Raw genomic sequence first — 69,357 nt, forward strand, 5'->3', positions numbered from 1 at the left:
TGAAGTTTTGTGCATGTGCGTAAACATCCTTTGATTCTAATTGAAGATCGTACTCATGAACAACCATCTTTTGCTATAAGCAAGATGAATATTTAACTGTAACCCGTCATGAAAAATAAGAATAAATTAAACCTAAAAAGTGAGGATTTGTCCTGACAGTGCAGAGGCCTGCAGTCAAAATGTCCAGGTTAAAGACTTCATGTGAATATTAAAGTGTTTTCCATGTTGAAACAAATGAGGTTTTTGGAGATCAACTGTATTACAATTCCAGATCCTTAGATGGACATTGCGCTGATCCCTGTGCTTTACCTGCTGCTGAATGAACTAAATAAATAATACCTTCATGGACAAGTCAAAGTTTCTGGTAGCAGATTCTTCCCGACTCCCTCCATAGCTCCTGCTCTCTGTCTTTGGAGCTTCAAACAGAGCCGGGGACCCCCTACCAGGTCGACCCCCACGCCGACCCCCCACGCTCTGAGACTGACCCGCTCCGAGGTGTGAACTTCTGTCCCCCAGCTGATGGAGCCTCCTGATCATTTTTATAGTCCCCATCCCTCGCTGTTTATGACTCTGCAGTTTGATTATAGCGAAGTGGGCTTGGAGCTGCAAGAGCCCCGGAGAGGCACACACGCATTATCAAACACACACACACACACACACACACACACACATCAAAGGAGCTATGAGAGGAATGTGGACATTTGTTGTTTGTTTTATCACCCAGTACCAGTACTTATCTGCTTAATCATAAAGGATTGGCCTGAGAACGAGGCTGCGGCGGCCAAACAAACAATCACCGACACTGTAATCCTTACTGGAGGGATGAGCTGCAGGTTTGTTTGGGTTATTGCAGGATCATAGGAGTTTATTTAAAGGTGCAGAAGAGTTTAATATTACAACAGCTTCTTTTATTATAAAAGTACAGCAAGCCAGTCCACTATCTATGCCCATTAACATGACAGTTTAAGCAATATACTGTGTCTTTTTTAGTTATTCTAAAAGAGGTGAAAAATAAGAAGTGACAAGAATTCTATAGCAAGACATTTTTAATACTTAATTCTATAATCGTAATCATAATGATTGATTTTATCATTTAGAAAGCAGTGTGCTTTAGGTTTGATCAACACTCCAAAACTTGCAGATTTAATAAGTCATGTATAAAGGCAATAAATCAGAGATGTTTTCTCTTTTAGTAAAGACAGATAATTTCTTTTACTGTCTTTTTTTTGTCACTCTGAAACGTTTTTGCACTTTCCATGAACCATGGTTAAAAAAGGAGTCCATAAAGCTGTTCATACTCAGAATATCATTAATGCAAAATCTATTGGTTCATATTTTAGATTTTTCTTTCATGTCCAGTGTGCTTTCCTCTTCAGGTACACAGAAACTCACTTCAGCACATAAACTGTATAAATGTTTTGGTTTTGGTCCTCTACACTTCCAAGAATAGTAGGTCAGGGAAGCAGAATCCTAACCCAGTTACATATTACTCACTCTTACAGTCAAGAGGACGTTATGTCAAAGAGATATGCAATTTAGTCTCTTACAAGACTTTGAATCTATAAGAGAGATACAAAAAGGAAACATGTATACAGCAGAAGTAAGTATACCTTGATCCTGATGTACTGTACCACTGATCAGGGGGAAATGCTCTGAATGAGCTTTTACACCTTTTTATCACCATGATGAAGCTCAAATGTAAATTCTCTTTGCATGCCCGCAGCCTTCTAATCATCTTTTTTCCTTTAATCATTTTTGTGTATACATCTGGTAGGAGTGGGACCAAATAGCAATAAGGCAATTTATTGTTATTTTGACTTATTTTCAATTGTCTAAGCATGGTGCCAAACACCGATATTTTAAATGAAAAACAAAATAAGGGGCCTTAAACAGATTTCCCTTTGACCTACTGCCTCACCACTTGAAGGTAAATGAATGAAGGTAACATGAACAGAAGTTACTTTCATTGACCAAAGAAGATGAAGACATGTGAACAAGAAGAGGAAGAGGAAGACAGCAGGATAAAGAAGAAGAAGAAGAGGAAGACAGCAGGATAAAGAAGAAGAAGAGGAAGACAGCAGGATAAAGAAGAAGAAGAAGAAGAAGAAGAAGAAGAAGAGGAAGACAGCAGGATAAAGAAGAAGAAGAAGAAGAAGAGGAAGACAGCAGGATAAAGAAAAAGAAGAAGAAGAAGAAGAAGAGGAAGACAGCAGGATAAAGAAGAAGAAGAGGAAGACAGCAGGACAATGTGGAACAGAAGAAAAAAGAAGTTAGGAGATGAAGTGATAACAGGTGAAACTGAGACAGAATTGCAGTGAATGAATACATTAATCATGCACTTTACCTTTAAAGCAGCATTTATTATTCTTCAATTAATCAAATATTGTGATGCATATGATTGTTTTGATGTATATCCATTATCTCAGAATCGCTGTATCATGATACAATCGTTATTGTGGGCTACAAATGACTTTTACATTTTATAAATAAATCCTAATAAATAATGAATGGCTTCATAAATTGGGCCTGAGTGTTTCTAGTAACACTATTTGGTGTTAATCACTATAGGGAGTTTTGCTTTGCCTCTTTGTATTTATTAGATAATTAGCACACAAAAACACATACTGGCATATTTTTTTCCTTTGTTTCAACATTTGTCACATAAACCTTAACTCTAACTCTGTTCAGCTAGTATTACATATCATTTTTTTTTTTTACCCCACAAAAGCTGATGCACCCTACTCGACTCCTGTGGCAGCAAACTGACTGAGCTGTACTTACAGTGTGTGAGATACCAACACTTAAATTAAGTCACAGCATTGCAGCCCCCCCCCCCCCCCCCCCCCCCCCTTCTTTTCTCTGCGGCCTAAGTGAGTCAATCAGACTCTCTTGCCCTTCGTTTCCCCTGTGTGGGAGGCCGGTGTGCAGGCCTGAGTTGCTGGGAAAGTCCCATGATTTATGGCCCTTTGCAGGCCTGACTGCCTCTCACCTCGCTGATGATAGAGCCAGAGGTAACGAGGACTGGTTGCTCCAATCCACTCTTCTATTTGGTAAATCCAATTGTAATCATTTGAGGATTTAAAGGCCCATCACAGCAGCTACAATTGGAAAGCACTTCAATGTGTAATTGGGTATTTTTTTTTTTTTTACAGGTTGGGTGATGATGACATGGATTAGATGTTAATGATTTAGCACTCCAAAGACAGGAGGTCGTATTTTATCTTCAGTTTCACGCTGTAGACTTTCATTTCCTTATTCATTACTTTGTTCTGTTAGATGTATGCTTCATAGAGCCTTGTAAAAGTGTTGGGTGTTAATAAATATAAGTAGTGCTGACTGAAAAAGAGTAGGTGTCCTTTTTTAAGACTGACCGAGGAAATAAGTTGCGGCTTAATATTTACCTTGTGACTCTTTGCCCCGGTCTCCTACGCTGCTGTATCAACACTATTCACATTTAGTGTACAGCATAAAACACAGAAAACACAATAATTCAACGGCCATACTTTACATACAGCTTTATCAAGTCCATTTTGAAGCTTTCTACACTTGTTTCCATCTGAGGATCAAGCGGCTCTGATATATTAAAATCAGCCGACCTTACACACATAGGGAGACACACACAAACACACTCGCCACTGAAGGCAGGGGCAGTAACTCAAGGCCAAAGGAGGAGGTTTATTTTTATCACGGGCAAAGGCGCCAAATCATGTTGGTATGAAGGGGGCTATATAAATGCAAATTGTATTGGAGAGCTATTAGTCGTGGAAAAGGTTTGTATGTAAATGCCCTATAGGACCACAGCGGAGCACTCGGCCAGTTCAGATTAGTGGAGTTTGTGGCGAATGTGCAGCAAAAGACAAAATAGAAAAATAGACGGAAAATGCAATTGCCTCGTGGTAAATCATGGTGAACAAGGTGAGTAGAGGAGTAATTGAATGGCCAAGGTGTTTCTGTACCGTTTATTGTGTTGCAAGAGAGATGTAGTTAGGTCTGTTCCCTGTGTGCTTGTGCAGATGTTCACATTTTCTGGTCTTTTTTTTTTTGTCCGTGCTACAGTTTTGTGTTGAGGTACAAAATGTGGAGGCAGCACTGAAGCCGTTTGTGATTGTTTCTTTAGCCTTCATGTATCTGCAAAAATAGACTTTGTGCTTGGCAATAAATCATGGTATATTTATTTAAGACTGATCAAATCAAATATGGCACAAGATGCCACATCACTTAGAGAAACTTACAGAGTTAGTTAAAAGCATGAGGCTTTAGTAGACAACATTAGCGCGAGGTCGCCCTCTAGCTTTAAGTAGAGTGAATCACAGGTATTCAAACCACACTGTTTATCTCATGACTTCATCTCACACAGAAAAAACATTTTCATTCAGACAGTAAGCACCTACAATCCCTTATTATAAAAAAATTACAAAAAAAAGTTAGTGTGTGCAGGACCTGCTTAAAGAATAACACTGTCTGATATATACAGTATTTACATTTCAAGACAAGGACCAACAGCAATAAAAAGTTGATGTTTGGAATAGCTGCATTTGCAGACACTATAAAAATGTTTCATACTGCCTTCTGAAGAAAATGTACATTTTTCAGTTTTTTTTATAAAAATAACATAATAATCACACCTTTCCATCACCGTCCTGTGACTTTGAAGTTCAAATTTAAAGTGCATTGCAATTCTTCAAGGTTATTTCACCTTCCAGGGTTATTTTTTCCGGAAAGATATATTTCTGCAGACCCAGGTCATGCCATCCTAGAAAGAAGCGGAAAATGAAGTTGTGTTGTAAAAATTTGTTATTTTAAAATAAACGTTTACACGATATTCTTCATGACATCATCATATGCCAGCCAACTGATGAGCAGAAAAAGAAGGCAGCTACATCATCACTAGCATACACTCAGTGTCACTAGCCCTTGATTAAAACATGTCGATGACATACTGCTTGCCTGACGGTAGCAATAATGTTGTTATCAAAGCTGGCTAAACCATTTGCGTAATGAAGACAAATGAAGCAAAGCCTATTTGGTCTTTCAAAGGATGATAACATGCTTAACTTCACACTCTTAATCTGGTTAACCTTAGAACTAGTTTGAGCTGCAGGGAGAGCAATCATTAGGATATAATTATGTAGCTTTGATAAACACCAGGAGCAAGCTTTATTTGAAGAATTAACTGCATGAGTGCTGAATACCAACTCAGGAAATATTTTCAGGGGAGTAGTCGGTAAGTTGTTTTTTTTATGTGGCAAGTTTCTTCTGAAATAATTTACGTATATAAACTCAGCATTGTCTGGTGCTTCTAAAATTAATTGACCTCCATGAGATAAATAGATGTGTGCACTGAGTCTATCCAATATTAAAGGTGCTTTTTTTTATTGTTAAAAAACAAAAGGTGAAGAAAAACGGAGCCGCTCTGTAGTTGACCATGTCCTATTTTACCATTTTACCTGCACTCCCTCAGCTGTGATTGCTGAGCACGCCTGGACCTGCCACATGCGATCCCGGATCGTGTGCAGATTGAGACTCTCAGCCAGCTCAGACGCTGAGGTGGCTGTCATCAGGTCCTGCTTGTTAGCAAAGATTAACAGTGGCACACCAGCGAGCGTTTCCTCCTCCAGCAGCTCAGACAGCTCCTGGTGGAACAGGGCCACGACGGCAGTCAGCAACACATGACATCATCAAAAATTGGGTACAGTTACACATTCATACCCTGTAATAGAATCATCTGTAACCATCCACGATCACCTCAGAGTCACACTTTAAAAAGTCTATCCTGTTATTTTAATAATTTAAAACTTAAACAGCATCTCACCATACTTGATTCTTCAAACCTTTTCTTGTCTGAGCTGTCAATCACGTAGATCTAGAAATAGCAACATCAAAGATATTAAAAAAGCAGTTAATACAATTCTTAATAGAGCAATATCACATGAGAGGGGGTCTCTTTAAATGAGTACATAAAATATATAAACTGTGTTCATCTGGCCTCATCCCTATGACACAACCACAGCCGTGCTGCTGTTCACTACAACGGCAAAACCTTTGTGTACCTTCGAGTGTTATTGCTTTTACACAACATTTCTACAACAGCAGTTATTAGTAAACAGTGAAGTGAAGTTCAGTACAACAGCACACCCTTGAGTGTAATATTGATTTTATATAACTTGTTGCAGAACAAGAAAGCAGTGAAGATAATCAACGTCATGATTTGTGTTGTGTTATGTCTTTACATAATCTCTAGTAGTAGCAAAAATAAGTAGTCCCAGTGATGTTGTATTCTATATCAGCAGTCATGTGTTCTTGGTTAAGCTGTTAAAATACTGTATCAAGAGGACAACTATCTGTAAGTACATAAAGGAGAACCTACCAGCACGTCTGTGTTCTCAAAGTAATTCCTCCAGTAGGGGCGGATCTTGCGCTGACCTCCAATGTCCCAAACATTTAACTTGAAGCCAGACGACTGAACGGTCTTTATATTGAAGCCCTACAGAAAGACAACACAGATACTTCATCTAATCTTTATTTACTACTTGCAGAGGGCAAATCAATACACGAATTGGAAAACTGTATGTCTTGAAGTTGACGGAATGTGATAAAAAATGTAACACGATGAAAACATTATAGATTAGCTTCCTTGTGCATATATGTACTTGTGTGGGGGTGATGTGGCTAATATCTTCTGCTGCCAGCTGTTTCAGCATAGTAGTCTTGCCAGCATTGTCCAAGCCCAGCAGCAGTAAGCGCACTTCCTGTTCTGGAGACTGCTTCATCCTTCGAAGAATGGACAACAGGCCCTGCAGGTGGATCAGAGAGTGTATTAGAGCTTAAACCGGACAGGCTGTTTCTTACTGAATTGTTACAAAATCAACACCTTATAGGTTAAAGTAATGCTTTGGTCATCAGAGTTCAGTTTGGTGTCCGGGTTTGGCAGAGGATCAGGACAAGAGCTTGTACAGGATGTTTTAACACTAACCTCACAGCAAGTTATCTAGAACATGAGGATTTAGCTGTTAGCGGCTTGCAGTGACCTACTCATGTTAGCGTGCCAAAGGCTCAGATTGCCATGTGCACAGTCAGTGGCTTGGGTCCAGAAAGTGGTAAGGACGGAAGGCTTTGGATCAAGATATTCATGCTGCAGTGTGTGCAATGCGCTCTGTGGCAGCAGCATGTAACATGTGTCAAATATAGAAACAACACAATAACATATAATATTTCAGGGCATATCTGTGTAAATCTAGCAGACATAAAAGTGGCTGTTTTTTTTGCCATTTTCCTTGACGTTTCTACTGTTAAATTTGTAGTTTTGTTCAACACATCTCACATGCCTTCCTTTATTTATCTTCTCCCTTTTCCCTGAGCTAAAAAGGACCACTCAAATGAAGGGAATAATCCCAAATATGTTGATGAAAGTTGATCTAAATTAAACAAGCCTACTGCAAATTACCAAACATAGATTTTATCATAAAGAACTGCAGAAATATTATAGATTATTTTAGTGACAGCCCATATTATCACTTTTAATACTGGCAAGTGTCTTAAACATACTGTATATCCTACATAACATACAAGTATTTCATTAACTATGCGCCACATCAATTTATAGTAACTTCTGTAGCATTTGCGGGCTGCAGCCGGAGTTTTAGTAGGTTTATACAAAATTCGTAATATCCAAAACCTGTGACTAAATACAAAAACATGAATTATATATTCTAATTAAAAAAGTGAATGGAAAGAATCGTGAAAACTTACCATGTTTGCCTCAGGTGTTGTGGTGTTTTGCCTCTGCTTACACTGAGTGGATTAAAATCTTTATAACGATTCTGCTTGAGGGAGGGAGTGGGGAGGGGAGGGGGGAGAACTACTGTCAGGTTCCGTTGTCGTGGAAACCGTGACGTCGTCAACGTAAACAACGTAACTGCTGAGCGTCTGTGCTCAGAGGGCAGAAAAAAATAAAAAAATGAAACGATAAAGATCCCCCAAAAAAACATTTTTAGAACGTCCCTATGATTGAAGGGGTGACATATTTTTTCATGGTTTAAAAATAATTAAATGCTGGAATTTTTTTTTTATTAAATGTTCACTTTTTTTGTAGCACTCTCATCGAAGACCATGCTAGACAGGTGCCAGGTTATAACTACTTTACGATTATAACTTGGGGACAGTATGTAAAGAAAATTCCCCCAAAAGGTTGCCAGTTTGGGGCAATATCCTACGTCCCTCAATTCAATAATCAGGTTTTTTTTTAGAGAGCTTTCAGAACCGAAGGTAACATTTCAGTCAGTAATGACATCTTGCGGGAAAAGTGTGACATAACTAACTATAATCATAACACCTGCATTCTCGCCAATGTAACAGACAAAGGAGGGCCACTCGACAAGCCCCTCTGGGTTTATTTGGCTCCTCCAGCACATTTCTTTCAAAAAGTATAGTTTGTTAATTAACTAATCTAAACTAGTTTCTACACTCATGCACTTTAACTTATGTCAATACTGTCCATTTACAACTCTGTTTTTGCACATTTACATTGAATCTTTCATATATAATTTACAACCATTTACGACTGTATCATATAACATTACTGTATTGTCCTTTTCATCCTACTACAATTTAAAAAAATGTCCTCTTATGTATTTATTTTAATATCTTGTTGCTTTTATGTGTCGTATTTTATTTTTATACGTATTTTTTAATTCTTATTGGTGTGCATTAGTCTCTCAATGATAGTCTCTCAATGATTTTATAAACTACTTTTTGTCAATAACTTTTCAGCACTCTTGTTAAGCACTTTGAACTGCAATTTAATTTGTCTGAAATGTGCTATATAAATAAAAGTTTGATTGATTGATTGATTGATTGATTGATTGATTGATTGATTGATTGATTGATTGATTGACTCTGTTTTTGCACATTTACATTTAATCTTTCATATTTAACTTACAACCATTTATGACTCTGTTCTTGCACATTTACATTTAATCTTCCATATTTAATCTTCCTATTTAAGACTAGTAATGCTTAGTTAAATCCTGGTTGTATATATTCACATTCTTAGTTCTGATATTTTTTTGGTACTTATTTACTTTGTATTTAATATTATATTATGTTTAGATTTGCTAACATTGTGGGTTTTTTTTACTCATATTGTGTGTTTGGATAACCTGCTGCTGTAACGCCACAATTTCCCAGTTTGGGATCAATAAAGTAATTCTATTTTATTCTAATCATTATGTAATGTCTGTTTTTCCATTGATCTAATATGTTTATGTTTTTTTTTTTGTGCAATAAATAAAAAAAAAGAAAAAAAAAAGAACAATAAATAAGAAAGAAGTGGCAGAAGAACACAGAACCTTACAAACTCCAGCATGAAGTCATGTTTTCACAAACGCATACACAGCACCCCCTGGAGTTCTGCAGCTGACTCCGTTTCATATTACTTACGCTGTTTCTGAGTCAAGGAAAAACAAAAACATGTCCGTGTACGACAGGCTGAACTACTAACTACCAATTGCAACCTGAAGCCACCTCAACTAGCTGTCGATTTGACCGACTGCTATATGATTCCCGTCGCGTCAACGGCCGACGACCCAGAAAGATGCCGCAGAAAGCACTGGGATCCATTGTAGGACTTCTTTGTACAGGGGCATGTCTGGTGCAGGTAAGCCGCCGCTACGGCTCGCGGGGTCGGCCGTCGCTTCAAGGATAGACCGCGGCTCCGTCGTCCGTTGCTAGGCCTTTGCCGATCCTTTTTGTCTCCTCCACAAAGGAAACCGGGCTTCTTCTTTACTGTTTACCGTGAATGACGTCAGTTAGTCAAAGTTTACACGTACACATCGACAGCTTCGTTGCTTGCAAAGAGAAAAGCTACACGGCTTTGAATTATAACCTCAATGTAAGAGTTTGAATCGAGGGTATCAAGATTAACGTTAGCCATTGTTGCTAACTGGTACCCGGCAAATTGACGTGTTTATTGATAGGACTTGAAGCTAGCATGCTAACTAGCCTGATAAGGATGTCACTCCCAGTTTGCTTTCATTATTGAAACGCTAATTTTTTAAACTTTCCTCTTGGTCAGTTGAAAAAAAAAAAACATGCATGTTATTGAAACAGTTTTGCATTTTATTTATATAACTGAACTTATGTACTGTGACATAACTTGGCTTCTTAATATTAACACCTTTTTTTTTTCTTGTGTTATTACAGATTGCTGCAAAAAACCCGACTTAATTTAAAATTGTGTGTGAAATACTTTTTCTTTAAATCTGATGTATCCTCAGTATGACACTGAATAATACGCTTAAATCTAAAAAAATTTTGCTCTACAAAATAGTTTAGGCCTTTACAGGAAATGAGACCATAAAACTAAAACAAAACAGAAAGTGTCACTGAGTTGTCAAATGAAAAAGACTAAACAGTTCCTAGAAATAGTTCAGTCTACAAAAACCTTTAACATGTGGGATTGAGTGTTGACTTGGGCATTCACTTTGTGTACCTCTTGTGTGTATTTAAGGGGAAGGAGTTCTGTTTTGGGGTAAACAATGAGCAGTACCGCTGTGAGATGGGCTACTGCTGTGGAGAGAGAGAGTGCTGCACCTACTACTATGAGCTCTGGTGTAAGTTCCAGTTGTGATTTTTTATATCTCATATCTTTCTTTATCCATCAAGTTTAATTATATACTTGCTGTTCTATCATTCATTTCCCACTCAAGGCCCTATTTTGAGGATACAACTCGTTATGTGGATAAAGTTACGTTGATTTGTAGATTATCTCCTAGTTTATTCAAATTGTTTAGCAATTGTGTGTTTAGTCTCACCTTTATTCAAGTACACAGCTTTTGGAAACTGCTTAAGTTGGCAGTTAAAGATGGATATATAATTATATTTTGAGCCCAAAAAACCATGAGCTTATCATCTGGCTATTTTTAAGTCAGAGAAAACCTTGCTCAGTTTCATCAGTTGCTTGTTGATGTTTTTGTATTTATTGAGCTTGGATGTCGTCTGCAGGGTTCTGGTTGGTATGGACTCTGATCATCATGCTTAGCTGCTGCTGTGCTTACCGACACCGGAGAGTAAAGATGCGTCTTCAGCAGGAGCAGCGTCAACGGGAGATTAGCCTCATGGCCTATCAGGGAGCCTCCAGCTCCTTCATTTCTCCTCCACCACTCAATTTAAGTAAGTCATTTTTGTTTTTGCTATGTCGACACATTTAACACTATTTTTGTCTTTGAGACTGACGGTCTTTATTAATTAAAAAGATCTTACAATTCCATATTTTTCGGCAATTTGCAATATTAAGTGTAGCCCATAAATTTCTTAAAACCTTTGCCAGTTGTTTCGCGCCCATTATATCAGATTAGACGGGCAAGCTCAGATTGATATATCTGCCTTTGGTTATCAGCGATTTGAATACTGATTAGAAGGTGTTCAAGAAACCTTAGTATTAAACACATAAAAGGCCAGAAAACTTTGCTGAATCAACTTTCTCCAGCACCACCATATAAAGACATAAAGCCAATTTAGCGTGTTTCTCATCCGTGTCCACTTAAATTTATCGGTACTCACGGATCCATCATTTTCATTTTCCAGTTTATTAATTTCAGAGTATCCACTTTTTCAAAAAGAGCATCCAAAGTTAATATTACAAAATCTGAACTTAAACACGAGCGAGAAAACATTTGGCCTGAACCCTCCACCACGGACAAAGACATTCTCTTTTTTTTCACACCACCTGACGCATCGCGCCCGCATTAATTACTTAACTCCAGCCATAATAAAAAATACCTGCCAAAGACAATGTCCACATAAATCTTTTATTCAACATAAATAGCAATATACATTTTTCCATTTCAAATCAAAAACTTAAATACTTATTTCAAATGATATATACTATATGCTTTATTATCACCAATTGAAATCAGAATTCTCAAACTAAATTAAACATCATTAAAATAGCCTCTACTGTCCCCATGGACGGTACAGTTTCATGTACCGTTTTTGAGATTTGGTTTCTGCTGGATGATTTAGTACAGAGATTATTCTCTATCCCAGATTCTTTTATACAACTTCACTCCTCAGCAGCTCAGACAGAACGAGGCGGGTCATTCTGCAGGTTTCATTTTGTCTTTAAGGTCCTTGAAGCAGCGGCTCTCCCCTCTTCCTGTATGAAACATTCACATTTTCCTGAGGGTCAGAAACAAAGTGCTGATCCTTATCTTGATCTTGTCATGCTCAGCAGCATATCGCCTTTGTGTGTTTTGGTCTCATGGTCTGATGATGCCAGAAGGACAGCAGAAATGTGACCTTGATGACTTTGGTCCTCAGGACCTTAGCTGAAACTTGATATTGTGTTCACTAATATCACAGGAGTGGGACAAAGGGCACACTTGTCAAGAGTCTTCAGCTCACATTGAACATGCTCCACTTAATGTCAAAACACAACTCTTCACTGTGTGTGTACACAGACCGTAGTTACATGTTTTCATTTTGAACACATCTTCTCAACCTGCCTGTATTAAACCAGGGCTGTTTATTTTCTAGAATCAGGGGGAACAGTCTGCTGGGATTAGAATTAGATGAGATTAGATTGCACATAGTTAGCAAGCTAATTTATTGTGATATATATCTAACATTATATATATATATTTTTAAGAATACACCGCCTTATTCATAAAATATAATGGAAACATTTTTAAAAAAATGTATCCAAACAAATCAGTGGGATCTGCATATGTATTTATCACAGTCCCTGTATCATCAACATTACAGCTTCTACTATTTTTTGTTGAGTCTGAGCAAAGGAATTCACATTTTCCAAATATCAATGAATATCTGCTGACTTTCAGGGTTCTGGAACGACTGCAAGCTTCCTGACTATGAAGAGGTGGTGGGTCACCCGCCGACACCGCCTCCTCCCTACTCTGAAAACCCTCCTGAGACTGTTCCAGCAATCCCTGCTCAAGTGAGCCAGCCCAACACTTCAACCGATCCACCACCATCGCAGGTTGAAGAAGTTCCACAGGTGGAAGGTCAGGCCTCAGGTTCCTCATCAGGCCAGGGAGCAGCGTCAGTGCCGATCCAAACACAGCATCTGGCCAAGGAGAATGTTGAAGTTCCACTGATGGCTGCGGGTGATGAGGAGGAAGACGAGGAGCTTGTCACTCGGCGGCGCCATGTGACCGGTGACTCAGGGATCGAGGTGTGCGTTTGCCAACTGGACGTTGACGAGGGCTCAGGGCTTGAAGAGGAATGCGATGAGATGAACCGGATGTGCAAGGTCAGCGGTCGAGACTGCTGTTCCGGGCAGCAGCAGCCAGCCTTCAGACAGAAGGAGCACACCTCAGAGCTGCCCAGCCAGACCGCCAGCACCAGCACTGGGGACCACATGGTGTGATCCACAGCTCAACTAACCAGCTAACCAGCCTGGCTTTCTGCCTCACACAGGGAGATCATCATCATCACCACAGGGACTGTCTATGTCTTAATTATTTGAAATTACACATAGGCATGACGTTATGATGATGATGATAACTAATCCTTAATGGCGCCTGATAGGGAAAAATGAATAACACATTGTGTGGACAATTTTTTTTCTTTGCTTTCCTTTGCAGGGAAACCAGCAAACACATGTCGATGCTCCATTTTGTTTCGTCTTTTTTTAAAGTGAGCAAAAGGAAGTCATAAGAAGGCAGCAATTGATTGTGAATGAAATAAGAAATGACTGTTTCCCTTTGCTCCTACACACTCGAGCACTGCCTTCATGTTTCTGTTTATGTCTCACCGCTCACCCTGGTCAGAACATTTCCCGCCATCCAGCTGTCTGACATTATACTGCCACTGGGATGGTCAGCCAAGAGCATGCCAGACTGTCAGTGGACCCCCCCCCCCCGTCTCCCACGAGGAGCAGAGGACTTAAAAGCAAACTTCTTAAAAACTTAATGATGTTACTAGATGAATCGGTGCGAGCACACACATTTTGTTTTCCCCAAAGCTTGTGTGCCTGAGAGTCTGTAAGTGTGTGCTGTTAAATCTAGGGCACAGCTGCACAGTGATGTCAGCTGTGAGGTCATGGCAACCAGTGTCTGCCGTCCTCTGGTGTGAAGAGTGTGAGGCTCTTTGCATCTAGAGTGGTGGGGGGGGGGTTATGCAACCGCAAATAGCAGAGAAGAGAGACAGGAAGGAGTTAGTTATTTTGTCTGTGGGTTTTAAATGTCATACAACCCTTTTTGATTTTCACACAGTGATGTCGGCCACCCAATGGTCCACGATTAACCTGGTCGAAGTAATGGTTGACCAGCTTCTAATAATGTATTCATGGTGTGCACATGATCTCCCCTGTTCCGTTTCTGACTGCATTTAGTTCATTATAATAGCCAAGAGGGCTATGCCACCACTATTTCTAATCCAAAAATGTCCCTGTGGTGGATCTGCTAGAATGTTTTATTTACTGTGTTATATCAGAGTGGGCATTGGCAGCGTTTAGCCCGTTCTACACATTAATAGTTAAGATTTTCATATACAAAAAAAAAAAAAATCATATCCAGCTATGCTTCAGTTTCATTCTACAGGTGTCACTATAAATCGCAACAAAGCTCCTGACGGGGGCTGCTTGAGTGTGTATGTGCTAGTGAATGGATGTTAAAGTGCAGTAGGTAAGGGTTGAGTATTGTGCGTGTGTGTATTTTTATAGTGCTGTTGTATCTGGTTGAAATACTTGCACAGCAATGAGGTGGATAAGAAGCACTGTTTTTTTTTGGTTTTTTTTGCATGAGGCATGGATTTCTGTGATTATATTTGAGTTCATTGGCATTTTCTAGCTACTTTTTACTCACTTTGTCATAATGATATTGGGCTACATTGGTTACACATCAAGTTGTTACAACTGTGTAAGCCATGCTGTCTTCTAATGTAGCACAGGTTGCTAGTTAGCTTGGGCTGTCCTGGCTCTCTGCGGACCCTGTAGCTCTTGGCAGCCTAAGGGATTTGCGGTGGTATTTTCCATTGGCAACAGAGCGCGGGTGCATTAGCAAGTTGAGGTGGATGCAGGCTGTGCTCTGCAGTCTCGTCGCTGTTTGCACAGCTGCAGAATCTATTGTGAATAACCGCATGCTTCTTTGCATGTCGCTTGTCCTATATACTGTACAGTATGTATTCAAAGCATTGAAGCAGACTAACTGGTTTTTGTCAGACAGGAAATTAAGTGCAGAACAAATTTGCCTTTTTTTTGCAAGATGGAACAAGACTCAGAAGAAACTGACACATCAGTAAAAGGGTTTTATTTTTGAAAAAATGTTCAACATCTTAGAGATCTGCTCTGATATGGTGTGTTTAAAAAGGATACAGTGTTAAGAGCCAGGTCAGTCATTCTGGTTCACACATACTCTGAAAGTTCTGCTCTTGATAACGTCACTTATTTCTCAGCACTGTCAGGACTCTCACAGGGAAATTCTTGGCCTCTAAACAAGACATGGCACTGGTATGTGCATTTCATTTTTCCTCCAACTGAGAGCTCTGTGCTCGCTGTGGAAATGTTTCTGCGATCCACTGTTGGAGCAGAACTACATACTGTTTGTGCTAGAGTATAGGGAAACAACACAAGAGAGTCAGTGCACCTGAAACGTCAAATTGGAGTGAAAAAAAAAATCCAAACCGCTGCCTGAGGCTTAAAATGAGAGACAGTTTAGTTTCATTTTTGTTGCATCGGCCTTATCAAACATGCTAAATGAAAGGTGTGCAACCTTGTGTTGTGCTGCTGAGCAGGTCCTTTAATATGATGCTGAACTAACATGACTGACTTTTCCAGAGGAGCTGTTGCACTGTGAGCATGACTGCACAGCATTAGCAGAAGTCATTTAAAAGACATTGTTTGACCAGCACACCTCAAGCTGCCTTGCTGCATCTCTAAAGAGAAAATGTCTTGATTATGAAGCGGCACAGTGAAATCAATGAGGAAAGATTTGTGCTACTGCCTTATTAGAGTAGGTGTAGTTAAAGTGGATTTGTTCTTTTGTTTTCTTGCAAACACGATCGCTTCAGAGCAGAGGAGTGCTCTGTATCACTGCTAGTTGTCATCGGAGCGGTTTTTTTTCCTTTCACTTATCGAGATGAGGATGTGGTTTAAAACCCTGTAACATCCTCAAAATGTAAACTGTCACGTTCTCTAGTGTTTTACATGCATAGGTTTTGTATCTGGTTGCGTTGAGTTTAAAAAATACTGTGTATAGTTAGCTGTGGCAATGATGGATTGTCAAGACCAGAGTTTGGGCTCGTTCTGTTTTGGTTTCAAGGATCTGGTCACAAATAGTTTGTGATGTGAACTGACTTGAAAGCATGATTAAGATTCATTTTGATTTCTCCTATTTTTTTTTTTTTTTTTTTTTTTTTAAATCTCCCAACAAGAGATTACTTCATAACCTATTTGTTATGATGATGTTATGATGCTTAATTGTATACATATGTAGACAAAATAATCGGGGAGGGGGGGCTGCGTAGGAAATGAGGCAGGAATGTGGATTCTTTTGTGCATGAGTGAACTGGAGGTCCATAGTTTTCCCATTGCCAAACAACGACTATGCCTCGCTAGTTTTCAAGTTTACTAAGATTAAGGGCTATATCCGTCATCTGTTGCGGACAAACATCCATCCATCCGTTGTGTTGAGTGATTCGTCTGCTCTGTGCTGTTTGTTTGAAGCCACAGTTGCCGAGATCCACTATCTGAACATGCTCCGTGTTCGGAGTTGGATGTCCTTTTTAATTTTGTAGTGGAGCTCATATTAAAAAAAAAAAAAGAAAAAATAGCTGATTGTATATGACCATGTATGTTTGTGTTATAGGCTTTAACTTTGCCTTTTCTTTTTTTCTTTTTTTGTCAACCTTAATGGAGGTGCGTGATGCAACCCCCCCACCCTGCCCAATGAAAGCTCCTTTCTCATGTAACCAGCTACATTTGTTTGTTGTGATGGGACTTTTTTTTTTTTTTTCTTTTTTTAGCCTTTCTGGTTCTTTGTGAACTGTGACTCCATGCTAAAAGAAACTGTAGCTAACGCTGTCTTCTGTTTGCATTTTCTCTGTCTTTGGACCTTTGTAAACAGGAACCCCAATGCAGAAGCGTCGATATAATAATCAACCAAAGTCGCTGTCATTTCCATGCTGCGTGTGTTTTTTGTTGTCATGCCCACGATCTGTTTGGTTTCCCACTCTCAGGGGGTTATTTTTAACAAGCAGTGCTAGAGTTTAAAATTAACACACATTCAGTCTCATAAAGCCAAAGCAGTCGTCTCGTTTCATAACACCCCCCCCCAACCCCTCCCTCCCATTGTTGTCTGATGTTATTTCTGCATCACACACCTCTGTTCTGTACTTTCTCAACAAGGCTATGCAAAAAAAACATAAACCTACTGTTATATGCTGCGACCCCTTTTCTCACCTTCTCTGTCAGTTGTCCGTGGACACCAGTACAAGCAATATAACTCTGAGTATGTGTGGCACTGACTGTAATCTGCTCTTTGGTCTGTGTTCATGTATTTGTTGAAGAAAATGTTGAAAAAATACTTGTAATGCTATAAAAATGATGTGGTGTGTGTGTATGCTCTAGTGTCAGCTGAGGGGCTTGATATAAAAAGCAATTGTAGTTTATATATATATCTATATATATTCCCTCATTTTGTGCTTTTCCTGCCTGCCTCCTAAACCACTTACACTTTGTACTCAGACTTCTGGGTAGACCACGTTATTAAGTTGTGTCAGCAGAAAGGAGAGACTTACAAATGATGTTTTTGTTGGATTTTTTTTTTGTCTTGCTACTTTTCCATCCCTCATTTTTGTTGCACTAATTCAATGTTTGGGTATTCTCTGTTTAAGCAACAGCTTTGTTTTTTTTTTCATCGTAATGAATTTTCACTGACTGAATATTTAACTGTTGCCTTTTAATCCTCAGTTGTAACAACATCAATTTCAAAACTTTTGTATACTAAACATATGAAGGACCTCAACATGGAACACAGTCAGAAACAAAAACACAGAAGGGTGATGCAGGAACGTTTTGATGGCCCCTCAACACTGAATTAGAAAAGAGAAACAATATTCCCATGATCACTGTGATGCTTTCTTTCACACAAATTCTAAAATGTACTTTCACCGTCACCACCGCTGATAAAAACCAAACACCCGAACACATTGAGGTGCTACATTTGATTAAAGTGGATTTTTTTTTTTTGCCAAAATCCTAGTTTGAGAAGGAAGCAAGAACCTTCAAACAGACCAGACTCTTCTTGCATTTGTTTTCCTACTAACTTTAAAAAAGCCAAACTGAGTTAAGAGAAAAAAGAGACAAAAAAATGAAAGCACTGAATGATGGTTAAAAAAAAAAAAAACGCTCTTGTTTTAGTAAGGAGTCTGCGGTGTTCTTGTTGGGTCATCATTTGTATTTTATTTTTTTAATAAAACAATCATTGGCACTCGAGGCTTTTTGTTCATTTTTTAACCTCAAGTCTGTTTCTTTTCATCCATTTCACCTCAGGTTGCTTTTCCAAGTGTTGTTGTGAGATTTGTAAAGCCTGGGAACAATGCTTCTGAGTACTTAAGTAGAAATATACAACAGCTAGAGGCATTACATGACCGTTTATATACAGTACAACTGCACTGGGACTTAACTATATTAAACCACCGAGCTGCAAGTGCGTTAAATACTATTAATTAACGTCACAGCAAAAACTCTGTCGGGATGATAAAATCACTAAAGTATTTTTCTTTCAGAATAAAAGGAAACCCATAGATGAGTGCACATAACATAAAGTAGCTGGTCTGCGGTAACATACAGACAGGTATCAAGTGTGCAGGAAAAAGAGGAAATCGGGAGTTAGAGCGAGGAATGACATGAACCTGGGCCGCCCGCTTGTAGGACTGTGGCCTGGGGATTGACCTAACCGCTAGGTCATCAGTGCCCGAGTGTTTCTTTACAATAGTCGAGGTCCAATCCTGCCGGGGGACTAGTTCTGATAATGGAGTAAATAAACGTGTTATATTTCACTGTTTCCTAAAAAGTAATTCCACTTTGAGAACTACGTATAGTGTAAAAGTCACATCACATCCGAGGTTGTTCTGTTGTACTGTAACATCAACTGAGGGCTGTTTACTCCCTCCTATGTAATAATGCTTATATTAATGTTTAACACTGAGATGGCAAACAGGGCTCCACTCAGTAGGATCATCGTATTGCTGTTGGAGAGGCGATTTACATCCAGACATCAAAATAACCCAAATTGAAAGCTGAAAAGTTTTGATCATAACGTTCCTATAGTACACTGCAGCTGATACTTAAACTTTCTATCTTTGTCCCTAATAAAGAGTAGGATTTAACTTTCCAAATGTCAAATTATTACTAAATGGTGTGTATATGTAGATTAAAACAGCCAAAAAGGAGCACACTCAAACAGTTACAAAACGTCAGGTGCACGTCAGCAAAAAAGACTACACAGAAAACTGAAAAGTCAGCACACTAGATGTCCTTTAAAGTATATCGTCAGGGTAGATCAACAACAGATGCGTTTCGGTTCAAAGCCTTCATCTGCTCGTATATGTAGCTTACCATTACTCACAAGCAGAGATCATACACACTGAGTGTAGGTCTGGTTTTGCTTTTAATGACACGTTAAATAAGTTCTGGACAAAGTAACAGGAACAAAAAATGGTGGGGCACACATTGGAGGCAGACCGTTTTCTTACAAATCAAACAGAAAGAAACACAGAAGAATGTGGATAAGGTAGGATGGTTGTCAAAGTGGCTGTAAGAAATGAGTAAGTCCAAACACAAGATAAAACATATCTGATGCTTTCATGAGGCTTGGAACCTTTTCCTGAACATACATACATTACACACATTTAGTCAACACCTCAAATCAAACAGAGCATCCTGAGGCCAAACCTGTTTGTATGTTTGTTCAGCTCAGTGCAAAAACATGTACTCAATCAACACAAAAGAACAACACAAACAAAAAGGCCATTTATAGGATTCAATGTGCAAAAAAAAGAAGTGTCAATAAAAGAGTTCAGGGGAATAGTTACATTACTGAGTAGTCATTAAAACTCTCATGAATCATTCTCAGCCCTCTCTTCAGTGCAAACTAGATATTTAAATGCATCTTTATTTCAAATATATTACGAATAATTTGCTTTAACTGTCAAAAAATCCTTTCTTAAATACGTACATAAACTCTGAAAAAGGGAAATATGAATCAAAACATGTTGTCAGATTGTTGGAATCAAATATTCTCCCTGAAACACAAAACCTTTGCGACATGCACCAATGACACGGTTTCACAAAGGCCTTGTGTAGACGTCTTTAATTCTTCACACACCTCATTAACTATCATGCATACTTCACCTACAGGATGAGAATATAATCATCGATGCTCTATATAAAGTTCATTCACAAAACTTAAAGGATTGATTACCGAGCACTGAATTGTTTTTTTGTTCTTTTAAAGATGAGATTAAGCTTCAGTTCACAAGAAGCTACAAAGTAAGATCACAATCGTTTTTTAAAAGTAGATCATTGTTTTGGTTGGCTCTTCAAGTCATACTGCATGTAAACCACATGTAGGAACACAATAGATTATTTCATATAACTTAATTTCTAAAAACATCATCCAGCTGAAAAATCTCAGAGAAGGTCATTTCCAGCACACAGTCACAGAAAATAAAGTCTTGTGACGTAACTGCATGTTCGCTGTGAAACATGATCAGAGGTGGAGCTGGTAAGGCGGAGTTGGTGAGCGTCAGGCAGTGGTTGAGGAGCAGAATAAAGTCCTACTACTGCTTCATGACTACCGGTGGGGAAATTGGAAGATGGCTTCTGTTGTAGCGGGTGCTACATCGACTCCATCTGCAGTGGGATAAAACGACCCACTGCTCTATGGTCCTCCAGTTACGTTTGAATGTTGTCTCAAAGACCGCCCTCTTATATTATCACCATCACGTCTTTTTCAGTAGAAGCGCTTGCGCCGGCTCTCTTGCCAGTGGCTGTAGACCACCAGGCCGATGACGATGAGGAAGATACAACCCAGAATGGAGAAGAGCACGGTGAAGAAAATAGCCACTGCGCTCATCCCTTCTTCCGTCTGACCCACTGACGGAGAAAGAGAGATGCACAGAGGATTAGACAATAAGACACTCATGTAATTTCACAATAACGTGTGTGTTTTTTTGCTTCTTACCTCGGAGTAGTTCAAAGTTGTCGACACTCGGTATGGTTATCTCCTCCTCTTGCTCCTCCTCTTCCTGTTTACTCCTCAACACAGTCAGCTGGTAGAGTTTCAGGGAAATGATATCATGGTTGTCTATAAATCAAGAATCAGACAATGTGGTTGGTATTGAGAAGAAAAAAAAAAACATCAGTTAAAAGTGATCATAAATAATAAAACAAAGAACTGCAAAGGCTTTTAGCTAATTATAAAGAAGAAATGATATTATTCCAAATAATGTTATAAACCGTTGTGTTTAGTGGCATCTAGTTGTGAGGAAGCGGATTGCAATCAACTGAAAATGACCTCCCTTACTCCCATTCCAATCATAGAGGAGTAACTATGATGAATGCTAAAGCAGTGTTGAAACAAGGAGGCGGCCTAGGCTGTGGAAGAAGACCTCTCTGGATATAAAAGGTTTTATTCTAAAGTAACCAAAACACAACTATTCTTATTTCCAGGTTATTATACGCTATTGTCTATTTTACCATACATACAAGAATCAAATTTAGTGTTTCCCACTGAGGTAGTATACCTGTGGCGGTGGCGACAGCGGGGACGGGGTATTTTGAAAATGTGTTATTCAACAAAACATTACCCTATTTATTATAGGTTTGGTTAAATTGAGTTAATTGTGCTTTAATCTTTTATGTATTTTAGTTTTTGTTCACAGTGGACTTTGATTAATTCTCATACACGCACAGGTTTAGGCTTTAGTTATCATCACTTTACATACATTATCTTTGCAGTTTGTCGTGTAATGGCAGAAGTCGTTCTCAGCCGTCAGTCTGTTCAGAGACAATCAGACACGAGTGGCAGCACTGTAACAAACACTGCTTTGAGAAAAATACTTTTCAGTGATTCGTCCCTTGAAGTTCAAACATCGTTTCTGCTTGAATATTTTGGTTAGTTTGGATGTTAGCCCTTCTAGTTAAGAGTACCCTTACGGCCCCGTGATTCAACCCAACAATGACCCAACTTAAGTCACAAACTAACTAGTTTTAACACAAGGTTTAGAGTGGACTTTGCACCCAAACTTCAGACAGAACTTATACATAGCTGTGTCAACAGGCCACTGGAATAGGGAGAGGTTGTGAGCAGGATGGGAGCAGCCACAGAAAGACATCATAGCAGGCATACGTTTTGTGTCCAATTACATGAAGATGTGTCAAGTTTACAGTGGAAAAAATGACATCTAAAGCAGTTTACCTGAGAGGTCTCCAGTGACGGCTGTCGCTCCAAAATAATAGCCCTTGGGGAGTCGCACCCCGGGGATGTCCAGGCAGTCCCTCCACTCATGTTGCCCGTCAATGTCGATCATCACCTGAAGCACAGAGGCAGGCACGGAGCAACAGTGACTTTTAGGAAGGTCACATCATGTAAAAACTTTGGTACCGGTTTGCTTCTCAGAAGCATGTTTACTGAGTTATACAGAGTCATCAAAAAGTTGAAAAATATAACACATGGATTGACGTATAAACAGCTGTTTTAAGAGCCTGGAATATGGGGATGTCATTTATAAATATATATATGCTGATGCCCAGAATTTTTATGTAACTCAATGCTGCATTTTATACAGTAGTGTTTTTTCCCTGAGTGATAAATGAAATAACATTTGTAATTTATCTAAGCTCCTCTTAAAACACAAGTGTTCACCGTGTACCAATGCCTGCACTATAGACTTCAAAGGTTTCTCTATTTTGTTCTATCAATGTCTGCACTAGGTACACAACTCTCAAAAGCAGCCTGCAGGCTCCGCCAACTTGACAAAAAAATGGTTGAATAAATATTAATGCGAGTCAAACACAGTCTAACTCGTGTGTGTACAAAAAATCTAAAAGTGTAAGCAATCTCTAACACAGAAGACAGGGTTCAAAGTGTGCGTCTCTCACCGTAAGTCTGCGGCGGATGTATCTGATGAAGAGGAAGGTGTCATGTTTGAGGTTGCGCACCATGCCGTTACAGCCGCCAAGCTCTGTGGGCCGACCGTCCCTCTCATGGTCGTAGCTGATGGTGCCATTGCCGACCATGGCCAGAACGAAGGGGAAGATCCTCTTGTGGGACAAGAGAAAACAGTGTGTAGTTTTGATTTAAATAAGGCCCTCATCATGCACTCTCACAGCACTCGGAGTTGGTGGTATGTCAAAAAAAGAGGGGAAAGCATTTAAACAAAACCCAGAGGAAAGGAGGGGAAAATACAAACAAAAATAAGAAACTCAAACAAACTAAGGCAATGTTACAGAAAATGAGTTTCTCTGACAAACATAAAGTGAAGCAGATCTTAACAGTATTAACAGTATTAACAACAATACAAACACAAAGGAAATCACCCTCCCTCTGAAGGAGTCAGCACATCAATACTACAGTAGTCATTTGCCAGACGTCAACATATCGCTTTACAGCTCACACATTGCAGCCAAACCTTTCCAGAGTCAACATGTCATGTTAGCCACAAAGTTATCTTCTTAACAATCTAACGTGGCTCCTTTTCACAATGTCCATGAATGTTTGTCCTTAGGATGTCAAAACACACACAACTGCACTGTAGACAAGAGATTTAAGTGAAACGATAATTACACTGTTTTATCATTTTCTTTACACAATATAATAATACTTGAATGGGTAGAAAACTCTTTACGAGATTAAGATGAGGGACTGACATGAGGCTACAGGAGAAGCCCTACATTAAACAAAAACATTGGATTATACTGAGACCCTTTGCAGTATGGTCATGTAAGCTTTCTCTCAGAACGCTGCATAAAGAAAATATACTATTATGGAAAACTTTTGTTTGGCCTGACATTTGTCTTCAAATTCATATTAAGTTGAAGACGTTTATATAAACGCACTTAGTACTTCCTACCATTACACTTTAGTTTATATCCATTTAAGAGTTTATGTTGATCTGATTAAGACCACGCAGCATCCATGCAGGGACAGATTAAACAAACATGTTGTATTATTTAGAAGTGTAAGTTTACAGACAGAGGGAAATGCTCAGGGATCAGTGGAGGCTGTATAGTGGGATAAGATGAAGGCTTGGGGTCAAATATTCAAAGAGCTGTTTGTTTACCTGTGTGCGAGGAGTATATCTTTTCTTCTGCGCCTTTCTCCAGATGGTTGCACAAAAGAACACAAAGACAGCCTTTAGCGTCACTCTCACTAAACTCCACTTAAAAATAAATGTGGGATCTGAACAGAGCTAATTGAGCATACCTCCAACTGTTTCTCCTCATTGGGATATGTGTCCACAAACACACCCAAGCCAGTGAAGTTGTCCATATGACCAAATACAGGACCTGTAAAAAAAATATGAAACCACAGTGAAACATACAAAAACTAGTTTCTCGTGTGATAAGAAAGTTTGACGTAATAACAGCATGTACCTTTCTGCATGCGTTCCTTAGTGTACCAAATGGCCAACCCATCACCATTCAGGTTCTTCTTTCCTTGCCCGTGAATCTTAAAGTGCACTTGCATCTCCCAGTCATTCAGATGGCAGGGCTGGAAACACAAACCAGTAAGAATAATGCCAAATAAATAGCTAGGGTCGACTGTAATACCTTGACAATAAAGGTGTAAGGTGGACAAATAAGAACATTTTAGATTTTAAAATCCTACTGAAAGTTTAAGGACCTTCCCAGTCAGAGTTAAATCGATGTTTCTTTTGCTTTCATTTTTTCTGCAGCGATATCAACCATTGTTTAGTTTATGGAAAGACATTACAGTGATGACTTGTTTATGTAAGCAGATGTTGGATTTTTAAATTTGTACAGCTAGATCAGGGGTGGGCAACTGGCGGCCCGGGGGCCACATGCGGCCCCCATCAACCCCCAATGTGGCCCTCAGGTCAATTTTTACATATCAGTTAATTGGAAACATGAAAAAATCTGCCATGAAATCATGAAAACCAGAAGTATGTCCATAATAATATTTGATCACTTGTATATGTTGAGTTAAATTTGAGACATAATCGACTGTAATCGTTTTTGTATTCTACAATTTGGCCCCTCTGGCAGTGAGAATGAAATGAATGTGGCCCCTCGCTGTGACCATCCCTGAGCTAGATACTCACAATACGGCTCCACACCGCCCCCTGCCTGCTCTGCTTGTCAGGTGTGAGGCGCACCTGGTCGGTGGTTACCATGGCATCCCCCATCAGCTCCCAGTGGGAGGAGCCCAAGGATCCCACACCTGAGTACACAAAAATCATTATAAAGAGAAGAGCTGACACAGCACAAAGGAGCTCATTGAAACTGAAGACAAAACGTGTCTGATTTTTAACAAAAACTATTTTTTTTAAACAAACAGAAATAGAAAACGAGCTCAGGTAAAGGTATAAGGTGGTATATTATGTAGGTTATATTTACAATATGGCTTATTACATATTAATATATTAACAGACTTTGTGTGAAGCCTTTAAATGAGACGTAGAAAGACACATTTTTACTTTGTTTTAAGAAAGGGGCTTGAGTGTCGATGTAATTTGATGGTTGAAGAATTATTCTAGAAACATCTGTCGCCCCTGTGAAGGTGTGTAACGGTGAAGTGCAGCGTTACCTTGGTAAGGCTTGGATAGGGAATACTCGCGCTTCAAAAACTCTTCCATTTCATGGTCTTCGTCGGCGGAACACCGACTTGCGATAAAAATAAGAACAGTGAAAGTCCAGTGTAAATTAAAAGGCATTTTTTTCCGTCTGAATGGTGTTTTGGTCTCCCTGAAATGACAGTTCCTGCCGACGGCAGCCATCGCAGGACAAAACTCATCCCACTAAATTGTCTGCCTTCTTCCCATTGGTTCGCTGTGTTGCATGGCTCGTCACTATTTGTCCGTGTGGTTGTCAATCAGAATACCCCCTTTTTATTGGATGTCGGGTTTTTCTGAATATTTATTTATTTATTTATTTAAACTGGAAGACTATATTAGTTAGCTTCACATCGACTCATTGAATATCGTATTCCCCATAATCAAATTTAACAAACTGGCCTTATTTATGGGTACACATTTTCACTAGTTTATTGATTAGTTATAGCTGTCACCCCTAATTTAGATTTTAAACTGGATATTCGTTCCTTGTGTACAATAATGCATCAATATATGAACAAAATAATAAACTGCATGGTGATACACAGTATTGTACAATAAATATTAACATAAATTAAAAGTAAAACCTAAAATTACAAAAAATAAATGAGAGGTAACTGATTGAAATAGGCCTACTGCAATCATAAACATAAAAAATAAAACAATTTAAAGACCTACTTACATGTCTTACTTCATGATTTAAAAAGAGACTGTGGAAAAAAGAAAGAAAAGAAATGGGAAAAAGAGTTTTTAATTATTTTTTGAAATTTGGACAAATCTGATGAAAAACTAGGCAATCAGAAAGCAGTTACAGACATGAGAACAACATTTTATTCCTCATGTTATTTGAGCAAATCATTCTAATCCAAGATTTAAATTATATGTTTACGAATGGCATTTACAAATAAATGTCTTAAAAATGAGATTGGTATCAAGGATACTGCACTTCGTTGGTTTCACACTGACCTTTTAGAATGAGCCTTTGCGGTCACCATAAATAATCTCTCCTCCTCTTCTTTACCTATGATGCACTGCAAGGTTTAGGGTCCATTTTAACTATCTATTAACATGCACAGAGTGGCCTTGATGCCTTATCTGCCAACACGAAGCCCACTGCAAGAAATGAAGTAGTAATAAGATAAGATAAGATAATCCTTTATTTATCCCACAACGGGGAAATTTACAGTGTTACAGCAGCAAAGAGCAAATATTGCAAACAAAAAGTGAACACAGTACAATTTAAATATAAAAAGAAAAATTAAGAATGTACAAAAAAATAGATACTTAAAAAATAGATTTAAAAAATTAAAAAATAGATCAGCTATTTGACAAAAGTGTAGTCTGTAATATTCAGTGTAACACAGACATGCACACAGTTTACATAAAGTGTAACATGTTATTGCACAACGTGGTTTGATAAACATAATATAACATTAATATAACATTATTATTGCACAAAGTCAGAGTGAATTGTCCGGTTTTGTGTGTGTGTGTGTGTGTGTGTGTGTGTGTGTGTGTGTGTGTTGTGTGATCTACTGGGAGCAGGCTTGGTTAAACAGTCTGACTGCAGCAGGAAGGAAGGACCTGCGGTATCTCTCCTTCTGACACCGCGGGTGTAATATCTGTCTCCTTACATTTAAAACACACTTAAATAAAGTTGTGCTATCATAACTATCATTATTTCTAATAGACTTTCATTTATACGCTCCTACACGTCTTCTACTTTTGTGAGTGAGTTAGTGAAAAGTTAAGCAGAATGTACAAAGTCGTTGTTTATTTATTTTACAGCCACTAAAATAGATGTTACTTCTTCATATCTTTGTTCTCCTATTGATGGGTGAAATGTTATGTAAAATAAATGTAAATTCAGATATTGCTGACCCCAGTATTCTGATCTCTGCAGTCGTAGCTGTCTATCACTGATGTGGACGTCAGGTGGCGGTAGTGAGCGGTACCACTGGTTGATGACGCGCCCAGTTTAAAGTAAACGAAGAAGAAGTGTCTCAGGGTGATAGTCAACATGGCGTTCAGTTTTGGCGGCGCTGCGAGCAACCCAGCGGCAGGTAAGTGCTGTGAAATATCATTTTTGGGTATTTTAATGACGTGAGAAAGTATTAATATTATCATAAGATAGAAAGGGTCAACTTGCAGCTTCTGTTTATAAGCTCATCATGTCGGTGGACTCGTCTACATCCGACTGACGGTACATGTGTGCTAACTGGTGAAATGCTTTTTCTATTTCTGAAGCATATAGTTATCTATGTCGATATGTTATCCCTGTATCAATACATAAATAAGCTTAAATTAAAAGGGCCCAAGTGTTAGCTAACGTCCATTGCTTCAATTTACTCTAGCTGTAAAGTTACTGTCAGTACACCCAACACTCATAGCACTCTGTATGTTCTTGTGAAGACACATCCGGGGTCTTCTCCCTCGTCACCTGAAGTAACCACAGCTGCTCGGCTGTCTTACTGCCAGGCTATGATTGCAGGTTATTATCATTTTGGGGGGGCAGGGGTGGGCAACTGGCGGCCCGGGGGCCACATGCGGCCCCCCCATCAACCCTCAACGTGGCCCTCAGGTCAATTTTTTACACATCAATTAATTGGAAAACATATGTCAACAAACAGAAATATGTCCATGATAATATTTGATCACTGGTATATGTTGAGTTCAATTTGAGACGACTTTAATCGTTTTTTTGTATCCTACAATTTGGGCCCCCAGGCAGTGAGAATTAAACGAATGTGGCCCTCGCTGTGACCAAATTTGCCCATCCCTGATTTTTGGGGGGGATGCTTCAGTGTATACACATTGTTTACCCCGTTTGGGAATGTCTCATCCACCTGCACGGGGAATCTTAAGGACAGCGCAGGTTGTCCTTGGCAACCGGGTTAATCAATCAGGGTTGCCAGGGTTCCAGATTATTACATTTTGTTACGACTGAAGTAAAAAATCGAACGACACTGATGCCTGCTTTGATACCGTGGCAATGAAAATGCAAGCCCTAGGCATCGATCGTAGGTTGATTTCTTTAAATTTAACAAAAAGTTATCTCATAAGACTTTCTGAATACTGTAGATCTACTGTATTTGTTATTTCTACAATTCTACAATTCACTTAGCAGACGCTTTTATCCAGAGCGACGTACATCAGAGAGTAAGTACAACACAAGCAAGGATCTAGAAAAAAGGGAACAATGTCAGTAAGAGCAAACGATCAGCTTTGAGTCTGATTGGACACACAGGTGCTGACAGGAAGTGACCAGAGGCAAAGCACAACATTGACGGCAGTTCTCGAGAGCTCTTTTATCAGCATAGAAACCATCTTATAAGTCATCGTTTATCAAACAAAAACAATCGTGACAACCATCATCATCAATAATATGGAGACCATCATCATTAAGTTAGTAGGTATTCATGAAAGAGCTGGGTCTTTATTTAATTAATAACATCTGGAAATGTCTCCTAAACAGGGGATGAGACAGTTAAAGTGGGCCTAACCTTCCGATGTCACATGTCTGTTTCCCCATGATTCTTCCTTGGGTTATTGTTTGGTGAAATCTATAAAAAGGAATACTTTCTATATTTGATTAAATAAATGTTTTGGTTGATTTAATCTAGGTATCCTGGTTGTTGTGTCCTAATTTAATTCTGTAGCAGTTTAACTAACTGCGTATATTATTTCTACCTTTTTCTTCAAAGCTCTCACAGCCCCTGGTTTTGGGGTAACCACCACTACTGCGGCTGCACCGGCCACAGGATTTAGTTTTGGCTCCACCAACTCTGGTAAGATACACTTGATGGACAAAGCATGTAGATTTCTTATCACTTTTTTAGTCCACTTATGAGACTGTTTTTACATTTAATGAGGCCATGAACTGTATATAAGAAGTAGATGCTGCCTCTTGGTGATAAAGAACAGCTTTTGTAGTAGTAATCTCTTTTCACATTATCTGAATACAGCTTTTGTAAGCAAGGGACAATATATTCGGGGTCAGAAGCCTTCTCGTTTCCTACCCCTGTGTCCACTACTTGTATACAGTCTATTGGCCATACAAAGCCTGACCTTTTACCATTTAACTCCTTCATGTCATTCTCTCTTTCTTGCTGCCTGCTTCTGCTGGCTGCAGGATTTGGGGGGCTGGGAGCTGGAAACATCACGGCTGGTGGGTTTAGTTTTGGGGGGTTTGGTTTAAATGCCAACCCAGCAGCAGTCAGCTTTAATGTGGGATGCTTTGGTACAGCAACCACTTCTGGCACTGTTTTCAATTTTGGTAATAGCCTGGCTAGCACAGGTAGAGGACCTTTGTGATTAATTAAATAGTACAGTCTGTGTCTGTAAACACTCATTTACATCCATTTTCACATCTGTATGGTGCACTTCTTTTTCATCTCAAAATGTTTGTCTCACTTCACGTGACGCATTGTTTTTTTTTCCATTTGCATGAAGAGACGAACTTTTGCATCATGCACTGACATCATTTGACTCGTGTAAAAGCCCGGTACTTTTCTAATTTTTAAAACATTGCGGGATGGAAAGAAAATTCTGGTTTGCCTTTTATTAAATGTTAAAAGCAAAATCATAATTTTGTAAAGTTTCCTATTACCTGTCAAATAGTCAGCAATTTCATCTTCTTTTTCATTCTCATCTTTTTGTGTCGCCTACTTTTCTCATTTTTCATCATCTGCGTTGTTTCTCAGGTGCGTTTGGTGGCTTTGGGACGACAGCAACAACTGCCAACGCTACTGGGTCGACCTTTAGCTTTGCAGCTCCTTCCAGTACGACAGGTCTGCTGCATGGCTTCATTCAGCCGCTACGAAATATGTGACCTTTCCCTTTTTTTCTATTGCCATCTTTTGGTTATGACCAGTGAATAAAACATACAAGTGTACAGCAGTTTGTTTTTAAAAAGAGGACATCCAGCAGTCCCCCTTTGACTGGATTTTTTTATAGTTTAGAGGTACAGCTTTTTGAGACTAAAAAAAATCAAGGAAACTTGAGCTCCATCATGGTTAATTATTGAGTATCAAAATGTTTAAGATACATTTTAAATGGTATAAAAACGAGGGAAATTGTTTTTCTGAATTTTTTACGTCATCCTTCCTGATTCCCACCCACCTTTTTGTGTGAATATTCCAAATAGCTGCAACAAATGTCTCACTCATTCCATGCTGTGCAGAAATCTTTCATTTTGCTTCTCAAGTAATTTCTTCTGCAAAGCTGGCAGTATGTTTCCTAAACACTGTATACTTAACCAGCTTTCTTGAGCTTATATGCAGTTGAAATTTTCTGATTGTGTTGACACATTTTTCTGTCTTTAGGAGGCCTGTTTGGTACCACTCAGAACAAAGGCTTTGGGTTCTCGTCTGGCCTCGGCGCTGGGACTACTGCTGGGGCAACAGGATTTGGAGCTGGATTAGGAACAACTGGCCTGGGTGGGTTTGGATGCTTTAATATCCAGCCAACTCAGCAGCAAGGTAAGTTTCAATGTATGATTTTTAGGAGTATAACCCAAATAATGTTTCAAACTTTGAGGATGTTTTCTGTAATTTATTTACAAAATAGCAAATTACTTTATAGGCCACATGTGCTTTGGGAGGATAACCTTAAAATTCACATATGAACTGTTTAGTGACATCATAGACTGTATAAAGGGATGGACGACACAATGGCCCCCTAAAAGTGAAGCCGAAATATTTGGAGCTCCCCCTGCCTATTGGCTGCAGTACAGTATAGGTCTTAAGTGCCGCCCTCTTCCATGTGAACAGAACGACATGGTTCAAACTATAAAACCAAGATACATGTCAAATAAATTCTTCATCATAGTTAGCTTTTAGCACGCTGATTTAAGTTTTCATTTTTCATAGGGGTTAACTTTTGATCAGTTATTTCATGCAAAAAAAAAGCGGATGTAACATCATAATTGACAAATGCGTCTCCTGTAGCGTTCTTCACCGATAATTTACCGGATTAGCAGATGATGAGGATGAGAAAGATGAGGAACAGCGAGAGAAAAAAACGACAAAGGCAAACACGAGTCATTATTCCTTTCCATAACCACGAGTGTCTGCTTTGAACTGACATAAGAATCTGTCTTGCTGTGGACTGACCTGGGGGATCTTTGCCATATGACATCACTAGCACAATATGCCAGTGTGCATCAGAAGGGTTAATTGGCTTAATTTATGTACAATGGGAGGAGATTGAGACACGCCGTCCATATTTATGCACAGTCTATGAATAAAACAGGATAAGTGAAACATTCATGAGACTCGGCTTGATGATTATGAATCAAAGAATAATCTATCTCTCAAACCCGACCAGCAACCCAATCCAGATCGCAACAGATGTCCAAAACGTTCTGTTCTTTTTTTTGTGTGGACTGATACATATTCAAACAGCTGGTTTACACATTGACTCTACCACTCTGCTGTACACCTTTTATTACTGCAGAGGGTGACAACAAACAGGACGTTAACAATGCTTCAACCGTAACATCTTAATAAGAACGTCTTTGTCTCCTTGTTTTTACCCCATGTACTTTAGTGTCCGCCTTGTACCTCTGGTTTTGAAATGTGCATTATAAAGTTTTATTATTAACATCATCAGACAGACAGTTAAAGCAGAAATAACAGCATGTGCTCTTGAAGCATATAAAGTTGTTGAGTGATTTCCCTTAAATTATAAACACACAAGTGATTTTCTTGTCATTATTGACATTAAGGGGTTTCTTACTGGTATAGAATGAGAAAATCTGACCTCTTGTCATGTTTCCTTTGCTCTTCCCGTACCAGGAGGCTTGTTTGGTCAGCCGGCCCAGCAGCCGGGTCAGCCTCAGCCCACCCAGCTTTACCAGCAGGTCACTGCCCTGTCAGCTCCCACCTTGTTGGGCGATGAGCGTGATTCCATCCTAGCAAAATGGAACCAACTACAGGCTTACTGGGGCACTGGGAAGGGCTACTATAGCAACAACAACCCAGCTGTTGACTTTACGCAGGAGAATCCATTCTGCAGGTTCAAGGTAACATCGGGAGTTTAGGTAAAGTTGCTGAAAGAATTTGTTTGTCGGTTCATTTGAATAAAAATGTATTCCTCTCTTTGTCTTTTGGTTCCTAGGCGGTGGGCTATAGCTGCAGTCCAGTAAGTAAGGACGAGGATGGTTTTGTGGTTCTGGTTCTCAATAAAAAGGAAGCAGATGTGCGAGCTCTGCAGCAGCAGCTCGTCGAGTCCCTTCACAAGATCCTGGGAAGCAACCAGTCACTCACTGTCAATGTAGATGGGGTCAAAGCTCTTTCCAGTGATCAGTAAGCTCCTATAACATCTCACACAGTACAACTTGAACATGATTTTTTGATGATTTCTAGATGTCAAAAATTGTAAAAGATATTTGACAAATTCATCATCGACAAATGTGGGGTGTTAATCACGAGTCTTTTCATCTCTCAGGACGGAGGTGATCATTTATCTGGTGGAGCGTTCACCTAATGGCACCTCCAAGCGGATACCAGCCACCACCCTCTACAGTTACGTGGAGCAGGCAAACATTAAGGTCCAGCTCACGCAGATCGGAGTGGCCATGTCTATGACGCGCACAGAGCTGTCTCCGGCACAGCTCAAACAGCTGCTGCAAAATGCTCCCGCAGGTAAAACATTCATATCACCCCCTGCTGAATTCTATAAATGGTTGTTACGGATTTGAACGTCTTGAACTGTTACTGAGGGTTTTGTTTCTTCTCACCAGGAGTGGACCCTATAATCTGGGAGCAGGCCAAAGTGGACAACCCAGACCCTGAGAAGTAAGCTGATTTAAAGACTTTCCTTAAAAAGTACCAAGAGACTGCAAGATCCTCATAATATTCACTTCTGCATTTTATTTTTTCACCAACTTTATTATAGCCTATGCAAACACTTGCCCCACCTTCACCAATCAATATTTGTCTACCAGAGCTAAGACCATCCTAGTGCCTCTAAGTCATGTTTGACAAGATATAAAACAGGGATGTGATTCCTGTCCCTGATTTTTTTTTTATGTGAAGTAACCGAGATATACATAAAAACACATTTTCAAAGAAGGGGGTAAGAGGCTGTCTTGTGAAATAAGGAGAATTTGACAACATCTACATACTTAAATGTATGATGATACCTTTCATTTCTAAGTTAATGATGATTTCAATGCAGTAGCTTTGTGCTTGGGATCATTGTCATGCTGAGAAATAATGCAGATCACAATCCTGATAATATCCTGTATTAAAGCAAAGTTTCCAACCTTTAGTTTCTCTACTAAAATATTAGTTTGACCGAACTTTAATTAAGGCAAATGTTCCAACAGAAATTCATCAGATACATCAATACTACAGCCTTACTTTGACAATTGTTATTAATGATTTCACAATTGTTTTCTCCAGATTGATCCCAGTGCCCATGGTGGGATTCAAAGAGCTGCTTCGTAGGCTGCAGATCCAGGAGCAGATGACCAAACAGCACCAGACCAGAGTGGATGTAAGAGAGTTCACTGTGGTCTGTTTTCGCTTGTCTTAGTTCTCTGAGTGTTAAAAAAAAAAAAAAAAAAGTCTCACTGGAGGTTGACACAGTGCGTTCTGATTACCAAGGACGGAATTTGAAATAGATTTTCTTGTGTCAAGGACGGAGAACACAGATATCCAGTTCTTGCTTGCTGCCAACAGACCTAAATAGCGTCTCACACACTGCTGCAAGATGAATTGTAAAGACTTGGAGACATTAAATCATAAGTTAATTATTGTTTATATAGCTAACTGCCTTGGTAGGACATTTATAACCAAGTCACATTATGTGAGATAGGTGCAAGTATGGTAACTCACCACTCCTCCTGCATTGTCAGAGGATATTTAATAACCACATGATGTAAATAAAAAATGTTTAGCTAAAACATCAGGGCAGGGAGTTCTTTCATTTTAGTAAAAAAAAAAACAAAAAAAAAAACGACATGTTGTCCTGCAGATCATCTCAAGTGACATCAGCGATCTGCAGAAGAACCAGGCGACCACAGTGGCCAAGATCGCCCAGTACAAGAGGAAGCTGATGGATCTCTCCCACAGGGTGCTGCAGGTAGCTGCCTCACATTTCTCACTCTGTTAAGCATAGAAAAAAGTTTGGATTTTTTTTTGTTATCCTTTTATCTTTTTTTCCCTGGCTTAGTCATTTTTTCGGCAGTATTTGCTGTAATGTTTTACTCGTTGCCATTTTTCTTAAAGGTGCTGATCAAACAGGAGATTCAGAGGAAGAGTGGTTACGCTATCCAAGTGGATGAGGAGCACCTCAGGGTGCAGCTGGACACCATTCAGTCAGAGCTCAATGCTCCCACACAGTTCAAGGTAAGTGTCTCGACTGTAGCAGTGCTCAATTATTTTCTTACAGCGGGCTAGCTAGACTTGTAGGGAGGTAAAAGTGGCTTCTATGCATCTTTTGAAAAACTGTCTCTCTTCCTGATTCCTAATTAAGGAATAAAAAGAGCACAACTTACTGCTGCTGTTAATTATAAAATGTCTTTAACAGAATTGATGCTTGTTTTTCTTCCAGGGTCGGTTGAATGAGCTGATGTCCCAAATCCGCATGCAGAATCATTTTGGAGCTGTGAGATCAGAAGAGCGCTACAACGTCGATGCCGACCTTCTCAGAGAAATTAAACAAGTCAGTCATCGTAATTTACACAATGCATCTTATATAAAGTCTGCACCCTGTAATGGTACTTACAGACTAGGGGATATTCCTAGTGACTTATTAACCTGTTGATTAAACCAAAATGTAAAGTTGATCTACTATGCTGATCCCCATTTTAAAGGAAGAATGTGCAACATGTTACACAGAAATACAGCAGAAATCAAGTATATCCTCTGTAAATATCTCTCTGGGTCATGACTGTCTACAATGAGTTAGAAGCTTGAGTCCTGCCAGCTGTGTTGTTGTCTGTGCTCGATCTTACAGTTGTTGATTTTTACAGGGTCGTTGGCTCTCACCTCTTTTGTATCAACTGTGATCTCTTTGGTTTTGTTTCCTTAAAAAACAAGGTGGAGGTTTTCCACAATTCCTTGAAAGAGTAAATCTCATTGTGGCACAAAGAAGTGCAGTCAGCACAATAAATCAAGGCTGCAATTAAAGCATCATCAGAGAATTTGATGACGTAATTGTTAGGCGGACTGCTTCTATATTTTTGTAGCGCACAAAAAGTACAACAAGTGTACAATTAAATAGGATGGGTGAGCTCACACTGCCTTGAGGCGCTCCCGTACTACAATGATACGATGTTGAGAAGGAGCCGTTAACTTTCACCTGTTGGGATCTGGTTGTTAAAAGTCATTCACTAACACTCTTATTTTTTCCCCCTTATCTCTCATTTTCAGCATCTGAAACAGCAGCAGGATGGTTTAAGTCATCTGATCAGCGTCATCAAAGACGACTTGGAAGACATCAAACTCATAGAGCACGGGCTGAGCGACAGTGGACACATGAGAGGAGGCATGCTGAGCTGAGTCTACCTGACTGAAAAACACACACAAATACAAACTCTGACTCAGTATCAGTTCTCCGCAAGGTGGCATGTCTATCACCCAGACAAGGTGTCATGTCCTTTAGGTCATGGTATTAGATTAATCGTCACAACAGGTCATTAATCTGTTTCTTTACGCACTGAAGAGCTTCATGGAAAGACTTTACATCATCTAATAATAGCGGGCTTGCCTTGTGTTCAATCAGATTACAAATATTAGACTGAGTAAGACCAGCATGTTAACAAATCCTCCGTTTGAGTGTGTTGCGATAAATACATTGTAAATACATTTGTATTACTTTTTTTATGCTGTTGTTGGAATATTAATAAATTTAATTGAAACTGAAAAAAAGTGGAATGCTACATCTCTTTCCTGCATACGTACTCACAAGTTATTCTGTTTTTCCAGAGTTTATTCTGTGTGTTCCTGTTTGTAAAAGAAGTCTAATTTACCATTTTTCATCCTAAGAAGGTACAGGTGCATTGTTGGGTTTTACAATGTGGTACATCTCTCGTCCTACTGTGTTTCTGTTTACTCAAGACCTTTCTGGCATCTTATCAAAGAGGGCTTGAGTTGACTGGATTAGTGTCCTGGATTTATAACCCCACAAGGATGAGAGACTGATTGGCAGTTGGCAGCTTTCTGATGGATTATATCCCCTCATAGAGAATATAGACACCTTGTTTCCCGAGGGTATGAATCACGCATGGTGTTGTTGACCATAAAGCTAGAAGTAGAATTCAGACCATTTGTTTAAAAAAAAAAAAAAAGTTGTTTTTGGGCACAGGAAGTGTTGGGAGGAGAGAGTGGGGGACGACAAGCAGCAGAGGGCCGAGGTTGGATTCGAACCCAAGGCTGCTGTAGGTCAACAAATGTGTCCAACACGATATTCTCTTTACAGGTTCTCCTACAGATCCTGATCCTCGCTCTCAAGTATGTGCAGTGAGGTCAACCAGCCGAAATGCCTCCATAAACTCATTAATATCGATGCTCCCATCTTTGTTGAAGTCGATGCTCTTGGCCAGGTCTGCGATGGCCTCGTCACTGATCTCTGTCTTAAGATGGGAACTTAAGAGTTTCCAGGTTTGCCGAAACTCCTCGAAAGAGATCAAGCCTAAAAAGAAACACAGAGCAAGAGGATGAAGCTGTACACTTATCAAATTTGCAGCAAACAAGGCTGTAGTGGGTCGGAGTGATGGACCATAACGCCTGCCTTCAACAAATAGAGGAAGTGATAGACATGGACCAAGCTCCACAGGAGGCTGAGGCGCTTACTCACCCGAGTGATCCGTGTCTATGATCCGGAAAATGGTTTCCAAGTTGGAGTGGTTCTTGTACATAGTCTCCAGGATACTGTCGTCGGAGATCTTCTGATGGAAGAGACGATTAGATCAAGACTTTGCAGCTCAGACCAAGAGAAAAAGACATAAACTTAGAACACAAAAACGTTCATCAGCTGTGCAAGTCTGACCTCTGACTTTGGCTCGGGAATAGAGAGCTCCCTTATCCACTGCTGGTAGTCCACCATGCCAAAGTGGGTGCTGCTGACAAGCTGAGGACGCAGCACCCTCCATGGCAGAGCCAGATTCAGTACTCTCTCCGTTGCACTAGCCCAATGACTCAGAGAGATTATCCCTGGGATACAGGCAGAAATGAGCAGTTTTGCTTTTGAACCACTGTCATTCTCATACACTACCACTAGTCGATGATAAATAAGGATTTTTTTTTTATTGCATACACCTGGGCATAACATTCACAGCAGTTTTTTTTTTTATTTACCTGTGTTGTGAGGATCAAACTCCTGGAAGGCACTGATGAGAACTGACTTATGTACAAAGAGTTGTTTACGAAGAGCTTGCAGGGCCGATCTCTCTGTCCAACTGACACTAACAAAGAACAGGGAAAATGTATTTTTGCTTCTTGTAATCACTGGGAGAATCAAATAGCTGTTTAGCAAGTGTTTGAATTATATTCACTGGGATAAACATCTGATTGAATTCCATACAGTTTTATGTTACCTTTGAGTTGTGCTGCTGTGTGTTTTTAAATACCTTTGTCTCAGGGTGAGCTCTCTGCTGGTCCTACTGGCCTGATACTGGGAGAAGTGGGGGACCAGATCCGAGCCCATTCTGATGTAGGCTCCTCGGTTGCTCCCCACTTCATAGTAATTAGAGGCTGAAAATATCGTCAGCACCTGGACTCGACAAAGGACAGATAGCACAAAGACCGACTTACTGTAGTCCTTTAAACTGTTTTTCTTTTTTAAATATATACCCTTCCTATTTGTCCTACAAGTGCCCTAAATAAGTTCCCAACAATTCACAGTAAAAGAAAAAAAAGATGGACACAACACCACCCTCGAAGTGAAGCCAAAATATTTAGAGTTCCTCCGACTCACAGACTCATAGACTAACTATGCAACTTTCAGAGCAGATTTTCAGACTGCAACAAATGCTCTCTTTGGATTCACCTCCCTCATCCTTCAACTCCCCCTGTCCCCTCTTGTCTCCTCGCCTCTCCTAACTTTGTGCTTACCCTGCGGTTGTGGCAGAACTCATAGCCCTCCTGTTTGCACTCGTGTGAACGGATGAGAAGGTGGAGGTTGTGTCTTCCCAGCACTTTCTCAGTGACATCTGGTCCCCAGTAGCAACCTCCGCCTCGCACCTCATTGGGAATGCAGCCGCTTTGGGGCATTGGGTCACTCCACAACATGTCCACTATCTGGCCAAAGTGATCATAGAAAGAAATCAGTGTCTCTTAGCAGATTTTAGTCAATAGTTAAAGCTCCTGTGAGGAACCTTTTGGTTGTGTCACTTTTTTCTTTTAACAGTCAAATGTATCACTAAGAATATTTGCTGTGGAAAATGACTGTTTCTGCAGCAGTCTTTGTCTTACACCTCCAAAAATACATTACTGCATTCAAAAATAATCAGTCTTGTCAATTACTGTCTCATTTTCCTTTGTAGGCCATATGAAGTAATGGCTGTTAACTTCAGTCTGTTTCAAAACAAGTCAAAAACTCCTCACAGGAGCTTTAAAGTTGAACGTCTCCAAAAACAACAGCTGAGATCCATTGCCCTTCTCGTCACTTACCTGTTTCCACTCCTGCTCATCTGCTGTTTCACAAGACTCTGGATCTGATTCCGAGTCGCTCTTCCTCGGTTCTCCGTAGGACTGATCAAACCCAGCCAATCTGCGCCTCTTTTTCAGCTCCTCTTCCAGCGAACAGTTGAGACGACTGCTTGTAGGCGAACAGTTGAGTGAGCGCCGTGGCATGTTGTGTATTAAAGCCGAGGTTGAACCATGGTAAGTCAGAGAACGCACTCGACGCCGGCCTTCCACTGGTCCGCCGACCTCCCCCGTGTTCATTGTCTGAGTCTTTGTGCCGTAGACTCCATGTTGGCTCTGCTTAGGAGGTCTTAGAGCTGAGACATACTGCACACATTTTAAAATGTAAAAAACATAAATGTCATTATCATGACAATATTTTCTGGATATAATGGTTGTAAAATACCCTGAATACGGTGCTAAAAGCCTCTTTTACTTTGTGTCTGTCCACTCTGGATATCATGTTAAGATCCGTCATGTCAGAGATCCCTCCATGGACGATCAGCACCTTGTGATCAATTACTGTGGCCAGAGGCAGCCCGCTGAAAATCTTCTGCAGAAGCTTTAAGATCTTCTTGCCATGCACCTGCAGACAAGACAAGCTCATGGTGACTTACACAGAGTGAGATAAATCATCAATCATTTTAATCTTCGTATCATCTACTTTTGGATATCGATGCTAAAACTAGTACATCTTTGGGGATTGTGTGACTTTTTCTCTAGCCCCAACTTCAGGTTTTGACTTTCAATTTTAATCGAATTACTGCCTAATAACACACATTCATGTTCCCCTATGGATGAACTGTAATAACTAAAATCTCATTTTGATTTCAATTTGTCCAGTATTCTGTTACTTAACCAAATACCTCCAAAAACTAGCAACTAGCTAGCTATATAGCTATCTACCTCAGTATTTCCTAGACTTTGTGTACTGTTCTAATAAGCAAATAGTAGATAGCCAAACTGAAATAGGGAGCAGGGCGGGAACAGAGAAAGGGTAGACCAAACAAAGCAGAGAGCTTGTTACACCATTGTGGCCACATTGGGAGTGCTGTTTTTTTGGAATCTGACTTATAGTGTGCACCCGGTTAGCATTAGCGTTTTAAAATTTTCATCTTAACAAAGCATCATGAAATTAGCTTAATGCTACGTAAAATGATTCACAGAGCAGCTGGCATGGCTGTCGAATCTTTTCTTTAATTCAACAAATCAAATGAAAAGACCAAAAACAACATTGTCTTTGTCCTATTAATATTTGACCTCTTGCCTGTGCTCTCTGTGGCTCCCAGATATTTGCCCATTTTTTTTTTGTAAGGAGATGTTAATCCCCAGCACTTTGCAAAATTAAATTAAATTATCCAGGTTTCTGAGAAAAGCTTGGCACAGTTCTTTTTTAGCCATGGGAGTCAAATTCATTATTCTTGGATGCAGAACAATGCACAGAGTAACAGAATGGTATCCTGTGAGTATTGCCACTATAGCTACACAGTGGATGTTAGCCTGACATTAAACACAACAGCGGGGCTCACCATAATGAGAAAATGTGTCACTCAGTGAAACAGGGTGACTGGTTTGTGGAGGTCTTTGGCAAGAACAATTGAGATATACGCACGAGTAGTCATTGGCACCACAGATAATGCTTTTATTAGGATCGATTTATTGTTGGTCTTGATGGTTTACAATTGATGATGACTGTAGTAATATTAATATTGAATCTGTCTAAAATAATTAACATGTGCAGATAGATAGGATGATTTTATATCCCTGTATATGGAAACATAGTAACCTCCAAGCTGGGAGTCAGATATCGTGTATCTAAGCGCTGCTGGCACATGCAGTTTGTAGAACTAAGAGTGTGTATCTTTTTCAAACCTCAAGTGTTGGCCTTAGTAACCCACATTTGGCAAATTGAAATAGTTACAAGCTCATGGTCATTTTTACACAGGCAGGTTTGAGTGACAAATTCATGCAGTTTGCAACCAACCTCACTCTTTCTTTACAATTCTGATGCATCAAAGAGAACTATTGCACTTCTATATGTAGTTACTAATAACCTTACATATTAAGATTTGGGTTCAGAAAAACGTAAATTATGTTATATACATATCTCTAGGTCATTGTGACAAGTTTACCAAAAGTTTGGAGTGAGACTTGTGTCCATTTGAAGCCAGATTTAGATGAATATCTCCTTTGAAATGAACATTAGGTTGAGACTGTTTTGATGTCATTTAGTCTTAACCATCAAAAGTTGCTTATTTTCTCTCTACATGCCCGCTACTCTCCCTGCCCTTCTGGCCTCCGCGTGCTCTCTCCCCCTCTTTTTCTTTACTCTGAATATACCAGAGAACATGAAACAAGAAACATTATCAGTAAATTAGTGACTAGAAAGAATGTTCATCAATAGTCTACATTAAGATTCTACTGGTGTCTTTAATCGAGCAGCCCCTCTCCCACTCTCTACTCGTTGCCTCGTTGTGTTGGTTAGTCCAGGTATAGTGATCCAGTGGAAAATGTAAGACTACAACACAAACTCGGAAAATGCTTACTTTAGTTTGTGCTTTCACCTTTGATGTTTTGAATGCATAACTTCTAATGAAGTAATTTTTTAATTGTGGCATTGCAAATACCTACCCTGTATTTTCCCAAAACTTCCTTGGTGAAGCCATATCTGTAGAGAACACATTTAAAGCCACATTAGTACCCACACCTGCTGTAGGTAGAATAAAAAACAATCATTACTTGAATTGCAGAAAGCTATCTGTGCTTGCCTGAGGTTAACAATGTGGTCCTCGTGGTTCCCTCTGTTGATATGGACATCGTTGGGATAGACCATCAGGAACCCGAACAGAATGAGCAGGATCTCCAAGGAGCTCTTACCGCGATCAACAAAGTCTCCATTAAAGACGTACGGTTTCTCAGAGGACGGCAAACCATTCTGCACGGGTTGGATAAAGGTTTTTGTTTTTTTTTATATTAAAAGAAACATTCTTCATTACAATATGATTGTTTGCATGTTGGGAATACCTTGTAGAATATCAACAGCAGATCTTCAAGGTGTCCATGTAAATCTCCTGGGAAGGGATGAATAAGGTCATGATACCGTGAGTGCACACGTCATGTGTTGAGGTAATTAAAAAAAGAATATGTCAGAGATTATCAGAGCAGAATGTGTCCAGGAAAGGCTTGTTGTTCTGTACCGCATATGGTAATTTCCTTGTTGTGACAAATCGAGACACGATTGATATTTGGAAGAATTCTTAGAAGTCTGCAAGTCTCTCCAAGAAGCTGCAGAACATATCGAGCATGGAGCTGCTACTAGGGCAAAAAGCAACAAACAGGTTGCTGAAGGAAAAAGGCAACCATTAGTTACTTGTGTCATCTTGTCTGCTGTGAGTATCAGCTGTGACTGTGGTCCAAGTGTCTTTGTAGTTACTTGTTTGTGCTTGAAGGCCTCCACTAGCTTTGACACCCCGCTGAAGGTCATGGGGAAGGTCAGGTGAGGGCCAGGGTAGCTGTCAGGCACCTGGATGCTCTTGTAGCAAAAATAACTCTCCCACTCTGTGTCACGACAGCATTCATTTGTATGAAAGATGTGGGATATTAGGTTCCCTACATTAGAGGGGAGAGTGAGAGACAGAAAAGGAGGGGGATCAGGGGAGTATAGGTGAAAAAAAAACTATGGGGGTCTGTGGGAGCTCAGTTTAGCTCTTTGTATGTAATCTAAAAAAAACATCATGTGTTGGAATAAGGAGTAGAGAGTCAGTCTTACTTTCACTGCTGGCTGGAGTAAAGTGTTCCATCAAGTAGCCAAAGAAATTATAAAGCTGCGGTAAAGCAAAAAAAATCACAGTGTCAAAGAAAAACTATCATTCTCACAATGACACTGTGGACATGTTGATGTTTAGCAGGTATGTTGTTAACCTTGTGTCTCATCTAATTCTACAATGGAATATCAGGGAAGTTGGCTTCCATTCCCAGTGGCATATATCGCCGTCTCATCATGATAGACGATAATTACTGGGAAGTTCTGAGCATGGTTTCAAGACTGTGAAATTGTAAATCCTGTCACTGAATTTCTTGCTGGCTTTTGTAGGTCCTTCAGAGGCCTCGTGCTACACACAATAGCTTCCATACGTCCATTTAACTAGTTCATACTATTAAACCTTTAACAAAACTTATCATCTTTAAAAAACAACAACAACATACACTTTGACCCCAATGAAAGGTCTTGATGAAAAGTTCAAGGGCCAGCAACATAATGACAGATGATGCTCTGGGAACCATGATTGTGTTTAAGTTCATGGTGATCCATTTTGAAATGAATTAGAATATTTCATATATTCAAACATATCAACTTCATGGGGGTTGCTAGAGGAGATGTCAGGTAAACACATCACTTTGCACATATCATAGTTTTTAAGATGGATCCTTTGGAAACCATGAATATCTGAACCAGATTTTGTGGGAATCGCTTTTCAAGGTATTTCCCTCAAAATCACAAGTGTAAACCTAATAATAGGAAAAGAGTGAATCACAATCATTTAGATATATCCTGTGAGCACAACACGTTCTGCTGAGACTGGCATGCCGTGCAGATAGATAGGATGATTTTATATCCCTGTATATGGAAACATAGTAACCTCCAAGCTGGGAGTCAGATATCGTGTATCTAAGCGCTGCTGGCACATGCAGTTTGTAGAACTAAGAGTGTGTATCTTTTTCAAACCTCAAGTGTTGGCCTTAGTAACCCACATTTGGCAAATTGAAATAGTTACAAGCTCATGGTCATTTTTACCCAGGCAGGTTTGAGTGACAACATACAGTATCTAATATTGTCCGTCGATTCAAAGTGATGTTCCAACTGACAGATTAACTTTTCAATCCAATGTTATTGGTAACAAAACATTGAGATGAACTGTTAATCATTCCAGTGAACTTTCCCCTGAAGTGTACAAAACTATGTGACTCACCTTGATCTGGTCTTGCTCTCCTGCATATTCAATAGACTGGAAGATATTCCAAGTGCACCTGCGTCTCATTTCAAGCCGGGCCACATACCGACGGTACCAGCGCTGGATGAGCAGAGCTGCTCTGATAGCTGAAGATCACAAGTGAAAGCGGAGGCAGTTGATCAGAACCATCCTGAAGTAATCTTTGAATTACAAATACATTGGCTTGCTTTAGTTTATCTACACTGAAAGACTCACCTGTGGCAGCTGCACAGAGTGAATGAAATATTAAGTGGAGATTGAAAAGTTATATGAAACAGCGTGATTGAGACTTTTTTTTTTTTACACATAATTTGAAGCACAAGAGTAAAGATGGAATTAAACACATATTTACCTGGAACAGAGATGATCACTAAAAATGAAAAATAGCAATGCCACTGTTTGTTAATTATTGCAATAAAAGAGGAAATTTATCTGAAACTTGAAAGCTTTACTAATCAGAAGAATTATTTTAGTAACGCCAATACCTCTGTCACATTTCTTCAGCTGATTTTCTGATTTTCCCATGCCACATCCCATGATCCTTTGCTGGTTTCTCTGTTGACGAGGTAGATACTTTTGCACCCAGGGAAAATAATAATAATAATAATAATTGCATTAATAGAAACGATTCTCTATAGTTTTGTCTATTTCATATTTTTATTCTAGAACACATCTTAAAACGTACATCTTCATTGTATAAATGCTGTATATTCACATTTAAATAAAATCTAAAGCAGTGGTTCTCAACTGGTCTAGCCCAAGGACCCACCACCATCGCCTCCTTCGGATATTTTTCAGCATGTCAAATTTATGAAAAATATTGTGCAGTTTTGACCTCACACGGTGTGACAGAAAAAAGAAACCAAAGAAACTATAAAACATTTCAAAAAGCACTTCACAGACTTTTCACAGCGTTTTTTTCCAGCCACACATTTGTGACCTCCTGATAACGGCTTGGTGACCCACAGATCTACATCATAACCAATCTCAATAATTGGAAGAATAAATCTTGTTATAACATCTTACTAATCTTCATATTATAAAACTTGATGTGTGATGGGCTGGCCCTTTAAAAACTGATTTAGTTAAATATATTATAAAAGAAAACAGCCCGAAACCCAAATCAAATCAAATCAGTGCTTTGCCTTACCTGGTCTCTTTATCTTTCTCTCATTTCTTCATTTTACTACTTCAGAAGCTTTGAGTAAGCAGCCATGTTTTGACAGACTTGCCAGCCACACTGTTACAACTCGTAAAACTGATGATCTGTTACACTATTAGACTCCCCGTGCACAGCAGCACAGATCCAAGTAGTTTTAATTTTGTAATTGGATGAGAGTCCAGCTACACAACACTCAGTCATCACACAACACTCAGTGGATAAAGCCTTGAGAATAACAGAGCCGAGTGTCTTGGACAGGACTCGTGATCACATAAACAAAACAACATGGAAGTGGATTAGGATTAAATCTAACTATGGTTGGCATCTATGCTGAATAAACGGATGAGGGCTCTGAGAGAGGGCGGCAGTACTTTACCTTCAGCTCACGACTTGTCATAGCTGTTACCCAGGGTAAATACATTTTTCACAATGTATTTCCTAACTTTAACAAATAGGCCTATATGTGCACTAATTAGCATTGCTATCTACTTAATATATACCTTTACTAATGAGGAGAGGACTTTTCAATTTAATGAAAGAAGTCAGGCTGAATTTTTTTTGTGAAAATTTTCAACATTTTTGAAGTCAACATTTTTTCATGAAAATGTTCCAAAAAATTTTAGGTCAATTTTTTTTTCATATTTCCAAAAAGTTTCAAGTCAAATTTTTTAAGTCAAATTTTTTTTAATTTTTTTCATGAAAATTTTTTAATTTTTTTCATGAAATTTTTTTAAATGTTTGATGTCAACATCATCATATACATCAAAAAATACTTGAAAATAAAAAAAATATAGACATTTTTTAAGTCAAATGTTTTTCTTTTTACTTTCAAATAAAATTTCATGAAATTTTTCAAAAAAAAGTTGACATTTTTTCCATGAAAATTTTCGACATTTTTGAAGTCAACATGTTTTCATTAAATTTTAGACATTTTTGAAGCCAAACTTTTTTCATGAAAATTTTCGACATTTTTCAAGTCGACATTTTTTCATCAAAATTTTCATGAATTTAAATCAAACATTTTTCATGAAAATTTAAACATATGTTGAAGTCAACATTTTTTCATTAAAATTTTCTACATTTTTGAAGCCGAAATGTTTTCATGAAAATTTTAGAAATGTTTTAAATCAAAGATTTTGTTTTCCCCTTCATCTGCTTTAAGGCACTTAAATGATTGTCCACATGGTGTCTCCTGAAGACCCTGAATAGGGGCTTCGCCTTCCTCCATTTGCAAGTATGAATGAAACATTTTGCCAGGAGCATCAGGTTGCTCATCACTAAGTCACATCCACTGTCCTCGAGTCCCTGATCAGCCGTTAGATTGGTTATTGACTAGATATTTCTATCCTTCCAGTGCTGTAAGAACAAAGATTTTCCTTGGAGTGTGGAGTAAAGTTGTTGGTATACCTGAGTCTCCAGTACAACAGTACCTGCTTGTGGTACTACAGTGAGGTCTAATACTAGTTAGGCATTTCAAGCAGGCATATCAACACCACCTGATGAATGGACAAACTTTTAATCACGGATTTGACTAATTTAATGTTAATTTCAGTAATTCCCTTCTGATTGTCTGTGTTGCTGTTAAGTCTGATGTGTCTTTTGTCTGAAGTGTCTTTGTTTTTATGTGCTGCAAAACAGAAACATGCTGTAACTTTTGTAATGTTACTTTTAATCTCTTCCTGTATAATAGATTAAATGAAAAGTGAGTGAAGAGAATTTGACTGGGAATTTCTCAAACTGAAAGTCACATTTTAGTATGAACTCTACGACCTAGCTTTGTAAACAAACCTCTGTGGAGACAGTAACAAACAGAATTTTAATACAGCATTTACACATTCAAAATGAATCGCTTGTAAAACCACCATCTTTATAATTATTTATTGGATCAGATTTGTTGATGTTATGAATTCTGTTTTTGCAGATGAAATTAAAGTGCAACTGGTTAATGTTTTTAATGAACCTATTCGGTATGGCCATTGAGTATGCAGAATAAATGCATCGTACTAAGGATTCCTATTTAGTTAACTTTGTCCTTCCAAATACTGTCATGTCACCTTGCAGACACATATTCAGCTGAGATTTACATTAAATAATTCTGTCTTGTATATTGAAGGTTTCACTGCCTCCGTCTCACATGGAGGTATTTCTCTGAGGCTTCAATAGGAATGTTATCGGCCTCTGTGAGGTTATATCTCCTAAGAATATTGCTTCTTCCTGGCAAACTGAACTGCAGACGATTGTTTTTAGATGCTACAATGATCGGTGAGTGGAGCGAGGGATATCTCACAGTTAGATACTTCATTAAGTATTGTATTGTACCTGATACAAACCAGTAATCTCGATTTAATTGAAGCATTTGATTTGAACCAAGAGAACTGTTTATGATTTGGGTGTCTCTCCAGGGCTCCAGGATGGTGTTAGGGTGTAGGGTTTCTGCATTTGGTGGGGGGGGGGGGGGGGGGGGGGGGGGGGGATCTGTCCACCCATTCATCAAGAACCATGCTCCAGTCACCACTTATAATATTTTTTTCAGTAACATATTTGAGTTGTAAAACGTTATCTTTAATATCTATAAGAAGGTTTTTTTGGTTTTAAATTGTGTTGCAATAGCCATAAACATGGTACAAGAATTAGAGAGGATAGTTCTAGATGTTACACACACAGAACGACATGTTTTAGTTGTCACCACCTTCCCTGGAAATGTAAATGGATAATGGGTTTGAGCGTGTACAGCACTTTTCTAGTCTTCTGACTACTCAAAGCCCTTTTATACACTGATGGCAGAGGTTGTTATGTAAAGTGACCATCAGAAGTAACTAATCTCATTCATACACATTCATACGCCGCCGCCAAAGTAGCAGGAGGAATTCGGGGTTAAGTGTCTTGCCCGAGGACACATCGGACGTGTTGCCGCAGGAGCTGGGGATCGAACCACCAACCTTCCAGTTGAGAGACGACCGACTCTACAAACTGGCCCTCAGCCGCCCCGGAAGTCCCATGCACCACTGAGCAGCTTTCATGGGAATGAACGGGGCTCCACCTCAAATGCTTTATCCATTGTATAACACATCCATGGTCGTTACGCAGCATCCCTGTTAGTATGATAAGCTACGCTAGCAAAGCAACACCTGCAACCCTGAGATTTACTGACGCATGTGAAGACCAGTATTGAACTTTGACTCGTGGTGCATTAGTGATTTTTTTTTCTATTGTTTAAAACAGCAGCAGCCTTGTCAACGACAGTGGTTGACATGTATACAGACATATCGGTGTTGCTAGCATGGTGTTTTGTTTCGGCTGGTTAAAACTGCAGCAGGGACTGTTAAAAACGGGACATTTGAGTGTTTTTTAATAACTTGAAAATAGTATGGTCCCGGTCAAATCAGGACATACGGCACCCTACCACAGGTGAAGTTCAATGAATGTAGTCTCTCCATCCTGCTACATTAAATCCTGCTACATTTATAATCAATCCATATTAAATTACACCTTGATGAAAGGCCTTTCAAAAAACACTGTAACACTACTCTTTATCTGTTCTCTTTTGTTGAAATACAGTTCAGGAATCTCTTTGCCTGTTGAATATCTGCATCTCGCACCCTCCAGAGTTCTTCCTCTTTGAATAAAGGCTCTTTGTGATCATCTCCAGGAGCAGCTGTTGTCGCTGTGACTCCCATTGATATTACCACGGGGGAAGTTGTGGGAGTCGTCTGATACTCAAGGACTCGGCTCATTCATGCATGGGTATAGGACGTCAGAAGCTGCAGTATCCCATAGGAACATCTGGTAGGTGTGTGTTTGTGGATGTGTTTTAAAAGGATATGGCTGACAATATAAAAAACTTTGTTTCGTGTAATTTTTCTCATGATCAATCAATCAATCAATTTTTATTTGTATAGCTTCAACTCATAACAAGTGTTATCTCGAGACACTTTACAAAAAGCAGGTAAAAGACCTTACTCTTTGTCTGTTAACATTACAAAAAGCAGGTAAAATAACTTACTTATTGCTATGTTACAAAGATCCGGCCTATCCATCATGAGCACTTTAGCAAAGCAGCAAAAGTTACAGTGGTAAGAAAAAAACTGTCTTATTAAAAGGCAGAAATCTTCAGCCGGATCCCCGGCTCATGACGAAACAGTCTTCACAGGCCTAGACTGCGCCGGGCTTGGAAAGGGATCGGGGGAGAGATGTGATAAGATGCAGGAAGAGGGATAGAGAGCAAGGGGGTGGGGGGAGGTAGACCGTCCATCAGCAATCCGGTGGGGAGGGGAGGGTGTGTTGTTCTGGCAGGCCGCCAACCCACGATCCGGTGGGGAGGGGGTAGTGGTGGGGTGGGGGTTGTTCTGGCAAGCCGTCAACCGACGATCTTGAGGAGCCTAGGAGAGCTCAAGAGCTCCCAGGAAAGTAGGTGGTTAGTGACTGAGATTTATAGATAGATACATGCAGTAATATGATGCACTGTATATGCACAGAGAGAGAGAGAGAGAGAGAGAAAGAGAGAGAGAGGAGCTCAGGGTGCCAGTTCCCCCGGTAGTCTAAGCCTATAGCAGCATAACTAAGAGCTGGTCTGCACCAGCACCAGCCCTAGCTATAAGATTTCAAAAAGGATGTGTTTCAGCCTTCCTGACTTCCTCATTATGACTGCTGCACTCAGCCCAAATCCATGTTTTCTTTCCCTGCAAATCTATACTCAAATTTAAAATATGGTGAATAATTTTCCACAATGAAGAAACTGGCTTTTAGCAACCCTTGCTGAATCAAAGTTTGAAACAAAAGCTTCGTTTCCACCAAGCCCCCGGTCAGGTTCAGTTACGTTCTGTATCCATTCATGGAGTTTCCACCGTCAAAAGTTGAGAATGGTACCAAAATAAGGGATCCGTCCTACCGTCCTACTTTTTTGGTACTCTTCTGTTGGGGTGCCAAGGGTGCCAATCTGACCCTAAAGGGTCCCTTTGTTTACTGTGTAAGGTTAGGGTTTAGGGTTAGGGTTAGTTTAACTTAATAGCGGGCTACACTGTGTTGGGCTGCTATGTCACACTATTACATAGCTGACGTGGTTTTCTCCATCTGGCTTACACTCCACTTATCAAATAAGGGTACGGTTGGAAACACAAGCAGGTTCAGGGTTTACCGTACTGAACTGTACCAAACTGTACTGAACCGAACCGGACTGCTTGGTGGAAACGGGGCTAAAGAAAGAAGTGATGTGATGATCAAGGGATTTTTTCCTGGAAAAAGGAAGTTGTGTGGTGTCCATGAGATTAATATCCGCCCCAGCATATCTACTTCAAACTCTTTGTTATCACCTACAAAGCGTTCCACAACCTGCACTCCCCCCTACCTGTCTGAGCTCCTCCATCGGCACACTTCCTTTTGACACAATCCTCCCCTGCAGGACTATCCATCGGTCATGGTGGGGGCAGGGCCTTCTCCGTTGCTGTTCCCACACTCACAGATTAAACTTTATTTGTACATTAATTTAATTCAAACCAACAATAAAGTTAAGAAAAAACAAACAAACATAAAATCTCAAATTTTGAATGAAAAGGAGCAGAAAGAAGACTAATATTATAATATCTACCCCTCTTTCACAAAGCATTTATTTAAAAAAAAAAAAACACAATTCAAAATAAAATAAAGAGGCTGCAGGCAAACACAGCCACTGTCAGCCCCATCGTAGGTCCTCGTTAACAAACTTGAGTTATGGTTCGCTACACTCTGAAAGTGGTCCAACACTGAGCAGTCAAGACCTGACAATAATTTAAGACGTGAGATTGAGATCTCCACTGTGCTGTTGAGACCTGTTGAACATCTTAGGTAAAAAAAAAAGCACATATTTGTGCTGCTGTGATGCCCGGTTAACTGAGTGCACAAGTTGCTTTAGGCTTTTTGTGGTCATGAAACTGAAATTAATAGTTACACCCCTCTATTGATTCAATATCGTCATTTTTAATGCTTGTAACTCATACTTAAATAATACATGATTTCCAATACTGACAAAAAAAAAACTCTCCTTGAAACAAAAGAGTATTACCAATTTTGAACACTTGGGGTTCAATTAAGGCCTCAACTAAACGATACACTGTATTTTCACACTTCATTTCTTCAAAAAAGAAATATAACTATCGCTGTAAGATAATTATGGTGGCATAAAAAGTACAATATCGTCTCTCATCATTTAGACATTTTTTGGTAAATTAAATATCCAAGAGAATCAAAGGTATCTAAAAAAGTTGTACTTTAGTACTTCACTTTGTACTTGAATGAGCTTCTTTCCACCGTTGTGAGCGGAGTGATTTCTGCACGTCTGAAGCAACCCAGTCTCATGTCAACATGTGTAATACCTACGTTGGTCCACAGCGCAAAAGGAAGTGGACGTTCGGTTCGCTTTTCCCATTCAAATCCTCCATTGATTTTTCACAAAATCCTTATATCAAGAGATTGGCGCCTGGGACCAAGACAACAAGCTACCCCAACACTCGAGACTATAGTACATTTAATTCGGCACCAAAACGGCATTAAAAACGGAAACAAAGGTATAGGTTCAAGACTGTGTACATCATTCAATCACACAAACTGTACAGTATTGTCTTTATGTATTGTTACATGTTATAGTTTATAATGTTGCTAATATGCATCGATCTGTTCCAATCGTTTTATTACATTTGGTTGTAATGAAAGACATCCATAAAAATGTAACGGAAATCATTATTTATTGCATAGGAGTTTAGTTTGATGTCTAGGGTCTGATGTGGGTCTGAATCGAACGTCCACTTCCTTCCGGTTCGTTGTTGATAGCATCCATAGCAACCACCATAGCAACAGTAGAAAACGTAACAGTCCAACGTTTTTCTATCGAGACCTGAGACCTTCGTAGAAACGAACAAACTAAAGATCATAAACATAAACCGAAAACGACAGATTATGAAGATACAATGTACATTTGTCACCAGAAAGGTTATCAAAACGACACTTAAGCCTCAAACTATTGGGTCGTCTGAAGAGTTCACTATTCTTACAAAATCACAAAATCACCATATGCACAAGATCAAAGATAAACAAAGTTTTACTATTTTTATTCAAACAGAACAGTGGATTCTGCATTTGCTTTTATCACAATCCTTTTTTTTTCGGGATATTTTTTAGGGCATTTTTGCCTTTATTGGACAGGACAGCTGAGTAGAGACAGGGAATGTTGGGAGGAGAGAGTGGGGGATGACATGCAGCAGAGGGCCAAGGTCGGACTTGAACCCACAGCCACTGCGATGAGGACTACAGCCTCCGTAAATGGGGCATGCAACATTACCGCTAGGCTGTCAGGCTCCCCGAACACAATCCTTTTAACAACAAAAATCATAGCACTCCTTCTCCCTGCAGTATTAATTATTTCTTACCACCGTGAATTTGCATCTTCACTTCACAATCATCACTTTTGTATCAGCATTGCCATGTCTTGTGTCAACTTGTACCAAGAATTCATGTGGCACTGTTGATGAAATATGGGTTGATATCCACTGCAGCAGATAAAGATGTGTATTTTGGCCTGCATGAGAAAGTTTAGTTGTGACCGCGTTCAGTGAGTCCTCAGAGGAGAGGGAATCTGAGGACTCAAAGTTTCTATTCCGTGCATGCCTCTGGACCTCGTTGGCGTACACAACAGTCAGTGTTGCCAAGCCTTTTGCTCTGGGCTTTGAGATATAAACATCACCTGCAGCACCAATCATAGCGTGGTGTAACATTTCCCCTCCAGATCCTGTCCTTGAATGACCCCTGCATAGGAAAAATATTAGTATTTAGTTTATCAGCTGAGATAGCTGCCCTTAATGTCGGGCCAAAAATACTGGATTTGTAATAATTCTGAGCCATGTGAAGAAGGAATACACAGCTTGTGTTTTATTTGTTTGTGCTCTGCTATTCGAAACATGTAAAACCTTATGTAACTGACACATGGTGTTTGTAGGGTGACCTGGAGTAATGACCTTTCATAAGCTCTTGGGGTTTTTTTGGGTTCATTCCATATGCGTTTTTGATTCTTTCTATTCTTTTATAAGTTAAGGGCATCAAGGTTTTTTTTTTTTTTATATATACTTTATTTTTCATCTTTGTTTTACAAGAAACACAGAACAAGTGAGGACGAGGGCAAGACAGTTCAAATAAGATCAAATACAAGAATGTAAAAGGCACAGGTACAGTACATAATGCATGGTACATTCTAATGAAAAAATATATATTTAGGAGTCTTTAAGTTTGTATAAATCCCATTTTCGCCAATATTCTTCTCCCTTCTCCTTTTGAAGTCGCAGGACAAAAGTCATTTTTTCCACATCGCTGATGGAATTCACAATGTCTCATGGTGGGAGGGTTCCTCTGAAGCCAACATTTAGTAATTGCTTTTTTACTTGCCACCATAACAATCTTTAAAAGGTATATGTCCTTTTTATCAAGACCTTCAGGAATTTTTCCAAGGTAGAGCGATGTGGAAGAGAAATCTGCGATTAATGGTCTCACATCTTTCCAGAAGGGCTGAAGACGTGGACAAGTCCAAAAAACATGTACACAGTCTGCCGAGACCACTCCCCACTCCCTCCAGCATGAGGCTGGAGAACCACTTCATTTCTGATTTGGGGTAATGAAAAATCATATCAGATTTTTCCAGCAGAAGTCTCGCCAAAAAAAAAGAATTTGTTGAAGTGGATTGATTTTTCCAAATTTGAAGCCGTGCATCTTATGCATAGATATTACTATATTGGCCTCTTTTTTTCCAGCGCTGTCTAACATAACCTGTTGCATCTTTGTTCATTAAGGTAAAACCTTTATAATTTTCCAGTTATGCCTTTGGTACTATTTGAATCATAAACATCAATAAATATGTGTGTTATTTTGGTGGGTTCGGCTAAATCCGGGGTGACAGATCTTTAGGTACCGGTAAAAATCCTCTTTACCCAACTCACAAGACTGACGCAAATCCTCAAAATTCTTTAGATGTCCACTTTGTATTATTATACACCCAATACAACAATTCTTTCAGTAACTATGATAATGTAGTTTGGTCCTTTTGTTGAGGTTAAACCAAAGGGAAATTTCCGGAGTAAACATGAAGCCAATGCAGAAAAAAAAAGTTCCTCGAGTGTTGAGGAATCCCCATTAGGTCCCATATTAAAGGTCACATATTGTGCAAATCTATCACTAATATGTGTCCTTATGTCTACAAATCCCCCAATTATGAGAAAAGTCCATCCTCTCCGTCTTTTGCCTGCTCCACTTTTCAGAAAGTGTGTGCTCAAACAGGCCGTTTGGAGATATTAGCTAGAAATTGAAAAATCAATAAAAACAGCATTAAATGGATTAAAAGCAGTGAAAACACAAAAGAAATAGAAGAAGTTAAAAGGAGCTGGACTCAATAAAAAGAGATAAAAAGCAGTATATTGAGAAAAGCAATAACATAAATAAAAACCAAAGGAGCAATGAAATGTTTGTTAGTATGGAGGACAACATTGTAACAAATAAAAGGCTGTTCAGTACAACACCACCTCTAACGACTCCGGTGATGGACGTCACATTGAACTTGTTCATTGTTGTTGGCTTGAAGTGGTTTCACATACTGCTCTTGTATGGATCTTTTGTTTCACCAGTGTCGTATCTTATAACATCTTAATGTACGTCATAACGTGAAGACAATGCCTATATACTCTCCTTTTTTTTCCCCTCCCTCCCATCTCTCATTCTTGTCTGTTTATCTGGACTTTAGGCTCCCTTTCTTTCACCGCCGGATCATCCTCCCCGTATTCTTTCACACACAGAACAGTGGACAAGACAACAATGTTAAGCATCTCAAGGCCAAGCTGGAGTACAAAAAGATAAAAACCCAGGTTCCCAAGCTCTGACAAACAGTACCTTGTGCAGCATCACTGACTGGTCACTTGTATCTCCTCCTCCTCCAACCAGAGGCACGGCGCTAACTGTACACTTTGTACACCGCGGCTCTAACGCTACATCAGTTGATCTACAGATTAACCATCCGTCCCGGGCACCATGTACTGTGCATTTATTGTATTCACGGTGCTTTTGGGCTCTTCAATGGCGATTGCATTTGTCTTACAGCCTTCCAGGGAAGAACCTGCAGCTTCTGCAAACTCTCAAACTCCCAGGTCTGTATCAATCGTGTTTATCCCTTAATATTTCTAATACCGCTATAAAGCTATTACTTTATGGTAAAAGCGACATGTCTTTCTATGCAGGTGACATTCAAAACTGCTCTCTTCATTGTTGTGCACGGATTCATGGACGTCATGACTTCATGTATGTCTCTGAGTTATATTTTGAGGCCTAGTTAAAGGAAAAAAAATGTATTCATTGTATGGACTATTTGTTTTTTTAGAAACGACGTGTGGTTCTGTTTAAGCTTCGGCAATCAATCACCTACTTCAAGTACATTTCTGTTAGGTGGTTCCACGGATCGTTGAGAGGCAGCGGCGTCAAGTAGTCACGACGGGCCCCAGTGCAAGCTGTTTTGACGGGCCCTAGTGCACGTGCACGTGCACACACACAATTAGGCTATACTGTATATTTAGCAACAATGTGTTAGATTGTAACAAAATGTATGCATAACTTGTCTTGAAATGTATATCCTATGATGTTATGATCATTTAAGGCTAACTTTATAGCTTCCATCCTCCTAACGTTACCTGCTGCATGGCTGTTGAAGCACGGGCCGAACTGTTGCATTGGTGCGGGGGGGGGGTCAACTCTCATTTAGGGAGCTTTGCTACCCTCTCCTCCTGTTCCTTTCTCTCCTGTCGTTTTTGTGTTTGAGAGGCATTTTGAATTGTTGGGAGATGTTCACTGTGCTCGCCTCAGATTTTTTTTGCCGCAACTAGTTACACCATATGATCACATATTACCCAGCAATCATCACTGCATATTTGGATACGCTTTCCTCACGGGCCCTCGTGCAGCTGCACTGTTTATATTTATGCCATTGTTGAGAGGCTATGTTGTTGTTTCTTTGTTTGTTTTGCTTTGATTTTGTAATTTCTGCCAATTCATTTTCAATATTGTGACCTATTTAAACAACGTGTGCTATTTGATAATCAGGTGCCAGGGTGAGTCATTGCAGTCTATCAGGAAGGGTCTCCTCAGGGCCCTGAATCTGCAGACTGAGCCACGGCTGCCTAACGCTGGGTTGGACCATGTCGGGCAGCAATGGAGGACCACCTTCAGCGATATCGCTCACAGAGCCAGAGATGCTGCAGGTAGGTGGAGTCCACTACGCTAACAAATTCCGATTGGTCCTAACTATCAAGCCTGAGCCTAAAAGTTAGCGGTTAACTCCCTCTCCTTGTTGTTTGTCCCCCCCCCCCCAAGTCCTTCCAGCTCCAGCTGTGTCTGGCAGCCTGGAGTCACCTGGTAGAAACACTACGAGCCTGAAGTGCTGTTCCATGGCCTCTGAGATCTTCATGAAAGGTTTGCATCAATGTCTTGATATGTTGTCTGTAATAAGAGCATGCACATTGACATGCACTTAAATATAATGTAAGGTAAAAATGTTGAAAATCATGCATGTAATATCCATTCTTCTTTTATAGATCTGGGATGGGACAGCTGGATGATCCTCCCTGTCAGCGTAACCATCGTCAGATGTGCACTCTGCAACCCTGATGGGAAAGTGCAGTGTCCATCATCTCACTCCGATGTCCAGGATGTAGACTCACAGGTAGAAAAACCGAGTTACCTTACTTACTACTGACTACGTTTAACAGAAATATGCCCCTTAGTAAAAGGACACCCAGCTAAGTGCCTTTGGAAACTTGTGTGTGTTGATCTAATGAAATGCCTTCTGGAGAAATACATAGATATGTAAAACACCTCTTGAAAAATTATGGAGATGTAAAAAAGTTGCATTAGCAGAATTGACTTGTTTTATTTTTAGTAAAAGTATATGCTGCAGCAGCACAAAACAAAAAGTCTTTCTTGACTGGATTATGATTACCTGATCAACAGTGCAAAGCCATCATTTGACCTTTAGACACTGCTGAGTATCAACAAATAATAAATATTGAAAAATGATTTTATTTATGTAATCATAAATTGTTTTTTTTCCTTTATCTGAAAAGTACTTTATTTATTAAACCTTTATTTAAACCAGGAGAGAAAAAGAATCTCTTTTTCAAGAGTGCCCTGGCCAAGACAGGCAGCAGCATGAAACCTTAAGCTGACAGGTTTATTTTGTAGTGTGGAATATTAGAGGTCGGCCAATAAAGCTGCATATAAAGTATAATTACTGCAGTAATAGAATCTGTTCCCGATTACTTTCAACCACTGTGCCTGAGTTCTTTGTGTCTTCAGCACGTAGCATAGTTTACTTGGTGTGTACTGGAGGTGAAACAGCTGCCAATAGATAAGTCTGTTTTTTTCTCCTTGTGCCAACAAAAACCTTCACCCAACACAAGCCAAGGCACTCCCTGAAGCTGTTCAACTGTGGACCCAGATGTGTTTTATGGAAACAGCAGACGGTGTTACTCTGGCAAAAAAAAAAAAAAGAGTTATCTTTAATTAAGACAACTTTAAAGACAATAAAGATACTACATATTACATAACTGAAAGTAAATAGAGTCCTTCATCTTTAAATCAAAAGGTTGCGTTTGTTTCTGTTTTTGGTCAGTTTTAGTACTGGTTAGAATACAATTTGTATTTTCTTGCCTTTCTTTATTCGCATGTTGAGGTTTTGAAATGAAAAAAACAAAAATAGTTATTATTTTAGTTACTTATTGTTTTGTTTTTTTTGTCAAATCTTGTGCAAAACTTGTAATGTGCAATGCATGATGTTAGTGTTTTTCATTGGTATGTGCTTCTTTCTTTACATGTGGGTTATTGTGTATCCTTGTTTTTTTAAATTATTGAGTCTAATGCAGCTACAAGGCAGCTACGTTTTTTGCAGAAGGAGTCCAAGACAAATTTCCCCAGGGGGCCATCGAGGTGTATCGTATTGTATCATGTCGTGTCATATCGTATTGTAAATACAGCAAAAAGTAGTATGCCTGACTTCTTCTCTCTTTGTCCTTCTGCAGATCCAGGTGCCATGCTGTCAGCCGACCTCACAGGAAAAGGTGCTTGTTGTTTATGTGGATGGATCTGGAACTATCGTCCTCTCCTCCATGCAGATAACCAGCAGCTGCAGCTGTGGACATGTCAACCTCCTGCAGCCCAGTGGAGAGTAAACTTTGATTTATAGTCCTGAGTATGCGTCATCTAGGACAAACAAACAAAGCAATGTGCAGGATTACTGTTTCTTACCAACAAACTTGCAGATTTTGTAGACTAGTTCTCTTCATTCTAGGTGTTATCTCACATCCTCAAAGCTTGTATTCAACACTGAGTGTGGGAACCAAACCATATTTGAACCCAGTTTTGCATTCCTGTGTGTCTGTTCAGCCAGAAAGAATGATACCAGCACAGGGAGCATTAGAAAACCAATCAGTTTTTATGTTAGGGTTAAACTTTTGACATGTGTAAGCCTAATTACACATTAAATAATATATTTATATATTATATATACTATATTTCTGCAGCCTTGTATTTTATGAAAACAAATTATTCCAAATTAAGCTTGGATAGATTTTGCCTGGGCAATAAAAAAATCTATTTCTGGCATTAAGTTTAAGTTTGCACAAGGAGCTGGATGTAAAGTGAAGCTGACACTAGTGTGTTAAATGCGGCCTGTTTGTCTTTAAATAAATCTCATGAGCAGAGAGAGCTATTTAAAGCTACTAAATGCGACAGAGTGTTCCTTTCAGAAATGTCAGACTGTTCGAGAGCCAAATGCTCTCAAAAGGGGGTTACCAAACGACTGTTTTCTGTCAAGGATTAAAAAATATTTTGAAGTCAAACTTTGTTCACATAAAAAAGATCTATTTCATAATTTGCAGGCAAAGATAATCTCCTTGACCCCAAAACATGTGTTCTCCACAAGTATGAACAACATCTGCTCTGTGGTTTCACACCACGCTTCCTGACCATGCTCCAATTTTATGTTTTAAATGGCAAAAAGATTAAAGGAGCAAATACCTCCCTGCACACCAAATCCGCCAAAATTAAACTTCAATAATCAATTCAATTGTTGTTTGTTAAATGAGCCAAATTAATTAGACTTTTAAACTGATCATGAGGTTTAAGACATACAAGAAATTGTGTATTTATTCCTCTTGACGTACTTTTGTTTTTTTCATTTTAGTGCTTTGCTGTGATTTGTAACCTTGGCCAGTTAAATGTTTTTGATTAAATGTTTTAGAAAGACCAGAGCTTGGCAGATTCTTTGCAATTATGTACAATTTAAAAAAAGTTTTTTCTTTAGAAACCTCTTGCTAAACCTTTAACAGCAGGTGTCTCATTGACTATCTCTTATTATTGGTTGCAGTTCTCAATTGTGTTTTTTTCTTAAATATGTTTGACATATTTGTGTTGTTTCTTGTTAAATGCTTTAACTCAATTTACAAGGTTACCTCACTCTTTATGTTTTTTTATAATTTTTCACAAGCGCACACTAACTTCTTATATATAACCTCATTTATATTTACATCAAATTCATTATGTGGTTCTGACTCTGCTGATATTTTTATCATTTGTACTTATTTACTGATTTCTTGCTCTCAATTCATTGAATAAAAATGATTGAAACCAAACTTTCTTTTGTTTTTCTGGCAAGGTTTACTGATGATTAATTTGAGGATAAACCTTGAGAATAAAAACTCATTTCGTAAAAGCCATTCTGTATGCCAACCTTTCAGAATCTCATGCCTGCCAGACAGTTATGTGTTAATCCTAGAGGGAGGAATAAAGCAGAGGAAGAAATGTTGGCAGTGTATTAGGGGGGAAGAGCAGCATGTTGCGCACTTCTTAAGAATCATCAACGTTTTCAGTTCTTGTCGGAGGCTTTTTTTTAAAAATGTGTCTGCAGCCGCATTGAAATCTTAACTTATGATTCTCAAGTTATGCAAGCAAGACATTGATCCTGGACTACATTAAAACAACAATTCTACAAGAATACAGGAAGGGATTTGGGCTGATACGTTAAGATTGCTGGAAGTCAGATTGTTCGCTGAGTCCGGACAGTGTTACAATGTTAAGGTATTTCCCTGTGTGGATGTCTTCAATCATACTGTCCCCCCTTCTGTTGGGGGCAGGTGCAATTGTGTGTTCAGAGAAGGAAACATTGCTGAATCCGCTCCCCAGGACGGGGACACAACTAACGGACTGTTTGATGGAGTGCACTGGGATGATGTACATCAAAAAGTTGCAACTTCAGGACCATCATAATATAAGGCTCACAGATTCTACAGAAGGTAAGGAGACTCTCAGTGAAACTCTTTTAGCTTTAAAAAACAATTATCAGTATTATCATACATCCTAAGCCAGGTATAAAACAAATAACAACTGGACTAAATGTCAAGACAATATCAGTAGAAGTCCTCTTGTGCTTATCTATCTCAGCTTGAGTGACAGGGAACTTTAATATGCCCATGACATTTTCTGCTGTGTAAGGCCCTTAAAATAGTGTTTATTTTCCCAGGGGATCTTGGAGAATACTGCTGGTCCAAAGAGCTCAAGTGCACAATTGGAGAGATATTCCAGCATGCCTACCTGGTCCTACCTGTGGACACATCTGCAGTTGGACATGATATTTTGGAAGTCAAAGCCACTGGCCCCACAGCCACCCCACTACATGCACACGTCAGCCCCACCACAGTCGCAGAGAGCTGCGGCCTTCGCTACGATGTCACACAGCACTTCAGCAGAGAGACAGCAGGGACATCGTTCTGCGTACAAATAGGCAGCCTGGAAGACGCCCTGGGGGACAAAGTTCTGAAATGTCCTCCCTTTTTGGTCACCTTCTGGCAGAAAAGTCTGAATTAGTCTAACCAAGGAGGCATCGGATAAAATCCCAGTGACGGATGTAGCTCTAAAATCTTTCACTTGTGCCAAAGTATTATTGGCACACTGTGAAGAAAATGTTCAAATACAAAAAGTTGTCATGCATTTGAAAATGTACTTTAATAAAAGTATGTAATTCAAATCAGGAAGATGTGCTGAAAGATTTACAAGTAGAAGTTCTCAGTGGAGAAAGGTAACTCCTGTGACTTATTTCATGAGATCTTCATTTATATTGTATGCAAACAATCTTTATTCTGTGTAAGTTACTAGAGGCTGTCAGATTTATTCTAGATGATTGAAAAGTACAGTTTCCCCCTCTGAAGTATTGTGGAGTAAAGGTGTCATAAAAGAGAAATAGAATATAACAGAATAGACTAGAAGTTTATTTATAAAGCACATTTCATTACAGGTAAGCTCAATGCGCTTTACATTGAAGATTAAAAAACAAAACAAAGGAATACAAGAGACAAACTAGCTGTCTCAACAATCATGAATATGATACACAAATCAGATTAGGGACAAGACAGTGCGAAAACAAAAACAAAAACAAAACAAAACACTTACACATACCCACATATACACAAAGAGTAATTATTTGTATGCTTTAGAGAATAGATAGGTTTTGAGTTTGGCTTTGAAAATAGAGACAGTTGTGGTGGACCTCAGGTCAGCAGGGAGTTTGTTCCAGAGAAAGAAATAAAGTACATTTACTTTTTATGTTTTTTATTTTTTTGCTCAAGTACAGTTCTTGTTTATAGGTAACATTCCACCGCTGTAAAACCTTTCAGACTAGCAGTAGAGCACGGCCTTGAACCCCAATGCTCAGTAAGTGTAAACCTTGCACTATTAAAGCCTTGCACTATTAAAGCCCAAGCACGAACCTCGTAGTGATGACTCTCTTGGAATGCAAGGAATTATAAGGTTTTCTTTTCGCCAAAACAATCGCAATTTTGGGGGGCCAGAACCCTCCCGCCCTAACATTGGCTCCTCATAGAGGTCACTTTGACCTGCAGTACATGAATGGAATTGGGTCCGCATATTAACCATGCCAAGACCTACAAAAAAAAATCCTCCTGCACTCATAGTCTAAACCCAACAGGAAGTCAGCCATTTTTATTTGAATTTTAAAATTCTGTCATTTTACAGGCTTCGGTTTTGAACGAACCCTTCGCAGGGGAATTGTTGGATCATTGCCAACATTGGTCAAAGTGTTGTGGACATATTGAGATTCAAAAACAGATAGTCATATCTCAGCTGTACACGTATCTGTATCTGTGCTGTACATATACTAAATTTCATGTGGTTGATGAGAGTCCCAACCTGAGCACAATTGCGTTAGAATTTTTGATAAAAGCCAAGTTTTGATTTTAACAGTGATGCCTGGCCATAAAAACTGTTTAAACTCAGCAACGAATCATCCTTTCTGAACTAGATTTGTATGCTTGTTCGGAGTGTGTGCCTGGACAAAAATGGCTACTGTAACTACTAGCTACTGCAAATTCAAGAAGTGTTTCTACAAGGTTAAACATATCCTGCTCATTTGTTTTTTTAATTTGTGTCCTGAGATGGAGGGCAAATCCCAACATACATTAAAACCTGACATGCTCAGGGGTTGGAGCATGTGTTCAGTGATACTTGCAGCCCTAGCTCATCATTATTTCATCGTTCATGTAACATCAGAGTTAAGCGTTGTAAATGCTAGTGGCCATATTAAAGCCTTTAACTTCACTTTTTCAGACATTGACATATTGTTCTTATGGACTCTTTAGAAACTGAAATATTTAGAATTTGAAATTATACGCAAGAGACTTGTTTGTACTAATTGTCATTGGATTTCTATAGATATATTACTATATTTTGAATACTATATGCAGTAATATGTGTGCTTTGTGCACCCTGTATGTGTTAGTCTTGTTATGGTAAACATATGTCGTTAGTGTGAGCTGCTGTTGTTATCCTGTAATGTGAAACTTCAATCATTAGACAAAAAACCTGTTCATGTTTTGTTCTGTATTAAAGAAACAAATTAGTGCCACCTACTGGTTATTCAAATTAGAAGAATTACCAGACCACAGTTTTTCACACCATTCAGCCTCTGGATGGCATGCACGTTACAGGATTGTGTTGTACTTCACTGTATGTGCTTTGTAAAATGTGAATACAGTTTAAACTTAAACTAAGAGATCTGTGGTTTGCCAGTATATAAGATCCTAAACACGACACATTTTCTGTTTTCTGACTGTTGCATTGACCATTTGTTACAGCACATTATTAATATGACTTGATAAATGCTGCATGTTCAATAAATTGCAACTAATGCACTCTGAATCATCTTTTTGTAACTGTTTTTTTTTTTGATTTACTTTTAACACATATAATAAAATAATTAAAAAAAGCCTCAGTGTATGAGTATCAAATGTGTTTTTGTATTGAACCATTTTATTGCATTTCGTTATGTATAATATGATTATTAGGCACCGACATTTTTACATTTTCTTTAATTTTATAATATCATGGTTCCTTTAGCTGACCCAAGCCTTCAGGTCTAAATGCAGGAGGATGATGTTTGTGTGCTCTGTTTGGCAAACAGCCAGCAGCAGGGTTAAATATCCACCTAGTGAGTGTCCAGTAACAGACCCGTCTCCAAAGGCCTGTATTAAATCATACACGTGCTGCCCTAGAACAGAGACCCACAGCCACAAGGAGCTTGATTTAATCCCTAACCTGACAAAACAGTTTTATGATGCACTTAGCGTGGTCATCCTACATGTCTCGCTGAAATGTGTCCAGTGATTCATCTGTTTTTCTGCTGCCAGCTTAGATTTGAAAGCTGTTGCCTGTTTTGGCTGAGTGTCATTAAATTCAAACTCACTCACCAAAACTGGCACAGAGGTGGCAAACTGAGTCAGAAGATCTACTTTGGTATTTCTGGGCAAGACAAGAACCCCAGCTGTCCTACATTTAAAAAAAAAAAAAAAAAAAAGGTGAGTTAATGTATCAAGAACAAAAAGGGTGTGGCAGATGTTTCCTTTTTTTGTGTATCATGTTTGGTTTATTCATTTCTTCTTCATTAGTTCAATTCAGACTTTATGTTTCAAAAGGCACATACATCAAAATAACTTCAGTATGTCCTCTTTTTTTGTGCCAAATAATATTGTTACCATTAACTATACCAAGTGGCCACCTGTTTTTCAAGTACAGAAATGCAATACAGGTGTTTTTCCTTGAAAATATGTAGGATTGTTATTACGATTTTGCGTTAAAGAAATGTGTATTTAAACAATCTATCTTATTTGCTGAATAAAAAACACATGCATGTTTTAATAGCTTTTTATAAGAATTATAAGAAATAATATTGTTATTGTTACCATTAACTATACCAAGTGGCCACCTGTTTTTCAAGTACAGAAATGCAATACAGGTGTTTTTCCTTGAAAATATGTAGGATTTTTTATTACGAGTGGAAGACTTATTTTGCTTTAAAGAAATGTGTATTTAAACAATCTATCTTATTTGCTAAATAATAAAACACATAAATGTTTTAATAGCTTTTTTATAAGAATTTGGTATGAATTGGTGGTTCATTGACAGTTTTAGGGCCAAACAAAATAAACAAAATAATAACTGTAGTGGAGGAAACTAAGAGGTTAAAAATACCACCTCTAAGTTAAATTCTCTGATTTTATATTATCTTATATGGAGATTATATTCAAATGACAAGAAGCAAATACATTGCCTGCGTAAAGTATACTAAACTACTCTATGTAACCTACATAAAGCGGGTGGTTATTTGCAGTATGTACTTGTATAAATATAGCCAAAACTTTTAATCCGGACTCATAACACCACTCTGCTGTACAAACATAAACACGGATGACTGTACCATGTCTGACACGGAGGGGTACTGGTGTAAAGTTTGGTCAAACTGTGCCAAGGAACGAAAAACAGTTAATAATGTTGCTCCAGAAGGGCGCGTTTGTAATATTTACCTTTGTTTAAGCTCCTAGTAGTAAAACAAGTACTTGGGATGTATTTTATTGGAAGTGTTTTCTGCTTTGAGTGTATAAAACTGTGCTTGGTCCCCGGGTGGCTGAATAGAGTAGAACAATCCAGTAGGCAGAGTAGACTGGGCAGTCCGAAGACGCACGGTTAGCGAGACAACTATCAAACTACGGCGGCCTTACAAGTCGTTTAAATGACCTAAATTATCTCCACCGGTAAACAATGTGACCAAGTGAGGACGACGCAGTGGGGAGGACTGTCAGAAACACATGACAACCAACTTTGGTTGGTTGAGAGAGGCGCGCCATGGAATCTCAGCCGAGGTAGGCAGACAGAGCTAGCCCGCTAGCCTGTTAGCTCCACAGCCCTGTTTGTGTCTGTTAATTAGCCTCGACACGGTTATGCTGCAGCTGCACTTTTCCACGTCTCTAAGTGGAGTTATAGTTGGAAACTTTTTCAAAGTGTGTGAAGGAAGGCGGTGTGCTAATTTTAATGTCGTAAATGTGAAACTGACATGCAGGGCTTTCGCTTGACAAGCAATTCGAGGGAGAGGTGGAATCAGCTGGAAAGAGCAGGCTGATGTGATTTTTACCAGCTGGTCAAAGAGGAGGAGGAGGGGGGGGGGGCTTGTCATATTCAAACATTAGGCTATACATGTAAATACCTCTTAACATTTAACCTGTGGTGTTTACATTTGTTGGGTGTCGGATCAAGAAGTTATAAAATAGATGGAGGCTGCCTGTGAGTTTATGTAATTTGTGGACTATTCCTTTAAATCACGACCCGTCCCGAAACTCCCAACATGTAATTTTGGGCAATGCTTTATATAATTGATTTATAAAGCCTCCTAGTTTGAAGGGCTTTCTTTTTTTTTTCTGACCTAAATGCAAAACGTATGCTTAACATTTATTGGAATGAAATGGCCGGTTAGATTTATTTAGAGAGTTATGAGACGAAAACAGCTCAAAGACATTGGAGGAGATTCTTCCATCTTTCTCTGGGATGCTTATTTCACGCTGCTTCTAAGCCTTCTGTGCATACACATTGACAGTAGCCTACTGTTCTTCCATAGTCTGTTTTGCAAACCAAAAATATCTGCTATTATATGCAAATTAAAAGATAGAAAATGTATACTTTTCTGATAGTGGCACAACATTTTTGCACAAAGTTTGTATGCTTTTTAAAAAATAAAAAAATAAATCTAGATCCCTAGAAGTGTGTCATACATTTTCAAACAGATTTGCTCGATAACCATCGTTGCAGAGATTTAAATAAAATATATTTTTGGGGAGAGAAAAACCAGTTTAGAAATGTAAATAAAAGTGCACTTATTAGTATATTCTTGCACATGTTAATGTAGGGCGATTCAAGCGAAGATTATGTAAGCAAATCTAACAGTTAAGAACACAGAGTGCTGTCAGAACATGATTTTCACCTTTTGAACCCTTAATTATGTCACTTACTCACTCCAGGTTTACCTCTGTCTCTAGTGGCTCTCCTTCTGTCACGCTAAAGGAGGCTAGTATTTATGATGCACTGTGTGGAAATGACTTCTGATAAACCTAAAATATGCATTGCAAGTAAAGTTTAAATGTTTTGCTCTTAGTATGAAAGGACCCCGAAACAGGAATGGGTTTTGAAGATTTTTTGTAAACCAGTTGCTGCATACTAAAAAACAACAGTGGTCGGTTTTTGTGTACTGTTTAATTCATATATTTCAAAGCTTTCTTTATTAGATGTTTAAGAGTCAAGGTCTCTATAGCTTTTGTAATGTTGTACCAGGACCTGTGCTCTGGACATAATTACAGTGTTAAATATAACCCCCCCCTCAGAAACTTGAACTTGTTTCAGAAGTTGTTCTGCACTAATGGCTGCTTCAACTTTGACAGGCTGGTTGATTGACTGGAGTCATACTGACCTTAGATTTTGTGGCTGTTGCCTCTGACTTGTTTTGAATTCCACACATAGCAAATTGGTATCCCTGAATCTGTATCATCAACCTTCCTACTGCGTCTCGTCTTTTTTTCCATTTCCCTTTCCAAAATGGAAAAAAAGTATTTGGCCTCAAATGTTTTACTTTCATCCCCCCCCCCCCCCCCCCTGTTTTGCAGTTACCCTACAAGTACTGCTTCCCTTCGGTGGGTACGGATGATTAAATTAATGTGTCAAAAATACTCCAAATGGAAGTTTGCATCATGACAGCAGCAATGTGTGCTGCTGCTGTTTTCACTTAGAGGATGAACCCACCTGTGTGTATAGTCACTCAGTGCTTCAGTCTTTACATGGAAATGACTTGTACTGTATTCTGCTTCCGGCCTTTTATTACAACAATTAAATATGTTATAAAATAATATTTTGGGTTTCAGGCTGTTGTATTCTCTTGTGCGAACACTTACCAGGGTAGACATAGTACTGCCTGTGTGTTGCTGTGTTCTTCGTTGTATGCTCCAGGGACAGTGGGGGTCCACAGTATCTTGATTTTGGGGGCTGCACGCTGAAAAGTCATGGGAGCCCTTGGTCTATTGGATCAGAGTTTAAACACAACTTGAACCACTGACACGAATATTATTTAAAAAAACAACAACTCTCAGACCTAAAAGACTATCGTTTGAAGGCATCGTTATGATAGAGCCTTTTCTGTATGGGAGCAATGGCCATCATTCAGGGGCTCCTAATATAGTCAGCTGTGTTCTGGGCCAATACTTCCTTTCCCTTGTGTTGACATTTTTTACACTCAGATAAGCATCCTAAGAAATTAGAATTGAGTAGGAGTTAGAACAGATCTACAACGGGATTGTTTGCTGCACTCATTTGCAGACTGCAGAACACAGATATTGTGAAATATCTATTAAATGATGCATCAGTTAAGTTATGATTAGTACGCTTGTACTCATTATTAAGATGAGTTCATTGTGCGAGAGCTAATTCTCGAAACGTGTAGTTTATCTATAATTTATACTCTGATAATGTTTTCAAGCACTGTCACAATCAACGTGTAGAAACATTAACAAAATGCATGTTTCATGTTTGGTTTTGAAGGCGAGTTTTTGTAGAAACATCGTGTTCCTTCACCCCTGGGTGATACTGTAACAGGACCTGTGACTTGGCAGTGCACGTTGGTCTGTACCAGTGGTTTGGCTTGTGTCTCAATTAATGAGTGAGTGCTCATCTGTTTGGCTATATCCCAATTCTGGGATGCTTCAATTGTTGCCATGGATACATCCCTCTGGGGCGTCTGAGAAGGATCAACAGCGTCATTTTGGAAAGAAAACTTCTTAATTTAAAATCTAGACAAGTTTGAAGTTTAGTTTTGTCTATTAAAAGTGTTAAACGGGGTCTGCTGTTTTCCTCGATGTATTTTACTACATTAAACAAACTCTATCTGCCTTTGGGATCATTTCAGGACTACTGGTCGTTATAACACATTTGGTGTCTGCCTGGGCTGCCTGTCACCTTTTGGGACCAACATGTCGTGAACAGATGTGAATGTTTTGGTGATTCCTCATGGAGTCTGTGGGTCTAATTACACTTGTCTGTGGATATGATGGGCACTGTCTACTCCCATTAGACTCTGCTGCTCCCCTTCCCCCGGGGTAGACCAGTCTATGAAAAGATGCCTTAAATTTGCACTCCCTAAATTTGCTTGTGTCAGAAGCCAAACCTAATTTTATCAAATAGAGCAGTCATTGTTGTTATTTTGTGGGTCATAAAACACACAGTAAGAGTTGTACTGAAGTTGTTTAAAGAGTTTTAGAGCATTTAACTATAGACAGAACATAAATCCATCTCATATCTGGCATTTATCTGGATTATGTAT

The 69,357-nt window shown here is 39.1% G+C and overlaps 7 protein-coding genes across 16 annotated transcripts in view; 4 read left to right on the forward strand and 3 right to left on the reverse strand.

The window, feature by feature from the left end:
* Nucleotides 1-4,149: 4,149 nt before the first annotated feature.
* On the reverse strand, nt 4,150-8,560 carry LOC132991798 (ADP-ribosylation factor-like protein 3). The gene is made up of 6 exons (XM_061060692.1): nt 7,750-8,560; nt 6,651-6,794; nt 6,368-6,484; nt 5,813-5,863; nt 5,448-5,633; nt 4,150-4,753 (listed from the first exon to the last, which is right to left on the reverse strand). The coding sequence occupies exons 1-6, from the start codon at nt 7,750-7,752 to the stop codon at nt 4,706-4,708; spliced, it is 549 nt and encodes a 182-aa protein (XP_060916675.1). The 5' UTR covers nt 7,753-8,560; the 3' UTR covers nt 4,150-4,705.
* An 837-nt stretch (nt 8,561-9,397) lies between these two features.
* wbp1 (WW domain binding protein 1) lies at nt 9,398-18,449 on the forward strand. The gene is made up of 4 exons (XM_061060690.1): nt 9,398-9,655; nt 10,508-10,610; nt 11,002-11,169; nt 12,840-18,449. Exons 1-4 carry the CDS (start codon nt 9,593-9,595, stop codon nt 13,385-13,387), a joined length of 882 nt encoding a protein of 293 aa, XP_060916673.1. The 5' UTR covers nt 9,398-9,592; the 3' UTR covers nt 13,388-18,449.
* Nucleotides 18,450-19,474: 1,025 nt separating this feature from the next.
* On the reverse strand, nt 19,475-26,009 carry lman2la (lectin, mannose-binding 2-like a). Of its 2 annotated transcripts, XM_061060688.1 has the most exons (9): nt 25,794-26,009; nt 25,309-25,427; nt 24,620-24,737; nt 24,450-24,532; nt 24,307-24,339; nt 23,126-23,287; nt 22,443-22,557; nt 21,207-21,329; nt 19,475-21,118 (listed from the first exon to the last, which is right to left on the reverse strand). In XM_061060688.1, the coding sequence occupies exons 1-9, from the start codon at nt 25,981-25,983 to the stop codon at nt 20,976-20,978; spliced, it is 1,086 nt and encodes a 361-aa protein (XP_060916671.1). In that variant the 5' UTR covers nt 25,984-26,009; the 3' UTR covers nt 19,475-20,975. The 2 variants fall into 2 exon arrangements, with proteins under 2 accessions (XP_060916671.1, XP_060916672.1); XM_061060689.1 differs by lacking the exon at nt 24,307-24,339.
* A 1,768-nt stretch (nt 26,010-27,777) lies between these two features.
* nup54 (nucleoporin 54) lies at nt 27,778-36,698 on the forward strand. Of its 7 annotated transcripts, none has more exons than XM_061060680.1 (14): nt 27,778-27,881; nt 29,523-29,606; nt 29,951-30,115; nt 30,522-30,608; nt 31,143-31,298; nt 32,616-32,842; nt 32,938-33,125; nt 33,268-33,464; nt 33,563-33,617; nt 34,227-34,320; nt 34,801-34,908; nt 35,055-35,174; nt 35,380-35,490; nt 36,201-36,698. In XM_061060680.1, the coding sequence occupies exons 1-14, from the start codon at nt 27,839-27,841 to the stop codon at nt 36,327-36,329; spliced, it is 1,764 nt and encodes a 587-aa protein (XP_060916663.1). In that variant the 5' UTR covers nt 27,778-27,838; the 3' UTR covers nt 36,330-36,698. The 7 variants fall into 7 exon arrangements, with proteins under 7 accessions (XP_060916663.1, XP_060916665.1, XP_060916667.1 ...); XM_061060682.1 differs by having other exon boundaries at nt 32,619-32,842; XM_061060683.1 differs by having other exon boundaries at nt 27,779-27,881; nt 29,951-29,986.
* Nucleotides 36,699-37,136: 438 nt separating this feature from the next.
* LOC132991800 (serine/threonine-protein phosphatase with EF-hands 2-like) lies at nt 37,137-45,799 on the reverse strand. The gene is made up of 18 exons (XM_061060694.1): nt 45,597-45,799; nt 44,908-45,001; nt 44,663-44,674; nt 44,426-44,553; nt 43,225-43,279; nt 42,889-43,064; nt 42,653-42,767; nt 42,480-42,526; nt 42,224-42,390; nt 42,087-42,123; nt 39,892-40,041; nt 39,441-39,782; nt 38,883-39,068; nt 38,399-38,541; nt 38,127-38,233; nt 37,819-37,982; nt 37,627-37,714; nt 37,137-37,461 (listed from the first exon to the last, which is right to left on the reverse strand). The coding sequence occupies exons 2-18, from the start codon at nt 44,981-44,983 to the stop codon at nt 37,277-37,279; spliced, it is 2,178 nt and encodes a 725-aa protein (XP_060916677.1). The 5' UTR covers nt 44,984-45,001; nt 45,597-45,799; the 3' UTR covers nt 37,137-37,276.
* Nucleotides 45,800-55,398: 9,599 nt separating this feature from the next.
* On the forward strand, nt 55,399-59,004 carry gsdf (gonadal somatic cell derived factor). Its single transcript, XM_061061900.1, has 5 exons — nt 55,399-55,759; nt 56,706-56,863; nt 56,985-57,074; nt 57,197-57,324; nt 58,679-59,004. Exons 1-5 carry the CDS (start codon nt 55,644-55,646, stop codon nt 58,826-58,828), a joined length of 642 nt encoding a protein of 213 aa, XP_060917883.1. The 5' UTR covers nt 55,399-55,643; the 3' UTR covers nt 58,829-59,004.
* Nucleotides 59,005-65,655: 6,651 nt separating this feature from the next.
* Nucleotides 65,656-69,357, forward strand: part of aff1 (AF4/FMR2 family, member 1) — a 26,054-nt gene continuing 22,352 nt past the window's right edge. For all 3 annotated transcript variants that reach the window (XR_009676268.1, XM_061060678.1, XM_061060679.1), the window contains exon 1: nt 65,656-65,863. Coding sequence is in view for 2 of the 3 variants with exons in the window: in XM_061060678.1 (XP_060916661.1) it covers nt 65,847-65,863 (17 nt within the window). In the remaining variant the exon portion in view is untranslated. The remainder of the gene's footprint in view (nt 65,864-69,357) is intronic.

Source organism: Labrus mixtus, chromosome 17 (genome assembly GCF_963584025.1).
Source record: "Labrus mixtus chromosome 17, fLabMix1.1, whole genome shotgun sequence".
Classification (NCBI taxonomy): domain Eukaryota; kingdom Metazoa; phylum Chordata; class Actinopteri; order Labriformes; family Labridae; genus Labrus; species Labrus mixtus.

What these genes read in the sequence shown, in the direction of transcription:
- gsdf (XM_061061900.1), top strand. Translation starts at nt 55,644, where the DNA reads ATGTACTGTGCATTTATTGTATTCACGGTGCTTTTGGGCTCTTCAATG. An exon ending in GCAAACTCTCAAACTCCCAG is followed by an intron (nt 55,760 to 56,705) that starts GTCTGTATCAAT and finishes TTTGATAATCAG; the next exon opens with GTGCCAGGGTGAGTCATTGC. An exon ending in TCCAGGATGTAGACTCACAG is followed by an intron (nt 57,325 to 58,678) that starts GTAGAAAAACCG and finishes GTCCTTCTGCAG; the next exon opens with ATCCAGGTGCCATGCTGTCA.
- LOC132991798 (XM_061060692.1), bottom strand. An exon ending in GCCACATCACCCCCACACAA is followed by an intron (nt 6,485 to 6,650) that starts GTACATATATGC and finishes GTCTTTCTGTAG; the next exon opens with GGCTTCAATATAAAGACCGT. An exon ending in TTGAGAACACAGACGTGCTG is followed by an intron (nt 5,864 to 6,367) that starts GTAGGTTCTCCT and finishes TGCTATTTCTAG; the next exon opens with ATCTACGTGATTGACAGCTC.
- wbp1 (XM_061060690.1), top strand. Translation starts at nt 9,593, where the DNA reads ATGCCGCAGAAAGCACTGGGATCCATTGTAGGACTTCTTTGTACAGGG. An exon ending in CAGGGGCATGTCTGGTGCAG is followed by an intron (nt 9,656 to 10,507) that starts GTAAGCCGCCGC and finishes TGTGTATTTAAG; the next exon opens with GGGAAGGAGTTCTGTTTTGG. An exon ending in CTACTACTATGAGCTCTGGT is followed by an intron (nt 10,611 to 11,001) that starts GTAAGTTCCAGT and finishes TGTCGTCTGCAG; the next exon opens with GGTTCTGGTTGGTATGGACT.
- lman2la (XM_061060688.1), bottom strand. Translation starts at nt 25,983, where the DNA reads ATGGCTGCCGTCGGCAGGAACTGTCATTTCAGGGAGACCAAAACACCA. An exon ending in ACATCCGCCGCAGACTTACG is followed by an intron (nt 22,558 to 23,125) that starts GTGAGAGACGCA and finishes TCTGTGCTTCAG; the next exon opens with GTGATGATCGACATTGACGG. An exon ending in CGTCACTGGAGACCTCTCAG is followed by an intron (nt 21,330 to 22,442) that starts GTAAACTGCTTT and finishes CTTGATTTATAG; the next exon opens with ACAACCATGATATCATTTCC.
- LOC132991800 (XM_061060694.1), bottom strand. Translation starts at nt 44,983, where the DNA reads ATGGGATGTGGCATGGGAAAATCAGAAAATCAGCTGAAGAAATGTGAC. An exon ending in ATGAGCAGGAGTGGAAACAG is followed by an intron (nt 39,069 to 39,440) that starts GTAAGTGACGAG and finishes CACTTTGGCCAG; the next exon opens with ATAGTGGACATGTTGTGGAG. An exon ending in GAGCTCACCCTGAGACAAAG is followed by an intron (nt 38,234 to 38,398) that starts GTATTTAAAAAC and finishes GTTCTTTGTTAG; the next exon opens with TGTCAGTTGGACAGAGAGAT.
- nup54 (XM_061060680.1), top strand. Translation starts at nt 27,839, where the DNA reads ATGGCGTTCAGTTTTGGCGGCGCTGCGAGCAACCCAGCGGCAG. An exon ending in CCAGCCAACTCAGCAGCAAG is followed by an intron (nt 31,299 to 32,615) that starts GTAAGTTTCAAT and finishes TTCCCGTACCAG; the next exon opens with GAGGCTTGTTTGGTCAGCCG. An exon ending in TTCTCAGAGAAATTAAACAA is followed by an intron (nt 35,491 to 36,200) that starts GTCAGTCATCGT and finishes TCTCATTTTCAG; the next exon opens with CATCTGAAACAGCAGCAGGA.